The sequence below is a fragment of the Poecilia reticulata genome, chromosome 17 (genome assembly GCF_904066995.2).
Source record: "Poecilia reticulata chromosome 17, P_reticulata-male-v2, whole genome shotgun sequence".
Classification (NCBI taxonomy): Eukaryota; Metazoa; Chordata; class Actinopteri; order Cyprinodontiformes; family Poeciliidae; genus Poecilia; species Poecilia reticulata.
In genome coordinates this window covers 16,453,813-16,525,558 of record NC_088846.1, presented here as the reverse complement: position 1 = coordinate 16,525,558, position 71,746 = coordinate 16,453,813, and the positions used below count along the sequence as shown (strand labels likewise).

Here is a 71,746-nt window from a genome sequence, read left to right as displayed (position 1 = left end):
TTTTTTGTAGAGCACACAAAGAGTATGTAAGTCACATAGTCTAATTAGAATCACGCATTTGTAAGACGTTATTCAACAATACTCAATTTCTATCCTGTGCAATTAAGTATGTGATTTTTTTTTTTTACTTTAAATTCATCTGCAAACATTCCCCTGCAAGACTTTGCCTGCCAAAAATTCACCTGCAAAGATGCCAATCCTGAGGTGACACAAGCCAAATCAATCAGCAGTGAAGCTTTTAGCCAATCGAATTATGCCACTTTGATCAATTGACACCAGGTCAGGGTCTAACTGTTAGGTCATGTACCTCTGGCCCAGCCCAATTCACTGGTGTCCCTTGATCGAAGGACTGTAATTTGAATTGCTATAAGCTGCTTGATTTGATTTAGATAATTGCTTTGACTTGAGTTATCAGGATATGTCCTCCATACAGCAAACGGTCAACATATTTTCAGGCAAATTTGTGAAGGTTGAATGTTTGTGGGTGAAATTTTTGCTGGCAATATTTTAAAGCAAAACCCTATCACACATCCAATTGCATTAATTATGAATTCAAAATTTCTTTCATATTGCTCCAAATTAAAACAATAATTTCCATTTAGAAAGGAAGGAGCTGAACCAAAAAATGCTAAGACTTCAAATTTCATACCTTGAAATTGGGCTACTCTTTCCAACACTCCCCCTTCAGCAAATTATAGCAATGCTCCTCCATGGTGCCATTTCTTAGGGGTGTCTTTTAATGAGAAACTGGATAAAGGGATGTTTAGAAGACCCGATGATCAAAAGTAACATACTACAAAGATGACACAATCTAACATTATAACAATGTTATGTCTTGATTTAATGATACTGACCACGTGACGTTGCATATCTGAAACTGTGAGCAGTAGTTTTAAATTTACATAAAACTGTTTTATTTTAAACAAACATGCAAAATCTAGAGCCATGTCCCTTGTAAAAGAGAGCGGATACTGCATCAACAAGAATAAACTGACTCAGCCACAATTTAGACGCATACAAATCTTAAGAATTTAGGCACAATTTTAATTAGCACAAGAGGGGCTCCTCTGATGTGTACGACGCCTGGAGGAACCACTGCAGTAGAAACCAGGAATATCTCATGATACTGAAACGCAGTTAAACGATTTATGTAAGTCATCAATAATTAAATGGATATGCTGTGCAGATTTACATTTTGATGCATAACGAGCAAGCCTAGTGGCCATATTTACTTTTGTAAATAAAACTGTATGCATGCATAAATTTGGCGAATTTTGGCTTTGATTTATTTAAGCATTTCAAACAATAAATCTCCCAGGATTTAAATCAGTTTGATGGCCTTGTTTACAAAAGGACAGGCGAAAAAACGCCCAGGGAATAAATCCAGACTAAAAAAATAGTTTATTGCTTGAAACAGAAATTAGTTGTATTCCTTATTTTGTGTACAACTATATGCTCCGCTCCTTAGCTATTAAATTCCCTTTCAACCTGAAAGTCAGTATTTCATGTTGGATTTTCAGTCACAGATAATATTGTGGTGAATATTCAACCCAATTTTGAAAAAAAGAAAAATCTGTGTGCTTTTATCTAAATAGATTAAGTCACATAAAGACAGAAACAGCTCCCAATTAAGCTTGGAGTGGAAATAATGCCTTAAGGGAGTAAAAATATTTAAAATCATTAGAGCCAATAAGCTGCATTAGCTTACATTTTATTGCATAAAGCTTATAATATAAAAATCTAATCTAAAAGAAATTTTCTTTCAGCATTCAGCTAATAATTAAAATTATTTACATATTATAAATGGGTTACAAGCCCAATGTAAAGTTGTGTTGAAAGGAATAATGAACTGTTTTAACAGGTACTGTTCAGAAAGTCATTTAGCACTGAGGAATCCATTAGTATTCTAATACTACTAAAATAACTTCCAGTCCAGGCGAGTTAATAGCACTGTGTGTGAACTGTGATGAGATCAATGATAGTTTTTCAAATAGAACATTTATCAACAAAATTTAGACAACCTTTGAGGATCAAGCTTCAAGTTATACATATCTGATTGTAAAATTTGAAAGCATTTAATTTCATTTCAAAAGTTTGAAGTCCTTGTCATGAAATAACACAGAAAGTACCAGAGTGACCGGAGTTTTTGCTGGCTGTGTCCGGTTGATCTGCCACATCTTCTCAATGTCAACTTGAGTTTCCTCTAAATCCTCATGTTGGCTCATGTGGACCATGTTCAACATAGAACTTGTGTGAGGCAATGCTTAGGCAAATATTAACATATTACATTTATCAACACATTAAAACCCAAAGCCGTGTCCTTCCAGAGCAAGGTCACTAATATGTTAAGGAAATGTTTGACCACAAAAAAAATATCCCAGTGTGCGTGTTTGTTCAGTGCTTGCACTGCTGGTCGTTGTTCAACATCACTGACATTTCAATTCATTTACTTATCTTTAAATGCAGTTGAAACCTGGATAAGAATGAGCATTTCTAGATAAGATTTTGTACTTTAAATATTTTTTTTCTTGTGGTAATTATTTGTATGTATTTATATGTTGCTAATTGTCTTGGTGGATTAAGACATTAATGTTTTACTGATTGTTAATAATCAGTTACAGATATTCTGTCATGGGCCATTTCTAAGTTCACCTTCGTAGCACAGACAGATTTGAGAAAAAAAAAAAAAAGTTGCTATTGTTTAATTTTATGTTGTGTTGTTGAACATCTTGGTTTTGTCATCTTTCTCTCTAAAGAGCTATCATATTAATGATTTAGAAAACAAATCCTGTCCTGGAAGCATTTGTCTCTTCCTTCTCTTTTGACTTGCAGTGAGAGTAATGTTTTATTCTACAGGTTTGTTATGCATCAATAAAACCTCCCATTCAAACCCTCTTTACACCCCTTGACTGTTAAAAAGGTTTTTGTTGAGGTTAATCCCCACAGCCTATATGTGTTCCACAATAACTAAAATGTGTCCTGTTTTACTGTTGAGGTGACTTTTGACAAAACTCAAAGAAACTTTTTTTAATTCTTTTCCCATGCTGATTAAGAAGACAAACTAAAGAAATAATTTGATGTGAAGTGCTGCTCTGTGGTAAAAGAAGAACAGAAGGAAAATTATATCTTTGTTTCTAGAAGGGGTCCCTCTTCCAAGAGTTTTGATACAAAAATATACAAAATTAATGGTAAAAATATGACATTTTTATATGTAGAAACATTACTTTGCAATGTAACTGGATTTTGGGGGTACGGTTCACTTAGTCTCAAAGTTTTTTGAGGGTCATCTATCGTCTTACCAAGATAAATGATCTTTGTAACAAAAGTTCTCACTACATCCTTTGATTTTATTGGTTTCCAAGAGGCAGCACAACATCCATTTAACAAAACAAAAGATAAAGTGACAAACATCAAGAAGGTGCTGTTATACGTGCTATGTCACATTCCACAGATGGTTGTGTCTTCCTGGCTTTCTAAGATGTTATTCCAAATGCTCTGTTTTCAGAAATGTGTTTTAAAAATCCACACTAGTCTAAATTACATATTCATATTAAATAGTTTTTTGGGGTTTTGTTTAGATTTTTTTTTGCCTGAGGTTTGTATATATTTTCCTCTTACGTAATTATTTTCTGAAATTGCTTTTGGAGAAACAACATGTCTTTTAAGTTTTTAGATCTGCACAGTTTAAATAAAATTCTCATTTCTGCCATCATGCAAAGCTCCTGTAGCAGCGTTCAAGCTGACTGCCTAACTGTGCTGACACCCTTAGATGAAAAGCATCCCCTTTAACTCCACCCCCCCTGAGGAGCAGGCTGTTTAATTCCTGTGAGGGGATGATTTGGTATCCGCCCAATAAAGCTGCTGGTTGCTGTCCCACGGCACCATGTGTCGCTCCGAGCTGCACTTCTGCACTCAAACAACCTGCTGGTCTTCTGGAAACCCTGTATGCCACAAGCATTAGGGCTTCAAAAAGCACAGATGTAATCAAGGAATTGCTGTCTCTCGTAATTTGACAAATCACCAGGACATATGAATGAAATTGCATCACAGACAACAGGGACAGAGAGAGACAGAACACGTCATTGCATCTGGTAAGTTTTAGCATTCATTGACTGCTAAATTAAAATATACTTGTTGGAAGTAATCTGTCTTTATCTTTAAATTTTATTTTTAAGATTTTTCCTTCATGCATGTCATTTTTAAATTTTGTTTAGCAATTAGAATCTATGGTTGGACATATTAATTACATTTTAATGTATTATCATACTAGTCTCTCTACACAATGCTTAAAGAGAGACATTCTGAAACAGAAAGTGGGTGTCTTAAATTTCTGGTGGAGTTATGTTTTGCCTAGAGGCAGCAGTTCTGATAGGGCTCAGTACATTCCCAGCCACATGCAGTCATCAGGAATATACAAATAGGATAATCATTTTTCTCATTGTTGTTTTCTCCAGGAGGTTTCTGTCCTGCTCGAACCGTCAGAGCATAATGGTGGCTTTTAAAGGGATATGGACCAAAAGCTTCTGGAGGGCTGTGTCAGGAGAATACCTGGCAAGTGTTGTCTTTGTGCTCCTCAGCCTGGGTTCCACTATCAACTGGCACGCAGGGGAGGAAAATCCCCCGCCGACCGACTTGGTGCTGATCTCCCTTTGCTTTGGCCTCAGCATTGCCACCATGGTTCAGTGTTTTGGCCACATCAGCGGCGGCCACATAAACCCAGCTGTCACTGCAGCAATGGTCGTATCTAGAAAACTGAGCCTGGCAAAAGGTGTGTTCTACGTGGTGGCTCAGTGCCTGGGCGCCATCACCGGAGCTGGGATCCTCTATGCAGTCACACCTGCAGATGTTCGAGGACATCTCGGTGTGACGATGGTAACAGCTAAAGCGCCTCCATTGCTCAATGTGTTTTTGTAACAAATCTAAGTGTTACTCATCATTTTTAAATAGAATATTGTGTTTTCAAGGTGAGCTCTAAGATCTCATTAGGACACGCGCTTCTGGTGGAGCTTCTCATCACATTCGAGCTGGTCTTCACTATCTTTGCCACTTGTGATCCCAAACGCACAGACCTAAGTGGTTCGGCAAGCCTGGCCATTGGATTTGCCGTAGCTATAGGACACTTATTTGCAGTAAGTAACTTTCACTGTAGTTTAGCTCAGTAACACAAAAATCACAGTAGTGATACAATAAAACAGCATCAGACAGGTGTGATAAGACATAGATGAACAGATTCTGGAACTTTCCACAAGGCAGTTTTAAAACCAACAAACTGTTTTAAAGATACACACACGTCAATAAATGGGGCAAGAATTAACTTAGAAGAAAGGCTGACGGTTCCTTAGCTGAACGAAAACAGGTATTCTCAGGGTGTAATTTGTCAGTCTGTGATAGTGTACTCTGAAACTCACATCCATGTGTGCAGATCTTTACTGGAGGCTGCCATCGCATGGCAACCAATCTCCAGAGGCTTCCTGAACCCTGCAGAGCAAATGAATGTGCAGTGAAAAAGATGCTACTCGTAACACAGCTTTGCTTGTTTAGCAAATGTTGAGATCACAGATCTATAAGTTATAATTTTGGTTCACTGTGAGTTTGTATTTAATTTTATAATATTTAATTCTTTAGATAAAATCAATGATTACATGTGTCTTTTAGATTCCTTACACAGGGGCCAGCATGAACCCAGCTCGTTCCTTTGGGCCGGCAATGGTCACACTTAACTTTGAGAACCACTGGGTAAGAGGCGACTGTTGAATAAAATGATGTAAGATTTTTGTAAGCAAATATGCTCAAAGTAACATTTGTCGAATTATGTTCAACGAGCTCTCTCCACACTCACCTCCTCACAGACGTTTGGAAAAACAGAATAATGAAAAACAGCAGGGGGCAGTAAACATGCATGGAGAGATTTCAAGATGTCTGCATAAACAAATGACATAAATGTTGATGCAGTTTTCTATTTACAATATAAGAAAGTTTAGAGTTTTATTCATCTGGTGCCAGCGTTGAGTGCTAAGTTGAAAGTCAATCCATGAGTCTTTGCTTAGAGAAATCATAAAATATAAGCAAGGATGTTTATCTGTGAAAACATTACATAAATGAATGATGATGAAAAAAAAACTGAAAAAAGTAACTTTATATCACGTTGGGTGGGTTAAATATGAAAGCTCTATTTAGCAGCTCCAAATTTGAATGGCATAACATTCTAAAGAGTGTAAGAGCTTTAGGATTTTAGCTTAAATAAACATGAAAAGCAATGGTATGTCAATAGTCGAATTTTTGTTTTACTACTTTGTTTTGGAAGCTCTCTGAATATTCAAAGTATATGACTTGCAAAACCAAACTGCAACATGCTATGTACTTTTTAAACACTCACATTGCTCTTTAATTCATTCTCTCTCAGACATCAAAAGCACAAAATAATCTAACGAATGAAAGAAAAATGTTATAAAAGGAAATTGGTATAAAGTGACTTTTGTTTGCTTAGTTTTTGTTCTGTTTTTTAACCCAGCGTAATTAATTCCCATTAATCTGTATAGGTTGGTTTCAAAGTGTGATTTTGAAGATCAGGAGGTTTTGTCAAAATAGCTCTGTTGTTTAGTCACTGAAATGGTTTAGTTTGAAAATGTAGCAGTAGCACAACCAAGGGGGGTTGTAGGTCACGGCTTCTGGCTGTCAATTAGTTTGATCGACTAATGTGCTCAATATTAATATTTATTTCTATTAGTATGATTTTTTTTATCCTTCATCGTTCTCCTTTTTTTAAATCTGAAACTCAACCATTTCTGGTCCTGAGCTCAGTCCATTTATGGTCACATATTTACCGTATGTAAGTACAGTAAAATTAGAACCTAAAGATTATTAGGTAGTTCCAAAAAAAATCAAAGGAAGATTTTTGTCAAATATTTTTTGTAATAAAATCTAGAAGACCAAGTTCTGTTAACATCTGCACCCGTAAATAAAACTGGAAAATTTATTTTATTGATTTAGATACTGTAGATTAATTGATTCTATTGCTGGCCCCCACTTAAGCATTCATTAAAGGGGAAAGCTCTCTTGTTTATTAGACTTTGTTGTGACTTTAAAAACATTATTTCCCTCAACCTTAACTAAGCAATTTGTTCAGAAATGTTTGGTTAATTTAGAATCAGAGCAAGAAAGCAAACACTAGATGTAATGATGTTTAACATCACTCCAATATCAACCTCCAAGTTTATTCTTTTTAAAAACTACAGCATCCTTATATAATTTTTTCCTTCGTAATCACATAATCACTTAAAATGCCTCCAGGTTTAAACCTTAAGTGCTATAAAAACTTTCCTGCACCTTATGTTACAGTGTAACTCAAGTCATATGAAATAGAACTGATTGTGTTCGGCACATGCAAGATAATGCAGACATTAAATATTGAAACAGTCACTCATTAACCAACTTGCTAACAAGGGTGTTTCCTCTCACTTATTGAAGGTGTACTGGCTGGGTCCCATTCTAGGAGGAATCTTGGCTGCAGCATTGTATGAATACCTTTACTGTCCTGACCCTGAGGTGAAGAAGAGGCTGAAGCAAGTCTTTAAAAAAGACTCAACCGGGAAGTACAAGGTGGTGGAAAGTGAGGAGACCATCATAAAACCAGGCTCCGTCCACAACATTGATCTGACAGAGAAAGTGGAAAAGAACGATTCTTTCCAGGAGTCGTCCGGAGAAGTACTGTCCTCCGTATGACTATCACGTGCACTGGAAATGGAGACCAATTTGTAAAGAAGAATGGCAATCAAACTTTGCGGTACCAATCTCGAGCATGTCGCCCTGCAGAATGTCATTTCTGTCAGACTCACACCAAGGCTGTATTACCTCCACTGTCATAAAGTTAATGCATTACAGCTAAATCCTCCAAACATCTGCAGTCGATTCAATACTCCTCCCCAGGAACCTTCTGAATTGTTGTTTCTGCACACAATGCACCCTGCTAAAATGACAGCCAGCAATGCATTATGGCAGGAAAATATGTGTCCAGGGGGTCAGCCAATTATGTGGGGTCATCCCATGTATCGGAGGAGTGAGGAAGAATGTGCAGCCTTGTTATTTTTGGATTAGTGTCACATTTGTTCTGCCTTCTGAATGTGTAATAAAAGGCAGGATTGTCCTTGTGATCATTAAGCACATTACGGATGCGATGCAATGTAAGACAGCTTTGACAAGCTACATGGGCAGAGCTGTATTACAGAGCTCTCCATTTTCAGTGCATTAATCAGGGAAACAGCTTGTTATGCTTTCTGCAAGTTCATCTCCACTTCACTGTCTGCTACTGTACGACTGTTTTCTGATTTCCTTTCATTGCAATTCTTGTTATTTTCTTTATAGGTTAAATGTATTTTTTGTAGCATCTTGTATGACTTGTCATGCAGAGGCAATTCTAGCATGAATGGGCAAGTACATATATGTAAAACACCATGCTTCAAGAATAGAAAAAACAGCAACTTCATCTATTTAATGGAGATTTTGAACTTTATAAAAAAATAAGGAACTAACTTGTGAGATTTTTTTAAGAATAAGTCGATTGATATCGTCATAAATTAAATAGTGTTTTCAAAAATCTCTCTCAAGTGTCAAACTATCCAATTTAGGTCTGCTCTGACCAGCTGTTCAGGATGATGAAATGCAGCTCAGGCTCCTTCAAAAAGAAAACTGTGAATAACAGTAAACAACATTCAAAAGATAGTTTGCAATATTTTCTTGCACGCACTTTTTCCAGAAAAGCAATGTGCCCACTCCTCTTTTCCTTGACATGCAAATAAGAAATATAAATCTTATGATGGAAGGAACTTGTAGATAACTTCTTATTATTGTTGTTATTGCTCATAGTGGCCCATGGTAAATTGCTGCCCTTGGTGGTAACTCGTGTCACCCATTATGAAATCTGCCACTGGATGCATAAGCTGTTATATGACATAAATATTTAATTTACAAAGGTGCGTTTGGCTGATTGCTTTATTCCCTCAGTTGTTTTGCAATTTGAAAGTGTAAGATGTTATTAAGTTTTAATAAAAATGAAATTCTGGATTTATCAAGGATTCTTTTATTATTGATTTTTAATTTTTTTTTTTCTTTTTATTGGACCATTCATACATGTAGGAGAAATATACACTGCTCAAACAAATAAAGGGAACACTTTAACATTTAAGTGAACACTGAAGTGTTCCCTTTATTTTTTTGAGCAGTATACTTAACCCAAAATGTAAGGAAATTTGCATTTGGTTAGTTTCTTTGTTCAAACAATGCTTTTGATAAATATAACTCATAACAATAGAAATTATGTTAAGTTCCACAGATGAATAATAGCCATTTGGCTATTTATGGCAATTTAATATTTAGAAATATTAACTCATGTGCATTTTTCCTGTCAAATAAATTGATAAATTAAAAGTTTGTACAGCAACAATTATTAATCACAAACATCGCCTTTTTGGCGTGGCGACGCCAAAAATTAAAGTGTTCCCTTTATTTTTTTTATATATATGCCTCTATATATAAATTGCCTCTATATATTCCCTCACAGAAGGCACCAGGCACATTGAAAAAAAGCTTTCCAGCCTAGTGATGGATTGAACCCTTCATTCCTTGATTATCCGTCCCTATTGTCAGATAAATGTCCACTTTGTGGGCTCCTCGGAGTTGCCCTGCTGAGAATAGTTCCATTTTATCTCATTCTATCAAAAGAGGGCCAAGGAAATGATACTACTCTGTGATGGGAAATAGAGGTGATCTGTTATATGTCTGCACTTAATTTCCTTTGCTAAAAATGGAGGTGCTCTTGATTTCTTCTCTCATGGAGGACCCTCCTGCAAGCTGTCTACATGGTGCAACTATATTACATTCGCCAGCCGAGAATAGCGGTATAATTTTGATGTTAAATCAAAAAAAAAAATTTTATTCCCTCATGAATCAATCCCTTCCTCGCTGCTTCGGTGGTGTCCATGTGTGCGGTACTATAGCCTCACCTACTGGCCGAGTGGGTGTATTGACCGAAGTGTTGTGCTTTCATTTTGTCCAGGTGAGGGCAGCCGTGAGCCTTGATAGAGCGAGGTTGCTTTTCAGAGTTGGGTCGACAAATGTTGGTTTTATTCATTAGTTTGAGCTGTATTCTGTTTGATATTTGTCCAGAGCATTAATTCACTACTACACAGGAGGATTAAGCGCTGCCTTCCAACACAGAACCCAGCAGTCAAATGGGAGAATAAGCAAGTCAATCATGTAGCTCTCTTTTTTTGGTCAGCCTTCATGTTCCTGGAACTTGTTCAATTTTGGAAAAGTTGCTTAGAAATTTGAAAGGTGCAAATTTTTTTCATCAAAATGCCCGAACAAAATTGTGTTCTCGGTATGTTTCTGTTCTTCGAAATTAAAATGTGTACTTGACATCAAAAGTGTTTCTACAGCATCATCCTCGACTTACATTACAAGCTGCCTATCAGGATTTTGGGGATGGAGTGTGGAAATACTAAATATTTACTGAATTTGCCTTCTATTGGCAATGCAGAGTGAAAACTTTTGGGAATTTAAACAGTGTTCACGCCCTGTGAAAAAGAGAGAATTGTGCCTTGCGTCAATCAAACTGGGAAGAAAACATCAGACAAATGTTCTGGGTGTGCTGACAAACTTCCCGTAAGTTTTTGCAGTCAGTGAAAATAGGAAACTCTAATAAATGTTATACAAAGTACTAGATAAATAGTTGTTTGCTGTGTTTGATTCCTTGCTGACATACCAAAATGGTTCATCAGCAAAATGTTGAAACCAATTCTTAAAAAAAACAAACAAACAAACAAAGAAACAGAAACTACAGTGTCTTTCAAAGTTATTTATGAACATTGTAGTTTTCAACATTTGGTCACAAACACAAAGTTCAATGTATTTTTATTTCCATTTTCTGCCAGATCAACACCTGGCAGAAAATGTCAGGTGTTGACATAAAATAAACATGTATGATTTGAATATTTTGATGAGTTATGCAAAACAAAAAAATGTGTGGTATGCTTTTGCATTGAGGCACATGAGACAACATCTTATACTGAAATTACATCTGCAAGTCTGTTAGTGTGTGTCTCGCCCAGTTTTCCACATCTAGAGGCACATCAGTTATTTCAATCTCAAATTGATTCCGATCTGACCTTTGACCTTGAAATTCAAACACAGGAATGTACTTTGATCTAAACCATTTCATTGTGACTCTGGTTGTATGTTAAGGATGGTTGTTCACCTGGAAGTTTTCAGCTGCAAGTTTTTTGCAGTCTCAAACAGGTTGGATCCACCACTATATTTTCCCGTTAAGATGGTTTGTTCACACAAAAGGTTCCATACTGGCAGGCACGTGCAGAGGGGGGGGCTTGAGCACCTATCCTTTTTGCTCCATGCCCCCAAGTGCCCTTTTGGTCAATTTTTATTTTTTTTTATTTATTTATTTTTTCTATTATTATTTTCTAAGCCCTCTTGTGACACATAACATGTACTAAAATTATTATTCTTATTATTTTATTTTTATTTTTTTTGTACAACATAATAAGCCCTCTGGTGACCTTGTTACCTTTGACCTTTTGCCCGTGACGCATGACGCAGTTGCCTCTCGCGCAGTGAGATAAGGCGGCTAACTGGACCTCAACGTAGCGAACGTTCCAGATTACAGAACAGTTTTTGGTGAATAAAAAAAAATGTTTTTGGTGAATAAAGTGGAGTAGACTTGCTACTTGTCCGATGACGGAAAACGTTGAACGTATTGTTTCTGCTTCAGCACAGAGTCGCGGTTTAAGCAGAGAGGTAATGAAATACAACAGACACTGACAGGCCTCTGCGTCTGCCTTTCTCTGAAGAACTACTGAGCGGGAGGAGACAGCCAGGTGAGGAAAAACTGTTCTTATCTATCGATTCAGTATTTTTATCATACAGACATTAGGCTGTTGTTGTTGTGCTATAAGCTAGCTGCTAACTAACGATTTTGCTAGCAAAGCAAGATACCTAAAAGCTTCTTCCCTGTACGGTTAATGATAGCGGTCATTCTTTAGTATTTATGGATATATGTCCGATCTTCTAATTTCCTTTGCTGCATAACGTACATTTAATTTATTCTAGCATTAGGTAAATGTATCTTGAAGGAAAATAACACTTAAATAAAAGTCCAACAAGGATATTCATTTTGAATTAAAAATAACTCACCCTGAATTACCATGATAGATATAATGAATGTAATAAAAGTGTGTCATTAATGAAGGGGAAAAACTCAACCCAGACTTTAAGTAAGTTTAGGGTCTGGTGCGCAGAGTATGAAGTTAAATTTGTTTCCCAATTATTCAATGGAAAAAAAAACTAACCTCAGTTAAGTAAAATAAAATTGTAATCAAAACTTTTGGAATTGTAATGATTTCTTTTTCTAATTTTTGTCTTGTGAACATAAAAAGTTATTTGCCAAACATAAACTTTTATTTGCACACATTAGAAATCTTTTATTGCGATTTTGGGCCCTGCCCATGGTATCATGTGAGAATCACAAGCAAAACTTTGAGTCACAAACAAAACCTTAGAATATTAAGAAAAGATTTCTGACATGCACAAATAAGTTTGTTTTGCAAAAAAAAATTCACTTCATGAGACAAATGTGTGATTTAAATGTTTAAAAAAGTTTTTTAAGCAAAACTCTGTAGGCTTTTCTCATGGTGACATACATTAACAATTAAATATTTGCTTTTGTTTTTTTTTTCTGCAGTTCCACGTTGAAGTTTGAGGCAGCTCTGCTTTCCTGAATGGACCATCTTCATCTTCACTGCAAGTGTAGCAAACAGGCAGCTCTTTTTTATAGATTACAGTAAACTAAAAGGTTGCATTGTGCCCTTGTTTATATTTTTAATAGTGTAATTCTGTAAAGACAAAATATGTCTGGTGGTCCAGCTCTGATTTACATATCTTGCTAAATTGCAGGTTTGAATATTGAAATACTTTCCTATAACAAAATAGACCTGCAGAAAGAAATGACTAATAAAATATCTTACATATGCATAGTTGTATGCTCTATGTAGAGATTCTCCTTAGCTTTGATTGTATATCTCACAATTTTGTAGTTTATCACTGTTTATTAAACTTTGAAAGCTGAGAGGCTTTGTTAATATCCTGTCCTAAAATACGGTTGGATGTGCCCTTTTTTTTTTTGAGCACCTGCCCCTTTAGTGGTCTCTGCACGGCCCTGCATACTGGCCTTCTTTCACCAGAGCACCTTCTTCCAAATGTCCCCTACATGTATTTGGCTAACTGCAAACAGAAAATGTCATTTATCTTTTTTTTTTTCTTCCTGACAGTTTTCCATAAACTCCAGATTTGTAGAGCACATAACTTATATTTGTTGTGGCAACTGGTTTTCCCTCTTAAGCTGAGGATCTATGCAGCTTCTATATATTTTCCGAAGGTCATTTGGCTCCTTCTCTGAATAATGATTTCATCAGCTTGCCCATCAATGTATGCATTAGGATATGTAATGTCACTCTTTGGATTATTTATTGAAGAGTACACTGGGGGATGTTGTTTTGTAATGTAACCCTCCTTTACACTTAGCCACATTTTCATCCCTGACTTTTCTAATGTGTGCGTTGTCTTCATTAATGTTCACTAACAACTCTCTGAGGTCTTCTGAGGCCTGTATTTACACGGAGTGGATTATTTGCTCATGGATTATTATGTGACTTCTCAGGACAATTGTTAGAACTGGATTTTATCTAGTAATCACAGAACGAAGAGAATAGAGGCGTTAAATATTTTTCTTTTTTTGTTGTTTTTAGATAAACTATGCATGCTTTTTTTACTACACAAAATGATGGCCTAGCTTACCAACCGCATAAAATAGTTATAAAACACTTTGAACTTTATGATTGTGCTCACTTAATCTATTTTAGAGCAGGCAGATTTGTGGGAGTTGAAAACTCCTAATTTTCAGCCCACAACAGAAAAGGCAAAAAACAACAACAACAAAAAAAGATAAAACACACACCTTAACGATCATTAGCAATTAATATTTGGGGATTCGTGGAGAAAAACAGCGTTAAACACTTGTTTAATAATTCATACTATAAACAAGAAAGTCTCCCACTTCCTTAATAATTTAGACGTAAGCTAATGTTGATTTATTCAGGAAGGTCTCTGCCACCAGCGCAGCCTGGAGTGCCCAAATTTGAATTAAAGTAGGACAGTAGCAGGCGAGTCTGTAATAACATTTGTATAATTTTATTATTGCTCTGGGCTCAGTTCATTTCCTCCTCCAGTAGCTGCGTGAAATTGTTTGATTCTTGAAACTGCCTTGAGTCTGCGGCTCAGGGGTTGGAGGGTGGTACAGGAACAGGAAGGCATGCGACACTCTCCTCGTCTGATGCTGTCAGACACAAACACACACACACACTCATACACACACACAACTCCACGTGCATACACTCATGCAGAGAGAGCAGGAGATAAATAACTTTGTTATTCTGGGTTTTGTAATACTATTACACTGGCTCACTTAATAACTTGAGCTGTCTTGAGAAAATGATTGATATTCTCACTTTGTCAGCTGTGATAAATATTACACTGCCTCTATTTGAGGAAGCTAGGAAAAGGAGTAACTCATTCATCGTGTAATCATGTTGTTAAAATATGAGTTTGTATTTTTATCCATTTTCAGCAGAAAGGTTGAAGAAATTCAAAGAATTGAGTCAGCTTGTAAATAGGTTGTTCTGGGGAGCCTGCGGCAATTTTATTGTCTTTTTACAAAAAAGAAAAAGTTTGATTTCACTTCCTTCATGACAAGTTATTAAACTCCATACCCGTTTTCAGTGCATGTGTGAGGGGGTTAAAAAGTTATCAAGTCCTATCCTATGATTTCCAGTTTGTGGTGTACCATATTGTGATTACGCTCGCCAGTGATTGGACTATCATTTCCGAAACTCTCATTTACAAAACTCTGATTACTCCGGCACAAACAATCAAGTTTGCGAGGTATTAGCTCGTCCAACACACACCTGAGACCCCGGCGGTTTTGAGTCGCAGAGGGAGGGTGGAGAAGTTCTGATTGGTTTCCTCGAGGCTCTGCTTCCAACTTCCCACCCGCATGCATTCCCTCACTCCCCCTCTCACTCCCCCCTTCAATTCCTTTATGCAGAGCAGCCCAAACTGCAGTTTGATGAAACACATTTGTTTGACTTAACTCTTGCCTCGCCATCGCAGCTAAATCTCAAAGGCCTGTCGGTGTAATGTGGCCCAAAAGCAATTGGGTTAATGAGAGGATATATGTACAAGTGTGGGACTTGACCTGAGGAGCTGTTTTCCATTTGGGTTTGGTCTGCTCATGTTATTAGGGAAACCTTTATTATTGTTGCCCTCTAGTGGGAACCATATAATAGGATTACATTTTATTAGAGCCTCCCAGCATTACCCAAGCACCCCCCTACCCACCCACCTCCTCTTGTCTCTGCTCCCCTCGTAGAAGTGTCACTGACTCCTCTGTCCATTGTGGGTGGGATGGTTCCATTTGGGGCTGAAACAGAACCAACAAGTGGGGAAAGCAAATTATCCAGCAGAGACTGACTTTTAAGAATCACCTGTGCATGTTGAAGTGAAATCCTTTGGTCAAATAGCACAGTGAGACACATCCAGCAGCAGACAGACTGTATGTCTGAGGCATGAGGCATGCAGAACCTTGCAAAAACTATTCATGCCCCTTGAATCTTTTTCACATTTTGTCACCTCACAGTGACAAACTTCACTGTGTTTTACTGAGATCTTATGTGATAGACTAACACAAAGTGGTGCATAATTGTTAAGCAGCAAGGAGAATGATACATTGTTTTCAGAATTATTTATAAACAGAAAATAAAGTTATTGGTGTTTGTATTCATTCCCTTTTACTGTGCTCCCATAAAATCTGGTGTGACCAGCTACTCTCAGAAATCCCTGAATTAGCAAATAAAAAGCATCAGAACAACAAAGAAACTCACCAAACAGGTCAGAGATGAAGTTTAAAGCAGAGTCAGGCTACAAAACCTAATCCCAAGTTTGAACAACTCAAAGTTATTTTAAATCCATCATCCTAAAACAGAATGCACTTGAAAAAAGAATGACAGGAGGCAAGGAGAGCATTAATCACCCAAGTGGCTCATGATAACTCCGGAGCAGAGATCAACAGATCAGGTGGGAGAATCTCTAAATAGGAAAACTATCACTACTGTTTTTAAGGGGAAAAGGACAAAAAGGCAGAGTTAAAAGAAAGTCATTAGAGCTTTTCTAAAGTTTACCATAAACCACATGGAGGACACAGCACAACATGCGGAAGACGCTCTGCTCAGATTGGACCAAAACTTTGCTGTTTGGCCTTCCTGCCAAATGCTTTGTGGGAAAGAAAACTAACTCTCCACATCACATTGGGCACACAGCAGTAGTCACTATGAAACATGGCGAAAGCATAGTGTTTCTCTTCAGTGGGGAAACCAAAGCTGGAAAGAGTTGATGGGAATAAGATTAGAGGGCAATTGGAAGAAAATCTATTAGTGACTACAGAAGACTTCAAACTGGGCAGAAGCAGCAGGACAACAACTCTATGCATTTGAGCTGCAATAGGACGCCACAGATCAAAAGAATTGACATGTGTTAGAATGGCCCAGTTCAAACCTGGGCCGCAATGCAACTGAAAATCTAAAGAAAATTCTAACTTCCATCCTTTCCATGTCTTTGCTTCTAATTTAATAAAGAGGCTAAACTCTCTTATCTCTATATCCATTACTGTTAAACCCTCCATGATCACGACACCTTGACTACAACATAGCAAGAGCTGAGCTACACTCTCAAACGCAAAATTTCTTTGCGCCAAAGATAATATTTGACAAACAATTCTGGCCTAAAACTGTGCAAGCCTGGAGGGCAGAGTGAGTCAGGATCTGGAACAGCTTCAGCACTTTCCCTTTATCCATCCCACTCCCTTATATAACCACAGGCCATTAGAGGGGTGTGGTGAGTGCAGAGCAGCAGTTACTAACAGGGTCGGAGGCAAAGCCAACATCTCTACCTTACACAGACTTTAAGCAGAAATGAGTCCAAGCTGTTTAAAAGCAACTACACAGACACTATGCTTACACATAGCTGTTTATGGACAACGTGAATGTTTATACAGAATAAATCCTGCTTAAACTGCACACTACAACTAGAGGTGAAATGCAAAGTGCAGCAGTGTTCAAAAGTCGTGAAAGGAATCAGACGAGCAATATCTGTTCTACATTCTGAAAATGTGTAGCATTTCTTTACATTTTTTGGAGAGGAGGGGGTGTGAAGTGGGGGAGAACATTGACAGATTTGTTTTGCTTATTTTTAGTCCAGTTGTCTAATTTGTTGAGTCACTTCCAGAGTCCACAGAGAACCCTAAACAAATTAGTAACTGAGCAGTTTTATATTTAATATTTAGACTCTGTGTGCTAGCTTGACATAAATATGCAATTTATACCAATGTATTTCACTGAATCTAAAGAAAATTCAGATAACGGTATGCACGAAAAGGGAACTTTGGCATTGACAAGATTATTCACAAAAAGATGTTAGTGGACATATTGATGCACAAAAGATGGAGAAACTGAATGACGCTGTGTCTAAAATGTTTTAGGTGTTTTCTCAAAGTATTTCTCAAAGATAAATTTTCAAGCAACCAAAATAAAACTTTCATAGTTGGAAACAAGTGGGGGAAAAAAGCAAAACATCCTGCAAAAAAAGTGCCCAAAGTTAAAAAAAAAACACAAAGACTTGGATAACTATTGATTAATAGTACTATGTAAGACTAAAAGATTGTCTTAAAAATTAGAAGACAAAGAAAAGCTGAGTTTTGCTCCTGTGATTTTTTTTTCTTAAATCTCCATCTTTTCTCATTCAGAGCAGAAAAGTTTTACCTTCTCTTCACATCTTAGCGTCGCCATAAACTGTAACATAAGGAGTTATCTGCTCAGATTTGATTCGCCGCTTCTTCTCTGAGACATTGCTGGAGGCATTTTCTCAAAATTTCAGGAGGCAGAGTGAGTTTTCCAGGCTTGGTCTTATTTTCCTCTCCAAGCGTAAGTATTTATAACCAGATGATGTCATTCAGGTCAGGCGATGTCTGTCTAAGCAAAACTAACATCTGCAACTAATCTGGATAATTTGACCAGCAAAGAAAAAAGAAAAACCTTCAGCCATCCGCCGCTTGCATGTTGTAGTTGTTTTAAGTTATTTCTAACTGAAGTGAAACACTTCACTTCAGTGACTTTGTAACAAAGTCACAGTAACTTTTTCATTTGTTTGCATGGGATGCATATAAGAATTTCATAAGGTTTGTGCTTTCCTTTGTTTCTAAAATGGATAACGCCTGGATTTAAAACACTCATGTGGTTTCAATCAAGCACATTTAATCACGTTAGTGGTGTAAAAACTAGTATCCTTTGCTACGCAATCCACTTGTGAAAAGTAGGAATATTTGGATAATTATGGTCATTAATTATACCTTCCCTAAAGCATTTATTTTGTTTTGTCATCTGCTTTGAACTACCAGTCTAATGCATTTTCCAAGTATACCTTTTTTTTTATTTCCTACTCGAAAGAACACTAAAATTTAAAATGCATTTGTAAATATTTATCTTACTAGGGTGTTTTTAGATATTTTTTCATGTGTTACAGCCTCTGTTTTTGGAGCAGTGTTTTAGCGATGTGTGGGATGGACTGGTGACCTGTCCAGGATGTACCCCACCTCTCGCCCGTTGACCAGCACCAGAGCCAGCACCACAAAGGATAAGACATGTTGGATAATGGATGGGTGGTTTCAGTGATGCAATAGTGTCTTTCAAAAGTACAACTTTTTCACATGAACTTCAAAGCGTTTCATTTGACACATCAGCAGAAGACAGTGTGTAATTATAGTGTGGAACATATATTTTCTTGTTTTTAAAGTTGTGTTAGCATTTTTATGTAGCTCCACTGACTTAAACTTTGTAGAACCATGTAAATATGGTATTTCAGTACCAGCTTTGCATGATAAGAAACTCATAGATTATATTTTATGGGGAAGAAGAAGCTTCTTCCACGTGTTTCTCGTTTTCCCCTACATTGTGTTGTATTAGTCTTACTTTGGCTTTTATTCCACAATTGTTTTTTTTTTTTATTTAGGGGTGTCGGCCTAAAAGAGACACAGCACACTTTTCAATTCTTTACGATTAGTTTTGAAAACAATGAATCCGATTCCTTTCACTTCAACAGTTAAAAGTAACTTTATCTTATCAAAATGCAATGACGTTTGTGCTTGTAGTTTTAGAGACAGTTAAGAAACAAGTTCGAAGGGTATAAAAACCTTTGCAAGACAGTCCGCATGCTATTACATGGTTTAAAACACAGAAAAGAAACAATAGTTGACGCTCTCAACAGTAGGGGGCGTAGGAGGGTTTTTCTTTAAAGCTTTGATCCACAATGAATGGCACTGAAACAACTAGAATGTAAAATCTGTCCATTCTATGGCCAGATGTGCGCCGAACACAGCAGCACTCTCAGGTCAGACAGAATAATTATCATGTTGACTTAAGAACGGTTTTAAACATGCGATTCCTTTAATGTGTCCATCCCCGGAGTAATTCTAAAAAAAATCCTCAGAAGTGCCTCAATCTTCCTGAAATCATGCATGGTTGAACATTTGAAATGAGCTCGCACATCACCCCCAGGCACTGATTCAGACTTGATTGAGGAAAGGCAAGCTGCAAGTACTTATTTATACAACTACGTCATCTGGAGGCTGTCCAGAAGGAGGAAAGCGGCTAAAAAGATTGCACAGGAGAGGCTTATAGGAGAGTAAGAATTCCATTAACCACATTCCATTAATTTAATATGCTGATGCTGGACTAATCAACAAGTTGTCTGCTGCTGCATTGTGTCTTTATAGCACAGAGGGGGGAGAAAAATAAAGAAGAAGTAGATGGGTTTGATGTTTGAGAGGAGAAGAGGGGAAGGGGGTGGAAATCAAAGTACTCCACCAACAATCTATATAATTATCGTCATCTCCTGCTTTTCCTCTCTGGCAAAGAAACACTCCATCCATTTGTAGAAATCGCCCAGGGGAGCGTTACATCAAAACTAATCATAACGATTAAAATCAGCTTCTCTGCAGGGAGGAGGCAATAGGGAAGTTAGAGGCAGGGGGCGAGGGTGTTGTAAATATAGGACAAAATATATGTTATATGATTTTTAAGAACATAAACTCAAGAAGAGACTAAGGCGCCACTGCCGTGATCACTTCCATTTGCTCGCAGTTTTATTCTGCATATTGGTTTAGACTTGGGCAGAGACATGAGCTAATTGTATCCTGATCTTTGCCTGGAGGGGTTTCGGGAGCCCTGGAGCAAGTATTCTCTGTATTTTGTTCTGTCTACCTTAGCCAAGCTATTGCATTTCTCGCTGGTGTAGGAAGAGAGGCAGATCTCAGGCCAAATCGGAGGAGGGGGAAAAAAAAAAAAGGTTCACAAAAACCACTTCATGTTTCAGGTAAGCGAAGATTTATTTTCTGTTTGCTGTTATTTCCGAGGCTGGGTGGACTGGGACATCGAGGCGCAGCAGCTTTTACGCATGTGCCAAGCGATTCGAGCCGCACTAGTTCTTAAGAAACATTTAACCACTTCCTGGCTATTGTTCCGTGGTTAGAGGGCGACGAATTTATTCGCGTGGCAACAACTAAAGCAACAAACGGGTTGTCGGGGCGATCTCGTCGTGCGAAAACGTTCCGTATAATATCCGACGCGTGAATTTGCTCCTGGCGCGTCTCAGCTCCCGATAATATCCCCGTCCGTCTTCCTCGTCACCGCTCCGTGTACACAAGTTGCTCACAACTTAGTTAAACGCAGTTTTGTGTCGTTTAGGAACGGCGTTTGAACTTTTGTTGTATTTCTTTTTTCTCCCCGTCGTGAAACATTTCCATTTCCTGACTGCCCCAGATCGTGGAATGAAAGACGCCATTGTGGAGTAATTTCGCCGCAGGCGTATTTGTTATTCTGTATGACAGGATTCAAACGTCAGTGCAGAATATGGGAATCATCCGTTAATAAAAAGCAAAGCTGTGTTAAGAGTTGTAGCTATGTGGAAAAAGAAAGGCAACTATGACAACTATGAAAGTCATATATATATATATATATATATATATATATATATATATATATATATATATATATATATATATATATATATATTATGACCGCGCTGTGTGTTAGTTCTCATCTGCAAACGTTGTGATTAAAGTGGTACAATATTTGCTACTGACACTAAACTACTGTTGGAATTGCATGTACACTTGTGAGCACTTACTGCAAATACGGTTTGTTTTTTAAATTGCAGATTACATTAAGAACGTTTTAAAAGAACAGCCGAATATAGGATGATTCAAATTGTGGGAGAAAAAGTGAAGTGACGCCAGTTCCAGAGTAAAAAAGACATGACAGTGAGATGGTGGCTGATGAGGACCAATCACCTGATGGCGCTGTTTCAAACCCGTAACATATGAGGCCCACAGTGAGATGACTGCAGTTTATGTTGATCACTGAAATTATACTATAGAATATCAACTCTGATACCATATGCTATCTGGCATTCACATTCCATATACAGTTTCAATTAAAGGATTTCATAAACACATCATAGGGATCAGTTTCATTTTAATAAAATGTTTTTTATTTATTTGAACCGTTATTTTTGCTGTGTTGTACTGAAAAAACAATTGTATACATTTGAAAAAAAAAGAACAATTCTGCACAAATATTTTTCATTTATTGTGAACTTTTTCTAAATCACTCAAAGTTATACAGACATGCCTAAACATAAACAACATATGCTACCAGTGATCGGCGGATGAAGATTAATTAGAAAGTTGCATTTCAACCCCATGTCTTCAATAGATATGAACAAAGTTTCTGGCATGACTATGGCCGTGCATTCAACCGTTATGAGAATTTAAAGATGTCATTTATGGCGTTTGGTTTCCTGGTAGAGACGTGACTCTTATGCCGTGTTCAAACATTTTCAGCAGGGTGAAGATCAGAGCTTTGATGAGCCCATTTCAGAAGTTTAAAGGAATAGTTAGAATTTTATCAACATCTAGTCAAATGGAACTCTGACTGGTTTTATCCAGTTTGAAACAAATAATAAAGAAAAGACATAAAATAGGATAGATATTATTAATTTATGCTTTCACTGTTAGGTTTGTCACAATATTCACAGTCAAAGAACTTCTATGTTACCTTCTTAAAGTTATGTTAGTGATGGTGTATCTTTCCACCTGATCAGCGGATTCTCCTGCCACCAGAATAATTTCCAAACTATTAACGCCACAGGAATGCACCTTTTTATTTTTTTTGTTTTTTTAAACAAGTGACACCTTGTTACCAAATAAAAGTTTATTAGGCAGACTTTGAGTCGACTGACTTATATTCCCTGTAAATGGAGGAAAAAAAGTGCTATTTGATCTGAGTGACAATAGGTATGTTTGGAGGAGTCAGGATGAGGCTTTGAAACTTTTAACTCTGTACCAGCTTTAGTAGCAGTATCATGCTGAGGGTCTGCATCAGTGCAGAGAGCAGTGACAAACCTTTTAATGGAAAATTAAAGACAACCTCCAACTTTGTCAACCGAAGTAAACAGCAACAGGTCAAACTTGAACTAGTAACTGCAGGAACATTATCCCAAGTACACATCAAAACTGGTCTTGGAATGGATAAAGAGCACCATGTTTGTTCTTGTGGACTATCCCTGACCTCAACCCTGTTAAACATTTGAAGGCTGCGAGGTGCGGCGGTGGCACAGGGGTAAATCACAACCCATTTATGGAGGCCTTAGTCTTCGACGTGGCCTTTACAGGTTTGAGTCCTGGCCTGATGACCTTTGCTGCATGTCTTCCTCCTCTTTCACAACATTTTTTCCTGTCTGACCACTGCTAAAGGTCACTTGAGCTGACTATACCGGTCCAACCCAAAAAGCAAACCAATTTAAAGGAGCTCTACCAGTTTGAATTAGAGCAGATAATTATACAGGTAGAATTATATCAGGCAGGACCTTGTTGTTGACGGCTATAAAAGTTTTATGATCAAGAATCAACATTCCGAGCGACACTCATCCCAACATTATTGGGCCTGTTTGTATATGTTTGAGCTTGTATATAAAATAAGGTCACAGTTCAGAAAATCCCAAATAAAATTCAAACATGCACATAAAATGTTTGTCTTTAGAAATCACTGAGGTTGTATGTTCTCATCAGCAGTCGACCTTAAAAAAAGTCTTGGTCAAAATAAATAACTTAATGCCAAAACTGATGTGAATATTCATGCTGCATGTAAACTTCTGGCCTGTACTTTATCTCTGCCACTCCTGCGCCCTGGGGCAGTTTGATTTGTGCCAGTGAACATGCACCACAGTCTGCCATAGCCTGCAGCACTGGTTGGACTTTCTTATCTAAGATGTCATGCTGTTGCACAGCTCTGGTAGATCCACCAAAAAAATATTGTGAAATAGGAAAGCAGTTGAAAGAAAACTGAGGGTTTTCTTAATCCTTTCTGATTATTATCAAAGCAAGTCACATGTGAGTCATTTAGACGTCCACCTTTAAAACTTTGTGCCAGTTAAGTTCAATGGATTCTCTATTGCTGGTCTCGGTATTTCAATAAGGAAATTGATTTCAAAATGTAAGTTATGTTCTGCAATATTACGTTACAGAAATGTATTGATACCTTCAATACATGTCTATTTTTTCATACTGAGGACTTCATGCCACTTATAATTTAAGAGCAAAACATTGCAACAAAAACATTTTATGACCCCACAAAAAAAAAAAAAATTTAAATGCCGTCAAAGAAGAAACCTCTGCCATCATTGCTCTACTGTAACTTGTCCAAAGTGACCACTAAACCAAGCTTCAAAATCTCCCCCAGGCCATGTTGTTATGATGCTTTGCTACCTGTTATTTTGCTCCCTTTACAACAGGCTCTGACTTAAAAGTGAGCCAAAACTGTGTAAGCCGTGAATGTGTGTGGACATTTGAAGCAGATAGCTACAGGCAACAGAGCAGAGACAGCCCATCCAGATTATGTAAATACTGGTCTGCTGTGCCTCAAACTGAATGTTAATGCTCTGTTCTGAAATGCTAATTATGTGTTGTGTGATATGTCAAAAATAGAGACGGACCGCATTGTTGGAGAAACGACTGAAAAGTTCATTTGTTACTCATGCAGCTCCTGAAAAGCTGCATGATGACTCTGTCTGCCTTGTATCGTTCTGCAGTCGCTGAACAGCTCTGATGTTTGTTCACAGAACGTTGAAATTATCTGCATGTAGAAGTGCATCTGGGCACATCAGGATGTTTTCAAAGCATTATTTACTCCAATAATTCATATGAAAAAGTGACTCATATTTTGCTGATTCATTACACAAATAGTAATATATTTCAAGCATTTTGTTTATATAAATATAGATTGGGAATTTAAATGACTATGACTTACAGGTAGTGAAAAAAATAGCTTCTCAGAAAATTAGAATATCACATCAACTATAAAAACTGATTTTAAATTTAGAAATGATATTTTATCACCCACACAGTAGTTGTCCATTACTCATTTGAACACTTTGTTAAGAAGGTAAGCCTCAAACGATCATTGCTAAAGAATTTGATCACATAGAGAGGGCGACTATTCAAACACAATCATAGAAAGTTTAGTGGAAGGAAAAATGATGACTTAAGCAAAGCCTTTTCAAAATTCAGAGAGATATTCACAGGTTGTGGACTGTGCCTGGACTCAGTGATTCTGAGCTTCATACAGATGTGACAAGGATACAGGCAACAATTATCAATGTTAGAAAATAATGTCAGGCGTCTTTAGCCTCTAGTAGATTGCATTAAGTCATCCAATTTGCAGCAATCCCTACTCTTTAGCATACACATGTTGATACATAATGTTTGTAAGAGGTTTGTGTATTTTATGGTGCAATAAATATGAATGAGTTGCATAAATGAGACAAACTACCATAGCTTTATTCTTCCTGACTGTGAATCATTACAGGTAAAGCGCTACTATGGCTGTTATCCTCTGTACATACCTCTCAATGGCTGAGATCTGATCCAGTTACAGATCCTGGTAACCTTTTGACCTTCGAGCTGTTCTTAGGCTAAAAGTGTACACGAGGCAAATGTGTTGCAGGCATTCGCTCACGAAAAGGTCCACTGCATGTTGTTTTACAGTATTTCCAACTGATTTTGTGATATAGAAACTTATTTCCTCAACCCCCACCTGCCACCCACCCAAACGCCTGTTCTTTTTCACTCCCTCTTCTTTCTCCCCTGCAATTTTCCATAATGCCTCACAGATTTTACACTCAATCCACCTTTGCGATGACAAGGCTTTGAGGAAATCCAATTCCACCGAGCTGTTTTCAGAACTTACTCTCCACAGGCACACACTCACTTCCGCGCGCACACACTCCACCATCTCCACAAATTAGTCAGGGAACAAATTACCTGCATTCTGAGTGTGATCCCACGCACTTTGCCGGCTGCCTTACACAGGTCCCCTTTTGAAGAGCAGCCATGTGATTTCTCTCTCTTTCTGCCCCGCAGGCCCCCTTGCCTTCTGCGAGGGATTCTGGAGTTGAATTTTAAAACTATGTATGGCTGCTGCCTGCGCTTATCAGCGCGTGCACAAGTGGCATGCAAATCAAACGAGGATCACACACCGCATTGGAGGCCTACACTCAAAGGCAAGCTTAATTGCTAATTGGGTAGCTAGGTGTGAAACCCACACTGCCAATGAGAGGGAGGAATGTGGATGTTTTAAGGCCAGTGGTTGAACTAATTAATTTTAATCTGAATAATATTAAAAATTGCGGATTCCCTACGTTTTCTGTAAAGAGGAGAAGAAAAAAAAACAGCCAGGAGAAGGTTGCAAAAGTTGTTTTAACTGCAATTGGATGTGTTGTGGTTTGGTTTTGTGCTGTGTGATATCATAACTGGGATAGTTTTTGCAATGCTAGTATTTGGATTGGAGGAATTCCTTTCACACTGCAGCCTTCATGCTATATAGCCTTTCATTTCAGAAGAGGAAAAGTTTAGGAGGTTTTTGGTCTGTGTTGACTCTATTTAATGGCAGATGGTTATTTCTATGTAGTGTGATGCAGTGTCTGGTCACAAAATGTGTATTTGTACACAAAATTCATTCTCAAGAACAATTGAAGGCAGAGGTGCTTAATATGGGCAATGTGGCTATATGGGTCTCTCACATTCAAAGGGCAGCTCTGGGGTCAAAAAGAAAGTTCTGTTACCCTGACCAAGTTTTCTAATTGCTTTTTGTAGGTCCAATAACAGTAGATGTATTAACCCCCTGTGTAGTGCACAATTGAAAGCATTATAAGAACATCTGGCTGTGCTTAGGATAGAGTTCATGGAGTTCATAATTAAGTACAATGCTAAGCTAAAGGGTCATTTAACTGGTTTTCAAGGACACTTGAATAATTGATCTTCTCTTATTCAAAATCTAAAATACATATGTTGGTCAAATTTGAATTGGAAAGCAGTTCAAATTCTGTACTGAAGAGAAGCTTTTTATAACAGCCTGAGATTTAAGAAACCTTTACGTGTGAAAACATTGACTATATTTAAAGTGACCAAAGTTGTATTAATTTTAACTGACTGACTCAAGGCTCCTTCTGATTTTGAAGACATGAATCCAAACGTGGATCTTTTTCTCAAAACTGGAAGTTCAATTTTAATTTAATTCTGAATTGTCAAAACAGCAATAATCTCTGTTCAATGCAGAATTATCTGATTTGACCAGTTTAATTTTAGATTGTGACAATTGTGACAATTCAATATTGTCTATATTTATTAATAAGCAGTGAAATATCTTTAGTTTAGTATTAATATTACTGTTCTAGCAGTATTAGCAAGCCTAATGAGTAGTTTTTATTAGTTTGCTCTGTCACAAAATCAAAAACTTAATTCTTTCTTTCTAGAAAACAACTACTAATGCCGTTGTAACCTTTAATTACAGTTGAGTAGCAATGGTGCACAAACTCCACCCCAGTGGGTGGCAGCATTGCACCCACAGTGCAGCATTTTGTCAGTTGCAAAAACACATACAGAGGATGCATTGACGGATTAGAACATTTACTAAAATTTGATGGATGACAAAACCAAGTTTAGAATCAAAATAAGCCTTAAATTAATTCTCAGCCACACCAATAGATGTTTATAGATAAATAGATTTCTCTTCAATTAGATGAAGCTTGAACAATATTACAAAATTCCTGGGCAATCATTTAAATCCCTAGGTGTGTACAACTGGTATATTCATACCTCCAAACACTGCAACTGCAGCAAAAAAGTAAACCAGACTCCAGGAGGATGAGTGCATGTAACTATTTTCAGATATTTTTACTTCAATTTCACACTCATAAATTACAGTATGTGTTGGTCTGTCACACAACATCCTACTGCACACTAAAGTTTGTTCTTGTGACAAAATTTGACAAGGTTCAGGGGGTATAAAACTAAAAGAAGGAATTACATAAAGATTATTCCACTAGATATAATCTTTAACCACAATCAAGAGGGAGTTTAAGATTAGATTGATGGCTAGGAGGCTTCCCATACATATCCCATCATTCTCTCGTATCATTGCCATTTTGGCCCCCTCTTGGTGGCGCCACTGGCACAGGGCCGGTTTCAAGTCAACACCGCCACTGCTCAGTTGATTCATTTTAAGTTTGTTTTTTTGTTTTTTTAATTAGGAAATCACAGGATAGAGTCCAGGCTATTGACTGGACTCTGTGTATTTTTCTATAATACACAGAGTCCAGTGAACCAGATTAATTTAATTAATTAATCTGTGACACTGAAAAGAATCAGGGCAGGTCGAATACCAGACTGCTGGTCAGTGCGGATCATTTCTGTGCACACATGTTCATGGATGAGTGTTGGCTCTGTCACTCTTTAAGCTTTGCACACGGAAGAGACTGTTATCTTGACTGAGGCTTTGACCTGCTGCACAAAAAACAGCTGCTGAACAATGGGGCAGCAGCTTGAGGGCAGGAGGGCACAAACAACGCTCCAAATAGGGCAAAGGTCAGCTGTGGTGGGTCCAGATGTGACTGTTGGCTGGACTCCCCAGAACTGCATGATCCCGCTCCGACAGGCTGCGTTTGTTCTACTCTGAAAATGCGACGCGCATACCTGCCACCGAAACAGCGACAGCCCAAAAAGAGCCGCGGGCGCTACAATGCTAATGTTGTCGGGGGCTTTGACTTCTCCCAGCCACTGCAAAGAAGCCGCTCTGTGTGACAGGCACGGCGCTGCCGCTCTCCCTCCCGATCTGCCGCTTTTCACGCCTTTTTCCGCACATTTTAGCAGGTGCGTTTCAAGAGAAAAGAAGAAGAAGAAGAAGAAAAAAAAAGAAAAGAAAAGAAAAGTCGATCTCCTGAACGTTTTTACGTAAGTAGTGCAAGTAATGGACGAAACGGATATCATGGACCTAACGCATCAGAAGGCGAAGAAGCGGCCGCGTCCAATCAGTTCCGTGGATGAGACGGTGCACGCTTCGCTCAAGCGGCTGCCGATGCGAGCGGCGGAGTGCAGGGAGCCCTCGCTGATGTTCGCTGTCAGAGGAGAGCCTGTCCCTGCAGCGTCTCTCAAGCAGAATGACCACTCGGTGACTTCCTCTCCAACCACAGTGATGCCGGCACAGGTAAAACAAGAAAAAAAAAAACCTGAAGTTTCTCAGAAGGAACAAAGTAATCGTCGCCTCACCGCTCCTGAAAGCGTTGTAACGTTTTATTCTCTTGGTTTATTATGAACTGCGCACGTATTATTTTTTTCCCTTTTAAACCTCATTCACCGCTTGTAACCTTTGTATTCCACCTCCACTCGACTGTTATAGCTTCATTTATATTTGCCTTTTTTCACTTATAGCTACCTATCTTGAAACTTTTTTTGTTGTTTTTTTTTTATAAGACACTATAACTCCTTGTTGAAATTAAGAGAGACCTTCTGTTTAATGGTGTTTGTAGGTTAACGTGAAACAGTTTTGCCCCCAAAAATCCTATTATGGCTCTCAGATAGAGAGTCATTATTACTGGCTTTCATGAGAGAGAAAGAGAGAGAGAGAGAGAGAGAGAGAGAGAGAGAGAGAGAGAGAGAGAGAGAGAGAGAGATTGATGCTTCAAATTAATTTGGTTTTGGAGATTATGGCCCACAGGAGAAGATGCTTGTAAGATAGTGGCAACATTCAGGTCAAGGTCAGGCTTCTGTATCCTGCAGTTACAAAAATGTCTATTTTTTCACTCCTGGGCTCTGGAGTGTGGAGAACGAGTGTGTTTCCTCAGCTTGCTTTTAAATTGCATCTGATTTTTGGAGTTTTTTTTTTCTTTCTTCTTAAAGAAGTGAATTCACCCTCTTGTCTTTTTTCCAGGATAATCGCTCCAGCATGTCCAGACCCATGATCACCCGATCACCAGTGTCTCCCTTGAGTAACCAGGGCATCCCCACACCTGCACAACTCACCAAATCCAACGCCCCTGTGCACATTGACGTAGGCGGCCACATGTACACCAGCAGTTTGGCCACCCTAACCAAATTTCCTGAATCCCGGTGAGTCTCCATCTCCAATCCAAACCTAAAATGAAGGCAACTTTTGCAGCTTAGGGTACGCAACGAAGGTTTTGCATCTACAGTTTTGTGGCTTTTTTAAGACAAAAAGTGAATAATAGAGAGTGGCCTGTTCAAGTCAAAGCGTGTTTGGCAGTGCCGTAATTGTCTCTGAGTTTAATGTCAGCTTCTGTAATGTTTAATGTCATTATGTGACAGTCAAATGTCACAACTCCTCAAATCACGCGTGTATCTTGGGGAGGCACTCGGAAGAGACTGTGATGTATGAAATATGTGGTGTCGTTCGCAGTTAATCACTCAGGTGCACACCGCAATGCATCTTCTCACTTCTCACACTCGCAGTCTAGAGTTGTGCTTGAGAGGTAAACAATTTGCAGGAGCTGGTAGTGCAGACCGCAGACAAAAGCAACTTGGTTATTCTGACAGATGTCAACGCAGCAGCAAAGAGCCAAAGGCCATGGAGCCATCTGGAGGCCGGGAGGCCACGCTGTCGCTCCGAGACCAGGCCTGAGGGTGACTGGCGCCCTGCCTCAGGCAACCAAGCACCAGCTGGCCCTAACCTCTCCAGACCACCTCTGCTATTAATATCTCGTTCTTTCTTTGTCGTTCTACCTTTAAAAAAAAAAAAATCCACCGTATAATATATAAGTCTTTGAATCTTTGTTTTTAAAGGTAGAATAAACATCATTTTGCTAATCTGTACATATTGTCCTTCTACTACCTTCCCACCTTCCCTATTCCCCCTCGCTCCCCTCCTCTCTCTGTGCAGAATCGGTCGTCTCTTTGATGGCACAGAGCCCATAGTCCTGGACAGCCTGAAGCAGCACTACTTCATTGATAGGGATGGACACATGTTCCGCTACATTCTCAACTTCCTCAGGACGTCCAAGCTCCTCATTCCCGACGACTTCAAAGTGAGTGCATGTCTGTTCTCAGAAAACTGTAAAGTCCCATCAGCCAGTCAGCAGTCCTGCAACTTATAGCGTGCACAATGCCTAGGCCACCAAACGCCTTCGGTCTCCAATACTACATGAGCTCCTGGAAACGACTTGGAGTGTAAAATGTAAATATCTACCCAAGGATCTCTCCAAGCAAAAAGCTCAACAGTATCCATCTCCACATCAAGGGATGCCATTTAGTCTAGTGTTGTTTTAAATCACATGTCTTTTTTTTCTTACAAAACCAATGATCTTATATGCAGGCAAATTAGCTCACAGGCTCCCATAACAAACTATTTCTGCAGCTCAATATATGTCCAGCTGCTGAGTGTCCATCGACACTGACTCCCTCACTCTATGTGACACATTAGCATTCCTTTTTTTTACTCATATGTGTCATTTACTCAGTAATTACTAAACTTGCCCTGGGAGAAAACAAATAAGCACATGATCTGTTGGACTGTCCAAAGCGCCACTCAATCAGTGGAAAGTATGCCAGTTAAAATAAGCAAAGGCTCAAGTTCAGGCGGAGGTCATTTTCACATTGGGGAAGCTTTAAGAGAAGCATGTGGAAAGGGCCAAAGCAGGAGGGAAAAAAGCATCAGTTTCACACTGCATCTTCACGTTAGATATTTTGTTGTTTTTAGTAAAGTTCTACAAGATAGGTTTTTCTGACCACGCTCTAACCTGTCCTCCGCAGGACTACAGTTTGCTGTATGAAGAGGCCCGATACTTCCAGCTGCAGCCCATGCTTGCAGAGTTGGAGCGCTGGCGTCAGGACCAGGAGCTGGGCCGGGTCTCCCGGCCCTGCGAGTGCCTAGTTGTGCGCGTTGCGCCTGACCTGGGCGAGAGAATCACCCTCAGCGGCGACAAGGCCCTGATCGAGGATGTTTTCCCAGAAATCGGTGATGTCATGTGTAACTCTGTGAACGCTGGATGGAACCATGACTCCACACATGTGATACGCTTCCCGTTGAATGGCTACTGTCACCTCAACTCTGTCCAGGTACAGGATTCCTCTTACTTGTGGGGTTTTAGTATCTTTGCTTAGAAGTGATTCTAGTTTTTCATGTGTTACCGAACACCTACAGTTAAAAAGCCTTCTGTATAGAGATTTTTTTTTTCATTTTAGATCTATGTCTCAAGACCTGAGATGATGATCTGTTCATTCCGCATTTCTTCATCTGCTGTTGAGAAATCTTTACTTTCGTCTCATTGCAGACTCTTATCTTTTTTTAATCTTCCCAAATCATAAGAAAAGCCTTGAAGAAATTTGACTCTTTGATGAGTTCATCAAAGGATCAATTTATTGAGTCATCGCTGTACATCTTCCACAATCCTCACTTCCCTGTTGTCTGACTAGAATATTAATTTTGACTTAGCCTCCAAAGCTGGTGGATGGACAGTTTTTCTTCAGTCCCAGTAGCAACACCGGGTTTTCTTTGAACTGAGTGTTGGTACTGCCTGCCTGATGTTTTACAAAAAAAATGGTTGCTGTTAGATCAGTAATATGCATGTATGTTAATAATTACTGCCCAAAAAGTAGCTGAGAACTTTTCATGCGTCCATAATAATCCTACCTTTGTGAAAAAAAATAAAAAAATCCAAGGAAGTATATATTTTTTATGTATGTGGTAAATATGTTTAAGGCATTTGGGTAAACAATTATTTTTAAAAGTTTTTTTATGTACCTAAAACTAGTCATCATTGTTCCATTGATACTGGCTTCTACCTGATATGTACTGTATTGCCGTTAAGGGTTTCAATTGGTTTGTAGCCGTCAATATCCCATTTGCAAGACTATATCAAAATATTTTTGTATTAAAAACCTAAAATCTCCAATTCCACTGCTAAAACCAGCAGGAATTTGGCAGTAATTTACTGTTGTGATTTTTTATTGATATTCCACTGATTCATTGATGGTGATGTCCTCAAATATGCATCAATAGCTGATGGAAGTGAGGCATTTTAGCAAAGATTTCACAATGATTTGGACTGTGTCTCCTTCTGAGGAAGTGAAATCTCCACCTCCTTTCCAAAAACACACAAACAAAAACCCATCTCTGAAGTGTGTGAGTAGTGGAGAGCAAGCAAGAGAGTGAGCACGCTCCCTGGCAGGTTGTCTCCAGGCAGGGCCCATAATCCTGTTTGGTTATTAAAGCACGCCGGCGGTGAATGCTGTATCTGCGGCTAATGGAGGCAGGGAGGCGGAGGGGAGTTGGGGGAAGCTGGGAGAAGGAAGGGGAGCAGAGAGAGCTGCCAGCAGTAGGGGGACCTTTGTAGTTTTGGCGGAGGCTTGGGCCTGGGGCAGGACTGAGGAAAGGGGAGGTTTTGCTCGGCAGCCCACACTGAGCCAAGTGGCAGAGAGAAAGCCTCACTGCTCCCTGGGGCCTCTTCGATGGAATGTGATCCTACAGCCCCCCCGGACACGTCTGTAGATGTCTGCAAGGCTGCAAGATCAGAAACAGCTACACACACACCCAAAGACAAACACACATATACACAAAAAAACAATGAAAGGGAGGCAGGAGGCAATATGAGAAGCTCTTTGTTTGGTGAAAGTCTTGTGAAAGTCTCATCCCAATTCCCATCACGAGCCGGATGTTGCCACAACTTAGACCCAAAGCTAATTCCAGTGGTAGAGTTGGCGCAAAGGCAAGAACATATAATTGTTTTGGGCAGTTTTGTGTTTCTTAGTCTCACGGAGGCAATAAAAGGTTAGAGATGACAGCCATGTTTTGGCATAATAATTTTAATTGACTCCTGCCAGTTTGTTTTTTTAACATACACTCAACGTTCGTCCCTTCTACATCATCCACAGGTTCTGGAGCGTCTCCAACAGCGCGGGTTCGAGATTGCTGGCTCTTGTGGCGGAGGCGTGGACTCATCCCAATTCAGCGAGTATGTCCTGAGGAGGGAACTGAGGAGGACAAGTCAGCGAGGACCCAATTCAAATAGGATAAAGCAGGAGCAGCTGGACTAGAAACCTCCAGGGCAGCAGGAGGTGCTAGACTTTTCTGTAGCAGCCAAACAATCAGGGCTGCAGAGCTCTCTGGACTCTGTTTTTCTGCATTTCCTTGTTGATGTTTCTGTTTTCTTACACTTGAGAACCACATAGAGAATAAAAAAATGAAGTGCAACAGGAGATTTTTGCCATACGAAGATATGAGGCATTTGATAACTTTGAGATTGCAAAGACATTTGTGATTGTCTAGTTCCCCCATAAACCAGTTCAAAAAGTATTTATATATATATGCTGGATCCCCAAACAAAGTTTGTTTTAAAACTTGCAGCCTACATTAGGTCAAAAATTTGATTTCTAACATACTCATATGAATTAAAAGTCTTTTATTGCTGAAGTAGTGTGTTGCATAGCTTGTCGTCAGTGACTGTTTTTGTTGTTTCACCAGCATATCGAATGCAGAACTTTTTTTTTTTGCCCCCCCTCGAAAAAAACGAATTTTGTGTTGCTTTGAGAGCAGAATGTCTCAGACTTTACCAACATCTATGTTAAGAAAACACATTTTTCACAAGTGACATGTACAGAAAATCCAATGAAGTTGTGTTTTTGAAATTAGCCATCAAGGACGTTACAAACACAGTGGAAATTAATATTTTTGTAAATTATTGTCGCACCATTTGCCTCGCAGGATAGTATGAACCACCATTTCGTGTGATACCTTAGGACTTGTTTCATTGGAATCTAATTTTTGTCAGTCACGACCTGTAAATTTTCATTGTATGTCTTTGTGTTTTTTACATTGAATCTTTTTAAAGCAAGTTTCTTGCCTCAGACATGACTGAACAGATTAAAAGCTTATTGTACTATCCAAACTGAGATGACTTGTATTTGTAGCACATGTTGATATGAAGTTCGATATAAAGTATTTCTAAGATTACTGAAACACCTACGCTCCTTTGATTTAAGGGGAATGTAGAGTAAAAAAAAAAAGTGAAATAAATCTCAGCTAAAGTTGTAATATTGTCTGTTTTTCACTTTGTGTGGACATCTTAGATACATTTCCTTACATCTGTTGGACCGTTTCAAATGACTCGAGTAGTAAAATCAAATATATGAGGTTAGACTTAACTGCTCTTCAATCATATACGTAAAGCAAACTATAAAGACAATATAGTGTTTATTTTAGTGCATGAATGTCAGTGCAGGGTACTTCTATACTGAATAAGGTTGACTTCTCCACGCAAGCACTGTCAGTTGTGTTTCCACATATTCCTGCAGGGCCAAAATCCAAAGTGAAATCCCACACAGAGCACTGTTGCCTTGTCTCCGTCCCTTTTGGCAGAATCTCCACTTTCTATGACTATCTGCAGTTTATGCTATATGTCTTCCTTTTAGGCCTCTTTGTCCCAGATTTCTGTTAGAGCTGTCTGCTACAATCATGAGGTGCAACTGTGGCTAGGAGAGGGTGTTATTCATAAAAAATGAAAGAGCATTTTCTTTTTTAAACAATTGCAAATCCATAACAATCAAAGAGATGGGATCGACGAAACCATTTAGAGCAAAGTTTTTATAACTTGATGATTTTTAGTAATATTGTTCAATTATTCAACTCAAATTATCGTCTGTTTTGTAGTCAAACTGGGAAAAATGCTTACCCATTTTCATATTCTAAAATATATCCATTTGTATAACTAGTGCAGTGTCTAAATCAGCCATTGATTAATTCATCCATCCATTCATTTGTTCATTTTAATCAACCTTATTAGAACTGCAGGGAAAACTAACTAAAAAGGGTTCAAGCCCTCCTCAGTAAGTCTAAAATGTTTTATTAATTCAATAAAAATACAGCTTTTTAAATTTAAGAAGACTAAATACATTTTACACAAGCTTCTGTAGGCTGCACTGTGTTTGAGTCCTGGGTTCTTTCTGCATGGAGTTTGTGTAGTATGTACACCGATCTGACATGAACAGGTGTCACAGAGAATCACAGATATCCCTCTACTACACAACACTTTACCCTTACTGTACTATGATCAAAAACACTTGACTGTATGGTAATGGCTATGGTACAGTGTGTACTGTAGTTCTTGCTAATGAGGTTTAGCTTGATTCCATCTTCCCTATGGAACATGTAAAGTCTTCTTGAGAGGGGGTTGCTGCGGTGGCTCAGGGGTTAAGCACACCCCTCATAAGGAGGCCTTAGTACTCGACGCGGCCATCACAGGTTTGATTCCCGGCTTTGTGACCTTTGCCACATGTCTTCCCTCTCTCTCATTGCCCTACTTTCCTGTCATAGCATGTTCAAATAAAGCCCACTAGAGTAAAAATCTTTCAAAAAAAATCTTATTTTGCATAGCGATAGTAGATTCTGACAGCATTTTGGTAAAAATAACTAGTGGCCAGTGTGCCTAAGAAAACTTCTATTTAGGGTCAGCCCGTTTATTTTAATATGATACAGATCAACTCTGACTATCTGATTTGATGGAATTGGTTGGAAGTCAATTTGGCTCAAATTGTATACATATGCTGTAACCTAGAGCGTTAAGAGTAGATATTTCCAGAAAGCAATTATTTGATTATTTTCCTTTTCCATTATTTCAGATCTTCAGACCTTCAGACCTGCACATTTCATTGCGTTCCATCATGAACAAAACAATCTTGTCCACCCTGTTCACTTCTTATTTCCTAAATTTAGGCCAGGTTGAAAAGGAATTTTCAACCTGGCCTGAGAAAGGACTGAGACTAATGGTCTCAGTACTTTACAGAAAAAGGGTCTGAAGGTGATAAAAAAAAAGAAGTTTTATATCTTTGAACATTGCATTCTAGTCCTTTTTTGCAGTTTTAAAAAGGCAGAGTACGGCCTAGAGAAAGTGGACACAGCAATCTTTCCTTCAATCTGCAGGCTTTGCTTACTCACCACTAGTGAAGGTCAGAGGAGGGATTCATTCACCTCATCTTCAGATCATCACAGTCCTCCAGTCTATACAGACCAATGTATGCAGTACCTGCTCTTCCTAACTGTATTCATGTATGCGATTCTAAACTGTACTCTGGATTTAGTAAAACTATTTTCAGCTTTTTCTCATATTCTGTGTTGATCTGTAGGTAATATTTTGCACGGTAGGTGCCTCCCACCTTTATTGAAAAAGCCTCATGGCCATCTTATGCGAGCAAGATAATTATAAATGTAACCTATGGCAAAACAGCTAAAAAACACAACTCCCACATCTCTCCCTTGCCATTTCTCACTCTCTTTCTACTTCTCTTTCTTTCCTTCCCTCCCTCCCTCGCTCACTCAGCCTCAGGAGCTGATTTCAAATTTTCAAAGGTATCTCATGGTGAGCCTGGGAGATTGAAAGCTCATAAATACCTTTATTATAATATAATGGTCACATATTACTACCCATTATTTCGAGGAGAAAAATTGGTTCATTTGTGTGATGAATGCCATCACAGAGGTCTTAAATGTTCTTAGATGGACAGTGGCAGGGAGAATAATACCTCAAATGGGCACTCACTGGTAGATTGATATGTCACTGTGACTTTGCTTGACTCAGGTCGTCATGCTACAGAGATTTTATTCAGCCATACAAGCTCTTTTGGAGCAGTATTTTTATCAGCCATGCACAAGTGGAGGTGGATAGGAGTGTCCAGCCTGCCACAATTACTCCAAAAAGACATCCACAGCTCACCTGTTAGAACAGAGAACAAGATCTAAAGCGTTCATGTTTGCCTCAGTTAGACTCAGTATTCATGATTCAACTATAAAAGTCTACAAATATTGCATCCATGGTAGGAAGGCAAAAGTCACTTGGCCATTAAGAATACAAACTCCTGTCTCACATTTGCTAAAAAAGATCTTGATGACTAGGAAGACTTTTGGTAAAATGGTCTGTGGAATAACAAGACAGCAGGGGAATATTTTGGAAACAGAACAGTATACTAAGAGTCAAACATGGCGGTGGTAGTGTGATAATCTGAAGCTGCTTCCCTGCTTTGGAATTTAGATTACTTTCTGTCATCAATAGAAGTATGAATTGTGCTTTCTACCAGAATGTCTGTTCATCTGCTAGTCACCTTAAAAAAACGTTTCTTGTATTTTTATTTTATTTTTTTTACTTTCTGTATACGTGTAAGCATGATAAATGTAAACTGAAGCTTAGTGATTGTTTTCTTTGATTTTTAACATCAACAGGAACACTTTCTTCATTCACTGGGCTGCAATATGCGACAGTACTTCAAGTAGGGAGTTTAAGGTAGTACTGTGCAACATCCCATTGCTTCCTATTGTTTATTTATCAGTCAGGCCTTGAATTATGTCTCGCTTGCAGTGAGGAATTTTAGACCGGACTATAGTCGCTGCAGGCCCATTGGCATACACTGTACACTGAGAGGGAATCATTTATATTCTACTCCAGAGGTAACAGAAGAACATGAGATTGGGAAACAGCTCAAACACCACTCTGCTTGTGAGGCTTTAGGCAGAAAGAACTCAAGCTGTTTTTTTTTTCTACCTCCGTAGTACATTCAAGCAACTTCTGATTTTCTTTTTCCAGTCTGTCTAAAGAAATCTCTCAATACATAGAGCGTGCCACTTACCGTTACACCTTCATGCTCGGAATGTTTACTCAATTCTGTACGGCTCATCGAAGGTGTAAAGGAATGCTGGCTTTGGTGAATTCTTAAGCAGCAGTAGAAATCAGACTAGTAGAAGCTTCATGTAAAATGCTGAAGGTACCACATTCTAAACAACGCTGAGCAAAGCCCGCGGGGCCTTTTCAACACTGAGATAATTGCAAATGTATTTGTTAGCGAAAACATCAGCAAACCTGCCTCCTCCCTCACTCTTTCATTTTTCTTCCTTCTCCCTTCCTTCAACTGAGAATTAATAGGGGATACCTTACCTTGATTAAAAGGTCCGAACTATACAATGTTGTTCAAGAGTAGCGACCCCCCACCCCCTTGCACCAGCTTCTCACATGGGTAGACCTGCATGCAAGGAGTGCTCTAATGATTCTGGAGCTCGCCATTCGAGGGCCACCCATCCATCATAGTGGTAAGGCCAGCGGCTTTATTATAATACAGAGGACAGACATGCTCTGAGGCTATGTGGGACACAATAGAGGTCTTTCAACAGACCTATAAATACATGATCTGTCAGACTTGCTGTCCTAAGGGCGCTCTCAGCCAGGCTCTAGCCCTCTGGTTAGCCATCACTTATGCTAAGATATGCGCTGGCCCTGGGGCTAAGGCTAAGGCTCAGTTCATTTCAGCCCCTCATCAACCAGCACATTCTACCTCGAGCCATGAGAATAAATAAGAACAAGATGAAAAAAAAGTGATTCATTATGATGGAGTGCAAACCTTCACCAAAACAAACAAATCGAAGACGTGAAAATAAACAGTGATAGCCAGCTATTGACTTTTTTTGGCAGTGTCTGATGAGCTGTTGCTGAAACAACAGAAGGGTATTTTGATCTCAACTGTGCATTGCACTTTGTTGGAAATTCTAAACACATTTGTTACATGCAAACATGTTGTTTTCTGACAACATAGATGCTGAGAAATCTTTGCAAGCATGTGAAGTATAAAAAAAATAAGTAAAATAAAAGCCTAATTGGTATGTGTCACTTTGAAGTGGCACACGTGCCTCCTGTCGGTTCTTCCTCCAATATCATGTGGTGTGAGTGTATTTTAAGTAATGTGCAGCTCCTCCTCCTCCTGCTGCTCCTCTCCTTGACTTATCTCAGGTGAGAATCACTTTTTCTCTGTTGCCTTCAAGCTAAGATCAGCAATCTGGGAGTTGGGTGTGTTCTTTTAGAGATTAATGCGGATGGAAGCTGTTGCATGTTAGAATAATAAACAGGTGAACACTTTAACTCTGCATAATTCTCTATCTTGGTGCCACCTTAATGTATTAAAATTATATTCTTCCTTCAGGGCAGGAAAGCAGCAACAGATTATGTCCAGGGCGCGGTGAGTGGAAACCCAATGACAAATCCCACCACTCTCACAACAATGATCACCTGGGCATCAGGTTGCTATTTATCATAACTTTCACCCAATCCTGACGTTTTAAAAATCTGCTTGCAATGTAAACAATAGGTATTGCTAAAGTGCCGGGTAATTTGGTAATCTCGCATTCGCGTTGGGGCACATTTAGCTAAATGTGCAAAAAAAATTGTCTTTTACATCCTCAGCATAACATGCAACACCTACAGTTTAGTTTTTTTATTGTTAAGCTCACAAGAGGTTAATAAAATCTGTTTGCAACTGTTTTCTCAGTTCAGAAGAGTCTATGAACACAGAACGAGGATAGTCTTGATGTCAACGCCAACAGAAACCCCCAGCATATGTTTATATGTGTCTAACAGTTATTTATCTCTAATTAATGCCCTTTCAGATTGTTTAAAATATCTTGCCATGGATATTGGCACATGAAAAATAGAGTGCTAATATTTGTGAATAAATTGAGTGGATTTTGTGGAAAACAATGTCATGTAATGTCTTTGACGCATGTGTTTCACTCTTGGCACGCTTCTGTTCTGAATAAAGGTAGTACGTTGGGATCAAGGTTGTGGAAAATACACTGTTCTGCTGTGATAAAAAGGACTTCTTTTCTTTCTTTTTTTACTTGAGTCGTAATCTTACCTCCTTAATGTACTTTTTCTTTTACTGTTTTATTTTTTACCTAAGGATAAACTGACCATCTGGGAATGGAACTGGAACACATCAACACCCCCAAGTGACAAGATAAATGTCAGACAAATCAATTAGAAAGTAGAGGAAACCACCAGTTTGTCTTTAATTTTTAAGCATCCAACATACAGAAGTGGGTGACCCATAAATTAAAATTAAAAATATATGCAGAATCCTTTATTGCTGGATAAACAAAAGTAAAGAAATAAATAACAAAATAAATAAAAACGCTTTAAACAAACACTTTTTTAATAACTTTGTTAGGCTTATAAATCTAACAAGGTTTCCCGGACCTTTGGAAGAGAAGTATGCCCACAGGATCACAGATCCTCCATCATGCTCAAAATTGGGCATGAGACACATTTCCACATAATCACTCTCCAGATCTGCCTGGAGTGTTGGTTGATAAAAAGCTCAGACTTACTCTCATTTTGTGAACAATAATGGTTCCAGGTGTGTCAGCAGTGTCTAGAAAACGCCACATGTTCATGACGGCAGCAGGGGAAAGGTTTTTGCTGACATGGCCCACAAATAACTAGTTTGTGTATACAGACAGCAAGTAAAGGTTGTAAGTGCAGCTCAAAAACAGTTCTCTTATTTACATTTTACTAGTGTGAAGAAAAGTCTTGACTTCATTGACATTGAAGGGAGGTGGGCTGGATTTGACTAACTTCACTGAACCCAATGGTCTGTTGCCTGTTTTCAAATCAGTTAAAGTCTCTTAGTACATTTGTGTTTGCATTTTAGAAAAAATTGATTTTCCTTAAACAGAGGTAGTTGATTGTGAGGCTGTGTTATAACTTACTTAGCCGAAAGAACAGACTTTCCTGACTTGTACTTTTAATTTTACCTTCTAGCACTTGCTGGGCTCTGTGCAGATCCCTACTAACCAGGTAGAGGTTTGTGTTTGTCATGGCCTCGCCTCCTGATACATCTTCTTCTCAGCTACTTCCCCTACGTCTTCTTCTTCTTTCTCATTTCTCTTTCTTCTCCTCCCCCACCTCCACCCTGATCTCTCTTTGCCACAGCTGCTGCCTCTTGGCCTCACCCAGAGGCTTCAGGAGGCTTCCCAGCACCCTCTCCTTCCCCCTGCAGCCAAGAAGGAAAAGCAGGCAAAGAAGGAAAATAAAACTTGAGGCGCACCACACAAGGCCATCTGGGTAATCTTGTTCAAAAGGCTTGAGGTGATAACTGCAATTTACACAGGCAAAAAAGAGAGAAAGGAAGAAAAAAAAAAACAGAACAGACCTCATTTCCATACCTACCAGCCTCAAGGAGATGAAATTGAATAAACTAAAAATTAGAAAAGAATTACAGTAAAACCAATACGGAATATTCAACATTAGTTCATTTTGTCCTTGTAACACCCCCTCTTTATGCACACATCTTTTCTTTTTTTTTTCTTTTTTTTTTTGCTTTCCAAAGAAAGAGAACAGTTGAGTTGACATGAAGGTACCATGGACAACAAGCTGAGGCACACAACGGCACACACTCGCTGAAACACTTCCACTTAAACACACATCCAGGCACACACAGCCGAGGGGGGAAGCAATATTTGTGATGAAAGCAAATCAAACTGAAATCCAACATGTTAAAGTCAAGTTGATTAGTGTGAAAATGTAAAAGCATCCTCAACTGGCATATCCCACAGTCATGAAGATATGTTAATTTGCAACTTAATGGCTGAGAGCATAATTCTTGCTTATATAAACCTTGAAAACGCGCTTGCATTTCTGAAATGTGCCTTAATTTAATGAAGTAAACACCACCACAAAACAATAAATGCCCCAATTAAAGAACAGGCATGAAGAGAAGTGTCTATTTCCCTTTTTGCCCCTGCGGACATATGTGCCCGAGCGTGCCTGCGCACTTACCCACACGCACAAGCATATGCATCGTGTGCAGCTCATAAACATCTTGCCGTTGCGTATCACATTAGCATATGTAGCTTGTTCTCTTAGATGTAGGTTATCTGGTGTGAGATCGAGGCTGCGTGTTTGTAGAAATCTCAGTGAGGCAACTGAGCAATGTGTATCTTTGCATGTGTTTGCCGAGCTCTTCTGTCTGTGTTGGTGACCGGCTATGATGGCATGAGGTAACTGTATAATTAGTCTATAATGTAGTCGATGTTACTATTCATAATTGCATGCATGTTGCTGAAACATATTGTGCATCAGAGGCAGGATATGCCATCTTCTATTCTTTCTTCTTTCTTTTCCTGCCTCTGTGCCTGTTTGTCATCTGGCCTGCTTCGCGCCCCTGGGGGGCATATCCCATCAGGCTTGCTGTGCTCCGATGTGTCCCGACAGACCTGATGTGATCTGAGTGGCTGACGGGTTTTGTCCCTGCTGCCCGCTGTCTTTTCACTTCCCTGCTTCACTCACACATGTGCTTTGAGTGAGGCACACAACCAGACGAAGGCTGACTTGAGGTTGTACCTGTGCGCGAAGGTTTCCAGTCGCTTCACGTGTGATTATGTGATCCGTGTGAATGCACAAAATGTAAGCAATCATTTTCGGTTGGATCTTGATTTCCGGGGCGATTTACAAGCAGAACACAATTTATTCTTTACTTTTAAGATCTACTTGAACGTGTGCATAAATATGAACGTTCAATTATGTAGCCCCGCTGGAGAGAAACAATGCCCACTTGCTTCACTAGCCATCTAACACATACATACATACACACACACGCATACACGCGCACACCCTCAGAAGCCTGGGGGGGATGCGGTAAGAGTGGGGGTTGGATACCATGAGACGAGGGCATCAAACTGGGGCTTAGGAACAGAGATATACCAACTGGAACCTTATAGCTACAGGGTGTGTGTCTGTATCTATGTGTGTGTCTGCTCCTGTCCTTGTGTTAACACAAACTCACACATATGGCGGAAGCAAGTGTCACACTGAGAAGGGGAGAATAGGATGAGGGTGTGGGGGGTTGGTACAGTTTATGGAAGCTCTTTGTGCATATGTGTGTTTAAATATAATCTAATTGCTCACAAGTTGAGGACAAAATTGTTTTGCCTCTAGGTTGGAGAATGGGTGGTGCATGAGGAGAACTGAACCCACCAATCGACTCTGCTGGGCAAGGCCAGGATTTTATCCCATGAAATCCTGGCCTTGCTTTCAATAACAGTTTTGATTATTAAATGATATAATTTCTTTTTCTTTCTTATTTTTTTACTTTACATTGGTACAGGTGAATGGTCAAAGGGGACAATGACCACCTCTAGAAACTTGCTTGGTCATCTGGGCTACAGTTTTTTTTTTGTTTTTTTTTTGGAAACATGTATATCAATATATCAGAATGTCATCATAAAACATGTATTTATGCTCTTTTTGCAGATTCTGAAACCTTAATTTTCAAATTAAATAAAGGTTTTACTTTTATCTGACAAGAGGAGTTTATATCATTGAGTAAGAGTTCAGCCTTTTCTCTCCTTGGCTAACTAAACACACTTTTGACATGTCTGGCTGAGGGGTGGCTTGACACAAAGAATGCAACAGTTATAGCCCATTTCCTGAGTACATCTGGATGTGGCTGCTTTTGAAGAACTGACCTGAGTTGCAGTTCATGACATGAATTTCTGTCAAACTCTTGATCGGGGTTGGGTTCTCCAACCTTTTAACAACCCTGGTATCTCTGTTGTTTTTCTCACCTTTCATCTCACTTTTGCCTTCCACCCAACTTTACATGAATAAATTCAGGCAGAATGTGCTGTAAACAACTAGTTTTTAGCAATGATTTCTTGTGGCTTATTCTCCTTGAGGAGTTTATTAATTACTATTGAATCAAGTTCACATTAGCAGTCTCTCTCATGATTTTGATTATGTTTTTTTTTTATCATGGTTATTACACAGTCAAATTTGGAAAATATGTGTTCCACTGTGGCACATTTGCCAAATAAATTGTATCTTTGGACAAATAACTACCTTTGAGCAGTTATTAAACGTACTTTTCAACAACCAATATTTCTATTTTTTTTATAGGTCTGAAGTGATACTCCAACCTTTTTCAGATGGTTGGAGTAACACATGTTTTAGTTGATCTTATTTCAGATACTCATTTTCTAATAAACTGAAATTTGGGTCCCAGTCTGGGATCTTTCTGCATTGAGTTTGCATGTTCTCCCCATGCCTGGCTTCTATTCAGGTACTTCCAATTCAGCTCAAGTACAAACATGGTTGTCTGTAATATGTGGCTTTGTGTTACCTTGTGATGGATTGGCAGACTGGGTAGGGTGTGCCTTTCCTTTTGCACAATGACAGCTGGACATAGGCACCAGCCGCCATATTTATGCATTTGTTGTTTGATTGTTTTTGCATATGCCATATATATGCTTTGAAGGAAAATTCTAATCCTACCATCCTACCAAACTGAATAAATAACTCCTAGTTAGCTCTTGAAAGTGGATTGTGCCAAAGAGGTTTTGGTTTAAAGTTTCCATTCAGAAGCAAAAGGCTCATCACGCTTTAGCAATTCAATTTAAAAAAAAAAAAAAATCAAGGGTTTTTTTATTGATATTTCTCTTCACACTTCAGGCACAGCAAATATTATGCCCTGAGTTTGCAATAAGGTTTTCCACTTCTTTATTTATTTTTTGATGTGTGATTAACTACTTCAGTCTGGATCACTTTTAGGTATTTCACAAATCTCCAGCATGTCTCATGGCCAAAATAAACCCCAGCATAAAGGAAATAGCTGTAGAAATGTCTCAAGGAGGACAGTGACAAAGCAATGCGATCATTCTGCTTGTCTCCAATCAAGCGGCACAACTCATTTGCTTGAACTCCGCAAAGACAGGTGCTTTCAATCACTAATTTCCTCAGTGACCACCATCACTTCAAATGATGGATGACTTGCTTAGTTCTCATCGTGAAGCTCAAACTTTTTTCCACTTGAATAGTACTGCAGCTGTACTGCTTTAAGATGACACATAAAGTTGGCCATTTCTGACATGATGTTTTGACACTGTCAACTTGGAAAATTCTTCCCTGGAAAGCCCAAGGCCATAGCCGCCATTTTAGGGGGCACATGTGACCCTTAACACTGCTTTGCGATCATTCTATCTGACTCGTTGACAGAGAGGGAGGGGTTGCAAGAGGCCAAGCAGGTCAGGAGTCACTCGAGTCATGTGACGAAACCCCAAGGCGTTGTTGGGAGTGACGGAGAGAGACCAAAAAGCAGAGCTGTGGTATAGCTGCAAGCCTATGGGTGAAAAGGAGGTCAGTGGCCACAGGAAGCGGAGAAAAATTGCCCCAAGCTACAGCCCTTAATGAGAGCACATCCCCTGAGGTGTGCATCCCAGCAGCCTAACTGCCACATGAAAAACTCCAATTTATATAGTGAGCTGCAGGCACGAGGGAACAGCCATTTTCATGGTCCATTCCCTAAGCCAGGAGCCATCTTGTGAGGTAAACAAACCAAAGTGCTGAGATGTTCACCTTGGTATGAAGCCAGAATTGTTTTGTTTTTTTTCATTGCTACAAAGCTTTATAAACCCCTGTCTTACAATGTATATACTTCAAACAGAGCACTTGTGCCTATGTCCTCAAAGCATCGTAAACACCTTCAGTAATTCAAAAATGAAACAGTGAAACTCCTATAGAAAGAGTGGTAGAGTCAAATCAGGAAAACTTTTAGTAACTTATTAGATTAAGAACATTTGAAATAATAACTGTGAGCTCTGCCTGAGGATGGAAATCTCATTAACACGATATTTGATTCTTCCTTTCAGTACATTCGTGTTAAATCGCGGCAGTGTTCAATTATCACCCGCACTCTCACCTCCAAGGCTTAGGGTGGCATGAACCCCCCAGAGAAATGTGCCGGGGCAGGGGCGGTGCCACGTGCACATGACTAAACACATGCACACAAATGCACACACAGACTTCCTTTCATTCAACCTCCACCCCCCCCCTCTGAATAACAGGCTCTCTGACCATTTGTTTCTTACAGTCAACAAACAAGACAAGACCTGGAGGGCTGCTACGGCAGCGCAGTCCCATTCTCAAATGAGCCTGAGCACATGAATCACACATTTATCCTCTCAGGTCTACACATGCCTAAGAGATCATACCTACAAAAGGGAGCCTGTGAAGTCTTACATACATTTTAAAGAAAATGTCTTTTTGCTGGCTTTCATAAGAGGAACTATGAGCCCCACCTAACTTTCTTTCTTTCATCTGTTTCCAATCTTCCTATTTGCCCTCAGGCTACGTCCTTGAGGCATGAGACTTGGAAGCTTCTGTTTGCTCTGGAACCATTTTACTGCGCCCTCCTCCCTCACAAGAAAAGGCACAGTGCCTGAGGGGAAGAGGTGCAACTTAGCCTACCTGCAGTGTCGCGCCTCCACCCAACAAACCTCTTAATGGAAGTCAGAGACCCTTTTCTGAAAGGTTTGTGCTTATATGAGCCTCCAGGAGAATGAGTAGACACAGATTTTAGATTCTAACATTTACTTAATCAAGGATCAGAACATTATTTTTCAAAAAGCAGAACATACAATGCCTTGCAAAAACATTCGCAGCCCCTGATCTTCCTCGTCTGTTTCCCTGTCATAATGTGTTTGTGAAGGGTTCAAAAGTTTCTTAGAGAACTTTAATGGACATGCAACATCATGAAAACCAAGGAGCAGTTTGGGGGTAAAGTTCTGGAGAAGTTTAAAACAGAGTGATAATTTTACAATTTTTCTTGATTGATCTGGTGCATTTCTCTAACCAGAACTAAACTGACCATAAGTTCAATCATTTGTTCAATCTCCACAACGCCGATTCATTTGTGTTAATCATAGTAGTTGTTTATTATTCCTTCCAGCAAATTCCTAATCTTTTTGGACATGAATCAATTACTTCCATACAATTATTTGCTAACATTATCCTTTGCTTATCTCATGTCAGTCAAAATGAACTATATTCATGAATACTTCATAGCTATTTCATATAAAGTTAATAGTCTTCATTTCTTTGTGTGAGTCATTAAAAAAATATTGAAAAATTTGTGAAAATCTACCAATGAAATTTTATTTCCCTGGTCATATTGTTTACAACTGTACATGGATTTACCCAAAGGTTATTTAATATGTATGTTGTAAATAATTTTCACTTTGATTTTGTACAATGCTGTGAACAAATTAGAACCGCAAAAGAGTATATGCTGTAAAAATGAGAAACAGACATGTTTGTCAACTTGGAAAAAATTATCTCACTTACAATAACTGAACATTTCAAATGGGTCTGCTGCTAATAGTATCTTGAGCATGTCCAGGTTATCAGTAGTGTCACAAAGTAATTACTTTTTTACATTGGAAAACACAGCAAACTGTCGTAATAAAACATGACAAAGCCATCTTGTTCAGAAACAATGGTGTCAGGACTTTTCATTTTAATAACACCGAAACTTACGCTCATCAACATAAATAGTTGCTTTTGAAAAAAGTAATTATCCATTTTAAACAAGTGACATGCTTTTGCAGGTTATATTGCAGCTTGAACTAGTTGTTTTGAGAAACACACTAGCTGTTGCGCAAAATGATGTGAGAAACGCACCAACGCAACTGAGAAGAATTCTAATACAACACGCTTTATTTTTTAAGACAGAAACGAGTTTTCATTTGAGCAGAGTGTGATGTTGAGGTGTGGAAGAGGTTTCACATTCAAGTCAGATTTTTGAAACAAAGTAGACATTTTGGATAGAGAGCAAGGTTAAAATGTTCACTGAAATTCTGGAATACAGTATTTCAAATGCCAGCAGTTAGTGCAGCAATACCTGGAGCCACCACACACTGCAGGCAAATTAGGTCCAACAGTACCGGTAATTCAGCTGGGCCTAATTTGATTTAACTTATGATATAATACACTGATCACTGGCTGAATGAAGCCAATGGTGTGTCTATGATTTACAAAAGAAAATACCTGTACAGGCTCTGCCCTGCAAGAATAATTTTCTGTAAACGATTTTGTACTTTAAAATACAAAGATAGATGGACAGACACAGGCAGGCAGGCAGGCAGGCAGGCAGGCAGGCAGGCAGGCAGGCAGACAGACAGACAGACAGACAGACAGACAGACAGACAGACAGACAGACAGACAGACAGACAGACAGACAGACAGACAGACAGACAGAGAATATCCTAAAAGTCTGAATAAAGCAGTTGTATAATAAAGACATGAAAGTACAGCTATGTAAATAAATGTGCATCTTTTCTAATGTACAGAAAATAATATGCAGACATACGAATATAAATACATATGTAAGTATCTTGTCTTAGTTGGAGGCAAAAGAGAAGCCTTTCTTTTTCAGCCCTCCAGCAGCAAACCTGGCATTTCCATTTCCTCGTTGCCTACGCAACTGTTGAAACTGCTGTACATGCTTGGCTTCATTTTTGGTTTCATTTTATTTTGAAATGGATTGACACTTGGCGTGACAGAGGACGAGGGAATAAGTTTGGAGAATTGGTTCTTTGAAAACGAGTTTTCATTTGAGCAGAGTGTGATGTTGAGGTGTGAAAGAGCTGCACTGAAGAAAGAGGGCGACACAAATACAGAAACATACACAAACGCTTATCAGTGGCAGCATTCCAGTTACTAGCTTTTAAACAAAAACGTAGCCTGTGATGGAAGAAAAAGAGTAAGTAGCTGTGTTATAATCTGCTTTCTTTATTACTTTCTGGTTTGCTGTTTTCAGAACTGGTCAGGACTATCACCAATGGGTTTCAAACCGCTGAACATGGGTCAACACCAGCTAATAAATGTGCAAATAGCTGGAGGATGGTACAAAAAATAGGTTAGATTAATGTCTTCTGTCAAAGACTTGTCAATAACCTGCATTTCATGTTTAACAATCCAAACTTTATTTCCCGCCAATGGCCTCATGTCCTACAATTAACATTAATGAAGAGAGTGGCATTAAAAACTATTTTGTAACATACCAAAAAAATAAATTTTAATGTTGAGAAGTAGAAAATACATTTTATGTTTTAAAACACTTAGCTAAGTCTTAGCTGAGCAGTTTTATTGTCTACAAATTGCCATCTTCACACTGTCTGTCACATTTTAAATTTCCTTTTTTTTATGTAGTAGTCTAAAATGAACTTACTGCTGATATTTAATATTGCCGTATGAATAAAGAACTGCCATTAAATGACACCTTGTGTACCTGGAAGAGATGCCAAGGGCTTTGAGAAAACAGCAGTATTTCACACCCTGGGAATAGGGAAAGGTTTGCTGCCCACACATAGAAGCTCAGCAAGCAAAACGGATACATCTGACTTTCACATAAAACCCAGTGATCTGACACCCTCCAGCAAAGGAGTGGGCTTGTCTGTGCATTTAAAATGTATCTATAGAGCAATCGGTTTTATTTCTCTGATTTATTGCTTTGTTCTGTAAACGGTTACACTCTTTTATGTTGACTTTCTTTCAATTGCTTGTGGCATTACTGTTGCCATACCCTTAACTTGGGTTCAATTAGCACTTTACGCACAGCTAACATCTATTGGTATCCCTGGTAAAGATGCCTTTAAAGCTTTAAAATCAATAAATCTTTTACCTCAGTGGTTGTATCTGACAGTATGAGTTTTTTAAGGATTTGAGTATGTTTATTCACTTGAAAAAAAAAAATCCACATTAAGAAAAAAATAACTTGAAGAAAATCAAAAGAGTGCGACATTTCCTTGTCGCACTCTTTTGGACTTTTGTTATTTGTGTCTTCTTTCATGCTTTTGTTGTATACTTAAAGCATTTCATGAATTTTATTTTGGACTTGTAGCTAGTTGCAATTTACCCTGTAAACCTCAATTCCTGTTTTATTTTCCAGATCTATCTTCATTTTTCATTCATTTTTATTTGCTTCCTTTCTTATAATTCCTGTTTTTGGGTTTCTCTTTCACCACATTGTCTTCAGTCATATTATTCTTGATTATTGTTTAATTTTCTGCTTTCTAATAATTAGCTTCATTATCTGGGATTGTGGTGTGGGGGCTGCTGTACAAGAGTCTGCAGTCAATTTCTTAGTTCTAGTAAAGGGAATTCTTAATGCTGGGTAATACAACACACCTTTTGGGCAACTTCATTCTCCTGACTCTGAAGGAACAGTTTGAAGATGGCCCCTTAAGCTTCAATGTGGCTGTGCAAGAGTTAGAGATGTGTGTATTTTTGTAAGATAACAGTACGTTTTCTGATTATAACTATAGGCAGTCACGTTCTGTGGTTCTGGAGAGAGTTTTGTGGTTACTCATCATAACAAATGGCCAAAAGTAAAAAACAAAAAAAATAAAAAATCATCAAAAATCCTTCCAGCAACACAACATCCAAAACTTTTTTCCAGCAAAATCAAAGGAATTATAAGTTTTAACAAAGAAAAGATCACAGTTTGAATAACAGAGGAAGGCCTGCAAAAGACGGGTTGCTAGTTCGATCCCTGCTCCACCTGCCATTGTCGTGTCCGTGGGTAAGACACTTCACCTCTCTAGACTGTTGGTAGGGGTCAGAGGGTCCCGTGGCATCGAACCTACCTACCTGATCTCATTCAAGATCAGATGTGTTCTCCCATCTGACCTTGAATGAGCCTAAGACAATAGACGGGTGGAAATTAAAATGACACTTGCACTTTAACAAAGTCACTCTTACACTGTGTTAAATTAATCTGCACTGCAGTTTTAGAATCCATGGTTAAATTTGCTTACATTTGTTTTCATTCATCAACGTTTACAGAAGAAGCATAAGCAAACCCACCTTATAGAACTCTAAATGCGCACTCATCCTTAAACCACAATGCACATTTGGAGATGATTGGAGTAGCATAGGACTCTGGCACAGGCTTTAAATTAAGCTTGTATTAAACCAAACCAAAATAAAGTACAGAAAAGAATGTTGTAGTATTATACTATATGTGTTTACGAACATAAGGTCAGTCAATTCCTTTGTTGGGGTTCATTTAAAACATACAAATACCTTACTATTGAGACTGCTGTTGCTACATCTGTCATAACGCTGCTAACAAGATTTGTTCCTACTGTGAAATGACAGAACTTAGAAAGGTATTGATTAAAAAGAATGCGTCTTAAGCCAAAATGAGTAATAATGTGCTCCCGATGGACTGTGAATAAAAATGCCTACATGCAGAATACACATACACACACAGTCAAAGTTTTAGTGCTTAGTTTTGATTCAGCTCTTCATTAGCCACAGGGCCCAACTCCGGTTAGCTCCAGTATTAGGCTCAATTAGAACAAGATCCAATTAGAGGGCTCCTTTCCCCTGGGGCAAGGAGAGGCAGGAAATGGAGACTGAGAAATGTATAAGTCGACAACATGCGGACACAGCCAACATAAACAAACTTACTTTGTTGATCTCTGGTGTTGCTACGCGGAAGTCCTATGGGAGTTAAAGCCCTGCTAGTCTAAGCTATGAGATAAAACAAAATAAAAAAAAAAGCCCCGGAGCGAAACATGAACTCTGTGAACACAAGGGCTCCGACACCATGAAGGGAACGTCTGGGCCCAGAAAATGAAAAGCCCACAGGCGTTTTCCATTTACAGCTAAAAATCCTGCACTAGCTTCTAGCCAAGGTTTGTATCAGGCTCTCAAAATGAACACTAACACTATAGGAGGAACAAATGAGTACTTTTTCTATTGTCGCTCTATTAAATCTGCCGGTTAATCGACATATACCTTACTACTGATGGAAATCAATAATCTTGAGTAAGATAAAAGGAGAGAGAGAGAAATAAGGAACAAAAGCAATAACTGGTGAAACAAAGGGAGGAAGGGAAAAAAAAGAGAAGATAAAGATCCAACTTTGTGATTCTCAGCTGAGTATTTTTGTCCTCCTATCCGTATGGTTTGTGGTAGTGATGGCGGCAATGTTTAGCAAGCTGTTTGGGCTTGCCCTTGCCTCCGGCTTCTTGTGTCCCTCCCCCGGGCGCCATGTGAGGGAAATGGTGTGTGGTGCGAGGGTAAACCTTGACCTGCCTGTCAGGAGGCTGTGCATGGAATGAAATGAGCACAAACAAAGCAAGGGAGAGGAGAGAGAGAGGAGGGGTGTCAGACAACAGCGGAGGAGGTATATTGCTTCACTTGCATCACAGCTGCACTCTTTTTAAGCGTGTGCACGTGCGTGTTCGAGATCCGACTGTCTCACAGGGCACAAAACCCACATCCATGTCAGGACGCACACATCTTCCTGATTGGGAGCGCTCAGGTGTTGTGGGCGGCATCCTCGCGCACGGCGAAGATGGAATGTGAAATGTTGCATTTGCCTTCATGTTCTGCCAAGTGATGTTTTAGGGGCAGATGGAAATCCCATTATGTCACATGCCTAACTTGGCCCCGCAAACTCTGAAACTCATTTGTGAAATTGGGTTCAGATCTTAATGAGTTGCAAAGTGGTTTTGGTCTTATATGTCTGCAGTGCATATATTTGTAGTGGCACAGAAAGTATAGCTGTGCATCGGCTCTGAACTCAGGTTTGCTGACAAGAAACTTGCAACTTGAAAAACCGAATTAGTGGTGTTTTCCTTTCTACATACACTATGGGTTGCAGTTTGAAATTTTCTCATATTTTTTTACTCAATATCAATGGTTGTCAAACTTTTTATAAGTAGTTTAAAAAAAAACAGTGCCACAAGACATTGTGATTTTTTTTTTCTGTTTGTTGTTATTTGAAAAAAAAAAAAAACAGTTTTAAGAAAGTAAATTAAATCCATAAATGTGCATCCCATATTTACCCAGAAGCTGAAATGAACATGTTTCAAGCTGAAGGAATAAACGGATATTCTCAAGAACATAGATAGGTTACATTCATTCATGGTCAGTGAGAAACTGGCTGGGAGTTCACTGACCCATTCAGAGACTCACTCAGAGGTAGTTGGGGTGTTTGAGGACCAGGTGGAGGGACCTGGGGCGCTCATGTTGCCCCACACAAGTTGCCGTCCTGGGTGGTTGCCCATGTTCATTTCATAGTTATTGTGGTGATTGAGCCCAAAACAGATGTGCTCACTAAAAGTACACTGTAGCTGCTTTCCAGGCACATGGGCTTTCGTGCCCTTCAGTTTATACAGGAAATTCTTAAAACTTTCTACTTCACACCTGTTATTTCATAAATGATCATTCATCTTGCAAATAATTGTGGCAGAGTACCACTGGTGGCAGCCAGAGTGCCACCAGTAGGACTGGTTCTCACAGTCCCAGAACCGTGGCTCTAAACTAGTAAGTTGACTTAAATGTGCATCATATCAGCCTACCTACCTGTAAAAGGCCCAGTGAAATCCATTACATACTTTGAGAACAACTCATGAATGGAATAATTAGCACAGCATGCTTTTCCGCCTGGCTGGAAGTCTCTCTCGATAATGAACAAAGGAAAGGAAATTAGCTTTTGTCTCATAAAGTCACAACTTCAAAGATCCCTGCCATTGCATTAATACAGCTATAGCCTGCAGCAGCGTGAAAGAGAATAAAATAAGCACCCTTACTCAGACCCCATTCTCCATCAAGGTCGTTCTCAGGACAAATACCAGGTGTTAGGTCCTTATAGACCACACATGCTGCTCTGACTGAATAGGAATAATTAGATATAGAAGAGTTTACCAAGTCTTCTGGTGTGCAACTATTTCACTATGTCATCCTTCTATGCAGCTGATGTACAGTTAATCACACTAGGTCGAGGCTTTGGCCCAGGGCTTTCCCAGCTGTGCCCTCCGCGACCTGTGAAGGCTGTGTTGCCTAAGTGCTTTTCTAGTCAGCTACCCCGAGGAGGGTGAGTGATGCACTGATCTGGTGCTGGGTCATCTGGCTGGACTAGCATTGCTACATTACAGCACATCAACAACGGTCTCAACAGTCCAGTATCTGCAGAAAACCTGAAATGCTCCGTGGAGGTTGGGAAACATTTAAATCGATTTAAAGAGGTTCAGGTTTGAAGGTAGCAAGCTGTGTGACATGTCAAACTCTGAATCAAAATAGAAAAATCAACTTTCAATGTGTGCTAGCTGTAACAAAATGACAAAAGCTAATGGAAACAGTACTGATGACCAGGGAAGGGCAAGTGTTGTCCAAGGCGCTCTCGCCTCTCCTATCTACTCCTTTATCTGCCAGGATCAGTTGTTAGTGCTGGCAGCTTTCCTTTCCTGTCCTCTGGAGAGAGGTGGCTCTCAGCTGGAGAGAGCTGCCAGAGGCTATGCACTGTTTCCATTGTGTGGTGAGACACACAGAGGCATTGAGATACTCAGTGCAGGTGTGGAAAGAAGGTAAGGCAGGGAACACACCTTAGGGGGTGGATTCGTTTTTTGTTTTTTTTTTCCAGGGAAAAACTTGTTTTTGAGGGACCGTTTTAGTGCTGACACATTTGTTGTTGGGAGGACTTATTTACTTGAGGTACGCTGTACCGGAGGGTACGAAAAGGCACTCAGGTGGAATGGCTTCTCTGTTATTTGTTACAGATGCAGGCTGCCAGAATTAACAGACGTTTCGCTGTTGATTCATTATAATAAGACCACAAGACTGATAATAGTTAATAAGGCATTAACAAATAATAAACAGCTTAGCCACTGCCAAAGTTTTGAACTACGGCATAACTTTGGCCACACTGTATTAAGTAGCGACATTTTAAGTAAAAATCAGCAGGTTAAGGAGTAATCAGAAACCAAATAGAAAATGACCATCTCATATTAAGTGAGTCCGATTATTTCTGATTTAATTTACTAAAGCAGAAGATAAAAATTTAACATTTTCTTTCCAAGGTTTTAAAAATTAAAATAAAAGATCAGACACTGCACTGCCCCATGTTAATGAAGAGATTGCTTGGCACAATCTATAAATTAAAAATAGATTAAATTGATGAATGTTATGACAATTTACATCAAAAAAGGCAGTAAACATGACATACTTGATATTAAAAAAACTGCTTCGGTATTCTTGAATATCTATAATACTACTTCTGTTGCTGCCGTTTGTTTAATGGATTATTTTGCTTAGATAGCACTCTGACTTCAGAGACTATGTTTAGCTGCACCTCTTTTTATGATGTAGTCGTCAACTTTATGTATTGTCTTTGAGTTGTTTTATTTTTGTGTTTGATTACCAATTAAAATTACCTATGTCTCATTTCTGGTGGGAGCTACAAACCAAAGGTAATGGCTTCTAGTACCATTAAGTCTATGTACTTGGAAGTAGCACACAGACTTAATGGCTTGTGGAAGCACAACTGATACAAAGTCAAGGATTCAATGCAATAAGCTAGACTTCCTCAGACACAGCGTCCTACCATTTTTTCATGAAGTAATCAACTGGATTTGATTGCATTGTAAAAAAAAAAAGAAAAAAGAAAAGAAAAGAAAGTAAATGGGCTGTGAATGACCTAATCAGAATCTGATTGCACCACATTAGAATACATTAAATGTTAAATAAATTTGGACTAATTTGGATTATTTATCACCAGTATGTGAATTTGACTTGTCTTTTAAAGGGTCTTGAGACTACATTTGATGTAAACAAACTTGAAATTACAGATACTTTCACAGTTCATTTTCAAGAAAACTAACATCATAAAAGCACTGATCTAAAGTATCATTGGTGATGCTGTTTGTCATAAATATGAGCAAGACCACAGGTTTCCAAATTGTGACCCGGTGGCCATTTACAACATTTGGAATGAATTTGCCGAGCCCTCAACCAGAAAAGAATAATGAGATGAATCCTATTTGCCACTAAGGGAGTTGATGCAGATACACATTCAAAAAAAATGTTAGGGTGCAAGTTTGCAGGCTTTTCAGAAAAGATACAGAAAAATTAAAGACATTCTTGAAATGGGAAATGTATTTGTAATTTATCTACTTTTTTTGGTTTTCATTTTAATATGGTAATAAACATTTTATCTGCTGGAAAAGAGCTGCTTGGAATCACAAAGCCAAATTACTTATTGAATATTTCTTTGTCCAGTAAAAACACTTTTATTTGTAATGTTGTATTATCTGTACATTAATCTGAACTCATAAGTAAATGGTTAATTATCATTCTTAACAAATAATCATAGCATGCTTACTTCTCAAACTATTCAGTGTGTTTAGTGGTTTGGGAGAGCAGTCGTGTGCTATGATGAGACATTAAACTAGTTCCTGTAAGAGGTCGTATTTCTTGATATGCTCACAGGGTGATTCCTCACATAAACACAGGACACAACAACCCAAAGCCGATAACCTCGTCTCACACTGGGAGGTTTTATGTGAAAGTGTGCCTTTTGCTAACTGTTAGTTTAAAAACTGACAGGCTACAAGACTCCCTTTGACAGGGTCTATTCATCTCTAAGTGTCAGCTGGAGAGAGGAGAAGGGGAACGAGGGAGGGATTAAAGAAACAGGGCGGCGAGAGGAGGTGTGTGAAGCGAGATGGAAGACCAACAGAGAATAAATGGGAGACTGGTGTGCGTTAACAGTAGGTGAGGTTTACCTTTAGCTTTGAATCATTTCTCTGATCATCCCTGTAGCAAATTTACGAAAATTCATGTAGCAAGTGCTGATGTTTTCATCACTTTGGTTTTAATTATATGTCTCGCTCAGCATAGTCTTCCTTCTACCCGGCTAATTTAGATTGAGATCCTTCCAGGCTTTCCCCTATCTTTCATTTCCCTCCCCTCCTTCTCTCCTCTCTGCATCACATCAGCCTCTTTGTAGAAAAAAAAAAAGAGGAAGGAGGAAAAAAAAAACCTTCATGTCTGTGACTTTCTTGCCCTCCAGCGTATGAAGCCCTCTTTTATTTTGATCATCGCAGCACAATGGATTCATGCCATTCTGGCAACTTTATTCAGTATCAGCCCAAATTTACATACTGCTTAACAAGTTTGTGCATGACTGTTGATGCCTCTGATCAAAGTGCTTTTGGAAATCTTTCTCATCTGATTTTTCTCCCTCCTCCTTCCCCCCATTACCGTACTTCATTTCGAATGCATGCTGCAGACAGGCATCTTTAACTCAGGGGCAAAGAAAGGTAACCTTACTGCTGCACAAGCCCAAATGTCATCCAACAAGAAGGGCTCATGTCCCGAGGATAAGGATAATGTAATCTAAGCAGTATACAGTGTATGAATGTGTGTCTTTGAGTCTGTGTGTCTCTGCACTCGCCTCAGTGTTTGTTGCAGGCTTGGGTTTGGGGGCGTAGAGAGACAGGGGATGACAAAAGTCAAAGCAGTCATGTGTCATTTTTGGTGCTGAAGGGCTGGGACCTGCCTGCGGGGCTGTCCTCTCTGTCAGACGCACTCAGATATCTGTGCTGTCTCTTTCTTTTGCTCTCTCCATCCTTCTCTCTGTCTTTATCTGATGCACGCCTATATACGCAGCTGTACGTACGTCTGTGCCCTAATGTGCAGCTTAATGTTTCAGGAGCAATAAAAGCTGAGATGAAGCTCCGTTTTACAATAATATCTCAGAAAACAGCAGATGTTCAACCATAAAAACTCTCTTTCCACATGCAAAATGAAATGATTGTTTAAGGTTTTTTTTTTTTTTTCTCTTTAAAAAAGGGGCGATGTGATTTGTTCAGTAATCCAAAGTGTAAAAATCCAGCATTAAATCAGGTTATAAAAGGGCCACACTTCAAACCAATGGTTCATGAAATTCCCATAAGTATAGCAAATGGGAAATCACATGAAAAAGGCATCCGGTTTACTATGGATACTTGTGTACATACATGGCCACCAGAGTAAACAGCAGTACTGCACACATTAAATAACTAAAAGAGAAAAATGGATACAAAACAACAATGAAAAGAGGGTGTGGGTGGAAAGAGTGGAATCGTGGGAATGCAAGATTGCACCTCCCTCAGGCATTCAAATTATCCTATGGGCCGATGGTTCCTCCTTATGCGTCGGCTGACATTTTCCTGTAACCCCATCCCGAGTAATGCTATGTGATGTGTGTGACTGGCTTCTGCCACGGCCCTGAGAGGCCACAAACCCCTGGGGCCATTTGCTCGTAGCCTGCAGCACCATGAGAATTGTTTATTTTATCTCTGTTTACCCCCCCCCCACTTTTTTCCCCTTCTCTTTTGCCTCTCCGTCTCATTTAGTTGTCTCTCCTGTTCTCCCTGTCTAGGCCAGTGGTGTCTACTTTCAATTAGAGGAGGATGCACTCTGAGTATTCTTCTGGGAGACAAAACCCACTGACAGGTGACTCTTAAGGGGTAACTCTAAACCAAGCCTTTAGTCTCTCCATGCAAACTGTTAATATTCCGCCACCTTTCAGGGGACACGAAGGTAATGGCAACAGAAGATGCTGCCGGTGTCTGTTACTCAGCTGTATATGTTTCTCAGTGAGATAAGACTGGAGGCAGAGTTCAAGAGGAAAACAGTAGAAAATCAATGTGTGCTGCAAAACTGTGAGCTAGGGGAAGAAAAAGAGAGATTTAAGGACATAGAAGATAAGATGTGTGATACGAGATAATAGACCGATATTCAAACTATACCCCTGGAGCTAGAAGTTAAAAGAGAACATTAAAAGAAAACATATTTGGATCACTTATAGATGTGTAAAGCCCGTATGAGCCAATATGTGCAAACTTTGCTTCATATTGATGCAAAGCCTGCCACCCCAAGGGCATGAGAGGAGGCAGCCCAATTTGCTATACACAAATATAGTGTATGTGTGTAACTGTCGACATGTGACGCGCAGAAAAGGGACAGTGTTGAGAGCGTAGCCTTTTATGACCCAACACACTCTGACAGCTCGGCCATGGCTCGAGGACACGAACAATGTTGCTTTTTCATCTGACAATTTTGAGCAAAACAACTCCCACTCCATAGATTCAATTGTTTCGGACTGCCAGTGTGGCTGTGAGCTGAGGAACAGAGACAAAAACATGTCAGCGGCCAGTGGATTCTGCTCGCTGTTAGCTACAGGAGTCACACTGTCAATCTGCAAGACGGGAAGTGAGAGAAAATGTAAGCGATACGATAGTTGCTGCTTTTATGCAACACTGCCCTCTTCTGGTCCACGAAGCGAGGAGCAGACGAGGTAAATCCCGAAGCTTCCGGAAATAAAATCTCTTAGAATCGAAGGGGAGAGAGAGAGAGACGGGTTGCCTCGCAAAAATGTTTTTTGTTACTTGGAGATTTGTCATGTCACAGTCAACCTAAAGATTATTTAGTTCAAAGTTTTCTGTGATAGACTGGCATATTAATTCATAATTGTTAAATTAAATGAAAACGATACACGGCATTTAAAAATAAAAATCTCAAAATCGTGCCTTGCATTTCTATTCAAATACATTGAAGAGAAACTTGCCATCTCCAGAGGTCACTTTAATAGTACGTAGATTCTATGTAATTTGATCTTGCTATACATACTTCTGAGGATTGTTAGAAATCATCAGTGAACAAATCCCATATGAAGACTAAGGAACACAACACAGTTCAGAAATATAGTTGTGAAGTTTAAGGCAGAGTTAAGTTATTTGACAATATCACGACTTTTTATATCTCACAGACTGTTTTTCAATCTATCGTGTAAAAATATATACATGTACAGCTCTGGAATAAAAATTGAGACCACTGCACTGAACCCAAATCAAAACCTCATGGTTATTCCACCAAATATTGATTTCTGAACTCTGAGTGAAAACATTAGTATTGTTTTTTGAACTTGTTTTCTTTGCATTATTTGAGATCTGAAACCGCTGCATCTTTTTTGTTATTTTGACCACTTCTGATTTTCTGCAAATAAATACTAAATTTTTTGCTTGGAATTTCAGAGACATATTGCCAGTAGTTTATAGAAAAATAATAATAAAAAAACAATGTTCATTTTACTGAAACATATACCTATGAAAGGTAAAATCAGAGAAACTGATCATTTTAAGTGGTCTCTTATTTTTTTCCAGAGCTGTATGTTTTTTTTTTAACTGCAAACCTACCAAGACATGGCAATAACACCAAAACCAATAGTGCAAGAAAAGCAATAGGAAGAGATGCAGCCAAAACATCCATGGCAACTTTGGAGGAGTTGCATAGATACACAGCTCACCTGGGAAAAACAGTTGCTAGGACAATTAGCTGTGCACACCACAAATATGGGCTTCATGCAAAAGTGGCAAGAAAAACCCCATTCACAGTCAACCTGATATCATGCAGGGGACACAGCGAATGTATTGAATAAGGCATTTTCGTGCTGTAGGTGTCAGACTGGGGTGGTGGTCCGCCTTCCAATAGGTCAATGACCTTAAACTTACGTGTCATTGAGTCAAAGTCCAGGTCATTGTCCAATTAAAAATCTGTGGCAAGAGTTTACAATATATTTTCATAAATGCAATAACTTGACAAAGCTTAAGAAGCTGCACAGAAGAATGGGCAAATATTTCAGTTTTATATGTGATGGAGACATTTCCTAAAAATTTACAGTAGAATCATTGCAGCAAAAGACGATTCTACAAAGCTTTGACCTGAAGACCAAACACAAACCCACACCAGTTTATATTTATTTTCTATTTGAAATCATTTGTTGCAAAAAATCCAAATAAAATCTAGACATTTTCCAGTATTTCCCCTTTTTTGCATATGACTGGCCAACACGATGCATACGTGTGCAGAAATAGTGCACCGTCGACGGCTTGCAGGACTGCGTAGTCTTGCTTGGAGAGTGCATGTCCTCAGGCCTGGTTCCTCTCTCAATGACCTCTGGTGAAGCCATTATTTTCTGCATTAATGATGAGCAGCAGCCAGCGATGAGAGAGATGGACTTTGTCCTGAGGCACAGCAGCACTGATTGCAGGCAACAACAATGGGAGGAATAAAAAAGGGAAAGAAATAAAAAGAAAACTCTTTTCCATAAGCAGTTCAAAGGACAAAATCTTAGCAGTAGCGAGAATAAGCTGCCCCTGGTTTATTGAAAGCACGGATCAGATGATTTCTGTAGCTAGAGGATTACCCAGGATCAAGCTAATCCCACGTTACCTACAGCCTTCTTGGTCATCCATTCATTCCCTTCAAACTAGTGGTGGAGCATTAAAACTAAATCTCAACTAAATATTGATAGTGTGTGAGTGCATGTCACAAATTAGCACAAAACTAATTGTCCCAGGAGTTAATGACAGCAACGTTAGGAACAGATCAGAAGCCAAACTGATCCATATAATTAGCCCAAAACCAAACCCCCGACAACAACAACTCCCAAACAAGACAAGTGCAGACGTAGTTAAGGCAGCCACTCAGGAAATCTTGGCTTGGGGAAGATGACTCTAAATGAAGGACTATAGCATTCACCATTATGTCTTTGGTAGGAGTCAGAGGGAACCCCCGGGGCTCTTCAGCACAGCACGGCACAACTTTTCAAAGGGCTCCAGATTAAAGTCACTGAAAGTTCCCACTGGGGTCTGAGGCCAGGATCCCATTAAGCAGCCCAACCACACCGCCGGCCATAATTGTGTCGTTGAGAATTCAGAGCAGTGGTTGCTTGATAAGCGAATTTAGGGTGAAATAAAAAAAAAAAAAAAGGCAAGAGGCTTAAAAAAAGAATGAAAAAAAAGGGGAGGGGGGTTAGAGGAGGACCATTATACCCTTCATTCACTCAACCCTAATTTGTTTTAAATGACTGAGGGAAAGGTGAGCTCTTTATGAAGCAATCAAGCCCACACTATTTTCAGCTGTGTGACAGAATGCTGATAGGTGGAAAATACTTTATCACAACATACTGCCGTTTGGCGTCTTTATCACAGCACTACTCGCCTTGCAGTAAAGCATTCAATATAATGGGTGAGGGTATTCTCTTTAAGTTTTCTCTTAAATAATTGAAGTTTTAGTGTTATAATGTCTAATCATAATGTTACTCAGAGTTACACACCAACACAAGTCATTTAGTCAGTAAATAAAAGCACTTAATTTTGAAAGACATAAAAAAAAAATCCACTTTTATTGATTATTTGGTTTCATTGTGGTTTTCAACATCATATAGAATGTATTCAATTCTCCAAAGCCTGGCAAAATATCTGAATTCAAACTTGAGAAAAGAACATCTAACATACACAGTAGCAGTTAGCTGTGGACAAACAGAGTTCGCATTAATGGCTGCATCCAAACTTTGTCATCTTGATGGGAACTGATTCTCTTTACATCTGGTGCGACATCCAAAATGTTTGAAAAAGTTTAAGCAGTATCTGCAGCACTCAAGTTAAGATTCAGCTCAGCAAACAAATGAGTACATTCTTTGAAACTAATTTATGGAACCCAAAGATACTATTGTAATCCAAGTGCAATAAACCAAAGATTATGTCAAAAGTTTTAAGTGGATTTTTTCTGCTTTTTCTTCTCTGCCTCTTCTTCTTTTTCCTTCTCTATTTCGGCCACCAGCGTCTCAATTTCCTTGGATTCCAAGATCTATAAACAGAAATCAGATCATGCAAAAGCTAAAAAAATAATATGCAACATATTATCCAGATTAGGTTAACGGCGTACCTTGAGTGGCTGATTTCGTCTAATAACAGCAAGTTCAATATTCTTTCCTCCTGACTGGACAACCTGTGATCAATTAGGGGACAATAAGAATGTTATTAAAGGAGAATTTCCACTTAAGATGGATATCACTTGATGGCAAAACTGTTCAAAAAATACCTTTACTATCTGAACAGTTAGTTTTCAGATCAGGTCAGAACTGTTTTCAGTTGCAAGTATATTTCTGTAAATCCTAAAATTCTAGTCAACTTCATTGCATTAAGTACTTTTTCTAACTGTTTTAACATGTAGGACTTATGAGAACAGAACATTTACTGAGTTGTGTTAACAATTTAAAATTACACTTTAGGTAAATTTTTCACTTAAACATTTTTGTCGCGGAAACGCTCAGTGCAGAAATTAAATGATGAGAGAGCAACTTTAGTAGAACAAGCTGATGCAAAGGTTTAATATGACCTTACCTCAAGCAAAGCTTTGATGGCCAACTTGATGGCCTCGTTGTCCCCAGCGATGGCTTCATCTGTGTAATTCTTCTCCAAAAACTCCCTCACCGTTTTTGCGCTGCGGCCGATGGCATTTGCCTGAATATTTTTTTCACAAAGTTGCACAGCAAAATCAATGGGAATCGTTTTCAGACCAGCACTTTCCTTGTCAAGCCAGCAAAGAGAACACCGTGATGAAAATAAAGATGTATATAAAAAGACAAACAGAAAAAACACTGACCTTCCAAGCATGGTAGGTCCCCGATGGGTCTGTCTGATACAGCCTTGGGGTTCCATCGTAGTCAAAGCCAACAATTAATGCAGAGATTCCAAATGGCCTGCGTCCGTTGCTTTGAGTATAACGCTATTAAGGAAATGGGAAGAGAATACTCACAATAACTAAGTCGTTGTCATTTGTCATTGTTCCATTGTTACTTTCCAAAATCTGTAAATTACCTGTTTCAGGGTAGCAATGTATCTTGTGATATACTCCACTGTGACAGGATCCTCAACTGTTAGCCTGTGACTCTGGCATTCAACCCGAGCTCTGTTTATCACAATACGGGCATCTGCCGTCAGACCTTAAAAACAAAGCAAGAAATTAAACCACTAAAGCAAGGAGACAGTGAAAGAAATTATAAGGAACATCTATATATTACCCTAATTTTAATCCAATTATCGGTTTATCATCCATTATGCATGTCAGAAAGGAAAAATAAAACCTGATTTCTGAGTTACCCGCAAACGCCATGCAGACATGTTCATCCAGTGCACAGATCTTGCGGACGGTTCTTTCTTCCTGCAACTTTGCAACGGATTTCTTCTCCACGCCAAGAACGACAATATCTTTACCTCTGATTCCAACCTGAGAACAAGACACAGCATATGATTATTACTACATGTTTTAGAAACGGCAAATATGTTATATTTAGGGGTTCACATGTGACGCATTTACTGATGCAGAGTAAATCCACAACACATGTATTCAACAGACTTTAAAAGATTAAGGATGTGTTTCAGTGAGGAAGTCCCAACAAAATTTGAATATAATTAATGACCTACAAAAACAGCCAAATTAAAGCAGATAGTGCAGAGAGCTTTTTGCATAGATAAAAATTACTTTGTTTCTTATTTTAAAAATAAATATAAAATCAGCATGGTACAATGAAAGAACACTAGGCAACTTTAGAATAGATTGGAGGTGCACTGATGAAAGGCAAGTTTTTTTTTTATTTCCAAATTTGACAGACTGTTTTTTTAACACGACTAGGGGTCTGATTACAGCCAAACAATTACTTGCTGCCAATATGTTGTTTTTGCAGAAATTTCTATACAAACATAAATATTTTCATGTGACTACATTTTCTGAAGCAGTAAATGTGTTACATTGTTTCATCAGCTGTAATCATTTTCAGATCTGTAATTGCAGCTGCTCAGTTTGCTTAGTGTAAATAAAAAACTAATATGTGGACACTGCTTTTATTTTTTACACATTCATAGAGTTTTTAAATCATACTTATGAGAAGGATTTTACAGAAGAACAAAGACTTAATGTGTTAAAAGTTTTAGGTTTCTTCATTTAGAAAATAAAAACCGTATTTACAATTATCTTAAGCCTCATCTCTGAATTATTTTGTTGCATCACTTTGTCCAAATTTTGACTAATAGCAATAACTTGTTGATCAACATTTAGATTTTTATACCAAAAGGAATAAAAAACATTTCTCAAAACTGTCTTACTACACGTAAAAACAAATGTGACCATTATTGGGCTTAATTTTAATTATTTTTTAAATCATTCTTTCTCGCCGTGTCTCATTATTTAAAATCACATCAAAATCGAAAGTACTGTGAGAGTGACACAGCGACAAAATGCTAACAGTGGTGATTTTCAACTCCACGAGTATCGTCTCCATTAACAGTGCGATTGAAATAACTCCTGTTTAACAACAACATTTAGCCATAATAAAATTCAAAACCTAACAGACAATGTTAACAAATTACACTACTGAGCAAGTAATGAGTGATTGCTAGCAGCTAGTTTGTTGGCTAATAGAGGCTGACCACGTTAGCTTTAGCATCGATTCAATTTAAAACACTTACTGCGGTGGAACCTTTCTTTACAGCTTCTTGTGCATACTCTACTTGAAAGAGATGACCGTCGGGGGAAAAGACAGTAATTGCTCTGTCATATCTTGCCGCCATCGCACTGCAAGACAAGCTGGAAGAGACGAAAAGGAGAAAAGCTCAATCTAATGATTCAGCTAGTTAGCAACGAGCGGCTCAGTTTGAGAATTGAAACTGCGCATGCGCGTTACCTATGAACTGCGGATGCTAAAAATGGCAAAGGCCGCGTGAGTGTCAATTGTACGTCAGTGACGCCGCCATTTTATAAGTGGCATCTTTTAATTAAACGTATAAACATTATCCAAGTTTAGATCAAGCTGTCTGTCTAACGCTCTAGCATTTCATATAGTTTTTTTATGTTGCAACTAAATACGTGTCTACATTTTTTTATGTTGTTTTACATCTGGCGTGTAGCAAGTAAACACAAGACTGTCAACAGTTAGGAATTCATTATTAACATACAAGCGACTTAAAATATTTTTCGAAGAAACTGCATACGTGTATTTTGAGCATACTGTGTTTCGCAGTGGTTTTTCATGTAATAACTATTCATTGTGTCTCAAAAATCACCATCGAATGCAACTACGTGTTTCTGACTCTTTAAATGTCTTGCATGTAAACGTTTTTTTTTTTTTTAATTCCCTCCAATTAAAACAACTTCACCAAAGTTGAATTGCTTTACAAGGCGAACTTGCCACCCACAACATGACGGACACAGCAGCCTCGTTTCCAGGGGCCAACATGTCTATAGGGCCAACAACGACCCTGCTTACAGATTCACAACAAATTAGAATCACACGCACACTATGCTTAGAAAAGCTCCCACAGTCCCACAGAATTACAGTTCTATTTCTTACCAGTTACATCAGTACATCGCATAACGACTAAGTGGTATGTCCGTGTATGATGTGAAAAAGAACATTATTTCTTTGAATTATTATTATTATTATTATTATTATTATTATTATTATTATTATTATTATTATTATTATTCAAATTTAAGTTTGTCAGTTTCCCCTTTTTGTGCTTTTCTACTCTTTTGTAGACTGTTCCACTAAACGTTGAAGGGGGATTTTAATTAGATAAAGTCAAAAACGATATATTCGCAAAGAAAACCAAGTATTTAATATCTAACAATTTATCTACTGTAAATGTCATTTTCTAGTTACTACACAGTGAAAATAAAGATTAACAAAAAGAAGTGTGTTTGAATTTCCAGTCACTCCCCTCCCAAAACGGACCGCTGCATTACGAAATTGCACCGTATTGAGCGCTGTGGGATCAGAGTTTTACCGATTTGTCCTGTGTTAGCCACTTGGGGACTTTTTATGCTGTAGCTCGCTTTTATCCGTAATTTTTATCACCATGTCGGTGGCTTTTGCACCTCACAGACAGCGAAAGGGTGATATAACACCCGCTGGAATACAAAAGGTAATTCATCAGTTTTTTTTCCTTTCCCGCGGATCATTATGGAGGCTATGGTTTGAGACGCTGCTGCTAGCTGTTGAGATTGTCTGTGTAGCAGTGCCCATCTAAGTCCAACTGTGGGCAGATCGGTAACACTGTTACACGATCAAAGCGCGGTGAATACGAAACTCCCTAGAAGCAGGATGCCGTGTGTACACAGGGAAACCAAAGTTAACTTGTCACGCTAATGGAAAATTGTTCGTTAGATGAATGAAGGCCTTTGGTTTTGTTAGCAATGCACAGCTAGCATGCAAGACACGTCTTTGTTAGCGTGAAACGCACGCTTACATTTCACCAAAAAAAAAAAAAACTCATCTCTTTGTCTTCAGCTACAACATAATAAACACCAGAAAGCACAACTCTTAACGGGACTGGTTATAAAGTCTTATTTCGTTGTTTTTTTTTCTTAAAATGAGAAGTAACATAGAAGTTACATTATCCGCTTTTTACTTTTCCAGTTACTTGATGAAAACAACCAGCTGATCCAGTGTATAATGGACTTCCAGAGTAAAGGCAAAACAGCCGAATGTTCTCAGTAAGTTTCCCGAGTTCAGTTTCTTCTGTACAGTTCATTTAATTAAATGTGAAGCATTAATTAATCTCAATCTACCAGTTATCAACAGATGCTGCACAGAAATTTAGTGTATCTGGCTACGATAGCAGACTCCAATCAAAACGTACAGTCTCTCCTCCCTGCTGTGAGTATTGGTGTAGGATAATTAACTTATGTTTTGTATAACTATGGCTTCCATGTTAATGTTGCTATATTTGGTCAATGTCTCACTATTGAGGTCCTCTACCAGTTATAGACAATTAGAGTAATTTGAATAACATTTTTAAATGTGTTTATTGCTATTTTGTTTTTAAATTAAAATGAAGTATTCATTCATTCTTTTATTTTTTTAGCTGCTGCAGTTTTCTAAAATTCCAGGTTTTAACCAATACACTGTGATGTTTTTATAAGGTTATGAGGGATTTTTTTTAAAAAAATTCATTCTGGTTTTAGCAAATTACTAAAAAGAAAGTGTTTTTAAGTGTCATATCCTTTTTTCCTCTTAATTATTTTGTCTGTATTCAATGTATAGATTTTTATAGTACACGCTTGTTCATTTAAATCTATTAAAAACATAATAATGTCGCCAATTTTGTATATCTGTCTGCCTCTTCTATAGGGGAGCATTTGAAGGCATTTGTAGTTTAGACTGTTTTCAGTCATACTTGATTAGTGAGAACATTTTAGATTTTTTATTTTTTACTAGATTTTCTTTCCTGCAGACAGAGATGTCATTATTTTTTCATACGACTGATGTGTGTGTTTGTTTTATTCACCTACAGCCACCCACTCAAAACATGCCCATGGGCCCTGGTGGCATGAACCAGAGCGGACCCTCTCCCCAGCCCCCTCACGGTCACAACATGCCCTCTGAGGGGATGGTGAGCGGTGGCCCTCCAGCTCCCCATTTGCAGAACCAGATGAATGGACAGATGCCTGGTAAGTCCCCTGTCTCAGCAGCCCCTATTTCTTGTCTTTCTTTTTTTTTTTTCCTCCTTCCACAGTTTCTGTCTCACCCTGAGTTGCCTGGCAACAACACAGCACTATGAGGGAGGTCGTTCGGCTGAAGGATGATGTCACCCATTCGTGCTGTGGTGGGGATCTATGATGTGTGATCTCTATTTCTGATTCTTTTATTTTTTATTGAAACACAACACTTTGTTGACTTACTGCTTCTGACCCTGTCGTGTGGAGGTAAGTCACTTTTGACAAACCAACACCCATGGAGTAATCGGAAAGCAGTGCATTATTTCTACAGCAGCAATCACATTCACTCCCATGTAGTTTGGTGTCTTTTTTTTTTTCCTAATGACTTATGAGAAAAAAACTAAATTATGATTTGTGAAAGTGTTATCTGTAGTTGCTTTTAGAAGAAGTTGGTCTACAGTATCTCAAAAAAGCAGTTGGGGAAAATAAAACGGTTGCCAGTTTAATCACGACCTCTTGTCTTTACATCTGCCGAAATTCTATTTTTAGAACCTCAATATGTAAAGTAATTTTAGTCTGATGGGACACCAAAACCAAGCACAAGCTTGGCTATCTTTTTGTTAGCTTTAAGTGTAATTTCAGGTACATCTCCTCTTTGCATTAGAATGCCAGAAATACAGGGGCTTATATGTAATAATTTAACTAAACTTCAATAATAAATGACAACTTAACTTATTCTACATTTTAAATAAAGAAACAAATTGTATTATCCACTGAACGAAAAGGTGAAAAGGCTGGTGTTAAATGCCATGTTAGAGTTACTGTGATTTATTTATGTTTTTTTTTTTTTTGCTCTGTTCTGTCTTCTAGGGCCTAATCATATGCCCATGCAAGGTCCTGGTCCGGGTCCCAACCAGCCTCCAAACATGCCCAGCGGCTCCATGAACATTCCCCCCAGCAGCCATGGCTCTATGGGCGTTTACAATCACGCGGTGCCCTCTTCGCAGGGCATTCCAGCTCAGAGCCAGATGAACATGACCCAGGGTCAGCCTATGGGAAGCTACGGGCCTCGACCAAACATGAACATGCAACCCAGTCAAGGTAAACGGATGCATTCGCAAGTTTCCCTTTTTGGCTGCGTTGATTTAAAACTTTTTCACATTTTGTCATGTTGGAGCTCAATGTATTTTGTTGGGATTTTATGTGAGAGGCCAACACTATTGGTTGATAAATGTGTGGGGAAAACAGGAAATGATACGTAGTTTAAACAAAAAAAAAACAAAACAATTTCAGGTATCATGTTGTGGGTTTGGATTATTCATCAGGCACGTAGAAAATTTTCAGTTATTAGGAAGACATATGAGAACTCCTTGTTTGAGGTTGGAGAAGATGAGGCAAAGTTTCACAATCCAGCATGGCAGTAACTTTTAACTCTGTCAGATCTACAATGTATTATTTGCAATTGAACATTCAGATCTAAGTTAAGCTGAACATTTTGGGGCAAGACTTTAAAGTTGATGTTCACGGATGTTCCCCACCAAATCTACTTGAGCTTGACCTATTTTGCAAAGAACACGTAGCATTTTTACTGTCCAGACTTGCAGCTGTATTTACCCCAAAAGGCGATTCTACCAAGTACTCACCCAGAGTGGATATAGAACATCTGAAATGTGTGATTTCAGATGGTTTATTGATAAAAGGTGTGTAAACCATGTGCTACACTCTCAATAATTCACAGCCATACTCCACTGTGTTCTGTCACATATGACAAAATGTGAAAGTTGGAGATGAACAAAGCAGTTTATTCGATGCTGCTTTGGCTTTATGCAATGCCTGTGTACTGCAGGCCCCATGATGCATCAGCAGCCTCCATCGCAGCAGTACAACATGCCTCCTGGTGGCGGTGGACAACACTACCAAGGGCAACAGAATCCAATGGGCATGATGGGCCAGGTCAATCAAGGGAACCATGTCATGGGACAGAGGCAGATGCCACCCTACAGACCCCCGCAGCAAGGTATTCCTCTCAACCTCTCTTTGGTGTGCAAGTTGTGAGTGTTGGTCTTTCTTCTTTATAACCCCTTCCTTCTGCATTTCCTGCTCCTGTTTCACTTGGTTTCTTCTACTCCGTCCACTGTAGTTCAGATAGCTTGATGAGAAATTGGGTGTAAGTCGAAAGTTTTCAGCCTTGAACAAAACAAGGAAGCAGCCAACAAAGAGCTCTCCAGCGAGAATAAGCAGCAAAAGAACCCATCCTCTTTAACCTTCCCCCCTTACACAAGGCATTCAACAACACCTTGAATCTACCTGTGTATATGTTGTATGTAGGACCCCCCCAGCAGTACCCAGGGCAGGAAGACTACTATGGGGACCAGTACAGTCACGCAGGACAGGGAGCCTCAGAAGGTAGGAGAACCCTCCAGTCACTTGGAGAAGATGTTCACTGAATTGACACAGACCAAGAAATTGTAATCAAGCTGAAATTTACAGTTTCTTCATTATTACCCTGGAGAATGCCCTTTTTGAATACGGTGCTCTAAATCTGAAATCATAAAACATCAACAATGTTTTAGAGGTTCACACTATTTTGAGAAGGTGCTGCGTTTCGTCAGCAAGTTGGGATCTATGCAGAAATTATATAAAATGGTCACTTTTTGCCTTTAATTACATGGCATCGTACTACATGACGCTATGGACAGTTTGTTCTGTGGTTTGTTTCTAGTAATGTTCACCAAACAAATTATTAATAACCAGGGACATGCAGCAGAGCACCACGAGTGGCGTACAAACCGCGAGCCATTGTTGAGTAGTATGAAACAGTTGGTGTTCTCCAGCTTGTTGGGTGAAGGATTGTTATTGATGCACTAGCAGCCATGCTAGAAAATAAGAAATATAAACCTCTTTCTCTTTGTCCTGTTAACATTTACTGTTGTTTTCCTCCTCTACTCACCAACCCCTTTCATTTAACCCTATAAACACGTTTCACTCTCTAAAGTAGTTATGTGAAGAACTAAAAACATGGCTTCCTAAATTCCACTCTTCAAAATCTGACCTCACTATGCCACGCAGAGATTCTCTGACCTCTAAATAATTAAAATCAGAGTAGATATTTCTACCTTAATGTCACTTAGTATTACTTATTCTATGTCAAATCACAAAATAAAGAGTTTTTTTTATTACTTTTAATTAGCTACTCTTACAAAAATCAAGACGTTTACACATATTTGCATCGAATATTTTGGGTCTTCCTCAAAAAACCTCTCCCAATAGCTTCCTGTAATTTAGGCCCATTCCTCCTGACAGATCTACAGGTACTGAATCGGGATTTGGAAGACACCTTCAGTTGTGGTGATGACCAGAGGCTTTCAAAGCTGCAAATGTTTTCTTCCAAATGTAACAGTGGTCATTATGGCCTAACACTTCAAATTTAGTTTAAAGAAAAATTATGTTTTTTTGTTTTTGTTTTTTTCTG

At 38.9% G+C, this 71,746-nt stretch overlaps 4 protein-coding genes across 11 annotated transcripts in view; 3 read left to right on the top strand and 1 right to left on the bottom strand.

Annotated features, from left to right (window-relative positions):
* aqp4 (aquaporin 4) overlaps nt 1-9,064 on the top strand; it is a 9,617-nt gene extending 553 nt beyond the window's left edge. Inside the window, exons 1-5 of one of the 2 annotated variants that reach the window (XM_008434068.3) lie at nt 1-4,091; nt 4,455-4,872; nt 4,965-5,129; nt 5,656-5,736; nt 7,468-9,064. The exon at nt 1-4,091 is cut by the window's left edge and continues 553 nt beyond it. In XM_008434068.3, coding sequence (XP_008432290.2) covers nt 4,030-4,091; nt 4,455-4,872; nt 4,965-5,129; nt 5,656-5,736; nt 7,468-7,722 — 981 coding nt within the window. In that variant the 5' untranslated portion in view covers nt 1-4,029 and the 3' untranslated portion in view covers nt 7,723-9,064. The other variant, XM_081598469.1, reaches the window with a different exon arrangement.
* Nucleotides 9,065-20,081: 11,017 nt separating this feature from the next.
* kctd1 (potassium channel tetramerization domain containing 1) lies at nt 20,082-34,604 on the top strand. 2 transcript variants are annotated; one of them, XM_081598367.1, is made up of 6 exons: nt 20,082-20,541; nt 25,646-28,766; nt 29,490-29,668; nt 30,456-30,600; nt 31,325-31,630; nt 33,446-34,604. In XM_081598367.1, exons 2-6 carry the CDS (start codon nt 28,530-28,532, stop codon nt 33,605-33,607), a joined length of 1,029 nt encoding a protein of 342 aa, XP_081454493.1. In that variant the 5' UTR covers nt 20,082-20,541; nt 25,646-28,529; the 3' UTR covers nt 33,608-34,604. The 2 variants fall into 2 exon arrangements, with proteins under 2 accessions (XP_081454493.1, XP_008432293.1); XM_008434071.3 differs by lacking the exon at nt 25,646-28,766 and having other exon boundaries at nt 20,100-20,541.
* Nucleotides 34,605-62,160: 27,556 nt separating this feature from the next.
* Nucleotides 62,161-65,517, bottom strand: psma8 (proteasome 20S subunit alpha 8). The gene is made up of 7 exons (XM_008434072.3): nt 65,304-65,517; nt 63,939-64,065; nt 63,657-63,781; nt 63,442-63,564; nt 63,180-63,299; nt 62,722-62,784; nt 62,161-62,643 (listed from the first exon to the last, which is right to left on the bottom strand). The coding sequence occupies exons 1-7, from the start codon at nt 65,403-65,405 to the stop codon at nt 62,548-62,550; spliced, it is 756 nt and encodes a 251-aa protein (XP_008432294.1). The 5' UTR covers nt 65,406-65,517; the 3' UTR covers nt 62,161-62,547.
* Nucleotides 65,518-66,578: 1,061 nt separating this feature from the next.
* Nucleotides 66,579-71,746, top strand: part of ss18 (SS18 subunit of BAF chromatin remodeling complex) — an 11,492-nt gene continuing 6,324 nt past the window's right edge. For 2 of the 6 annotated variants that reach the window (XR_014084236.1, XM_081598215.1), the window contains exons 1-7: nt 66,581-66,758; nt 67,253-67,329; nt 67,408-67,492; nt 68,130-68,286; nt 69,145-69,375; nt 70,121-70,291; nt 70,603-70,680. Coding sequence is in view for 5 of the 6 variants with exons in the window: in XM_081598215.1 (XP_081454341.1) it covers nt 66,693-66,758; nt 67,253-67,329; nt 67,408-67,492; nt 68,130-68,286; nt 69,145-69,375; nt 70,121-70,291; nt 70,603-70,680 (865 nt within the window). In the remaining variant the exon portion in view is untranslated. Of the gene's footprint in view, nt 66,759-67,252; nt 67,330-67,407; nt 67,493-68,129; nt 68,287-69,144; nt 69,376-70,120; nt 70,292-70,602; nt 70,681-71,746 lie in introns of all 6 variants that reach the window. The other 4 variants (XM_008434073.3, XM_008434075.3, XM_081598216.1 and 1 more) reach the window with 3 other exon arrangements.

Coding starts and splice junctions, on each gene's coding strand:
- kctd1 (XM_081598367.1), top strand. CDS start 28,530: ATGGACGAAACGGATATCATGGACCTAACGCATCAGAAGGCGAAGAAG. Junction 28,767..29,489: donor CCACAGTGATGCCGGCACAG/GTAAAACAAGAA, acceptor TCTTTTTTCCAG/GATAATCGCTCCAGCATGTC. Junction 30,601..31,324: donor TCATTCCCGACGACTTCAAA/GTGAGTGCATGT, acceptor TGTCCTCCGCAG/GACTACAGTTTGCTGTATGA.
- psma8 (XM_008434072.3), bottom strand. CDS start 65,405: ATGGCGGCAAGATATGACAGAGCAATTACTGTCTTTTCCCCCGACGGT. Junction 64,066..65,303: donor TAAAGAAAGGTTCCACCGCA/GTAAGTGTTTTA, acceptor TCTTGTTCTCAG/GTTGGAATCAGAGGTAAAGA. Junction 63,565..63,656: donor ACATTGCTACCCTGAAACAG/GTAATTTACAGA, acceptor TTTCCTTAATAG/CGTTATACTCAAAGCAACGG.